Source organism: Anser cygnoides, chromosome 1 (genome assembly GCF_040182565.1).
Source record: "Anser cygnoides isolate HZ-2024a breed goose chromosome 1, Taihu_goose_T2T_genome, whole genome shotgun sequence".
NCBI lineage: Eukaryota > Metazoa > Chordata > Aves > Anseriformes > Anatidae > Anser > Anser cygnoides.
Genome location: NC_089873.1, coordinates 67,327,207 through 67,397,123, shown reverse-complemented (window position 1 = coordinate 67,397,123; position 69,917 = coordinate 67,327,207). Strand labels below are relative to the sequence as shown.

The 69,917-nt window shown below is 44.8% G+C and overlaps 4 protein-coding genes and 1 long non-coding RNA gene across 8 annotated transcripts; 3 read left to right on the top strand and 2 right to left on the bottom strand.

The window, feature by feature from the left end:
- Positions 1–3,626: 3,626 nt before the first annotated feature.
- On the bottom strand, positions 3,627–21,330 carry BPGM (bisphosphoglycerate mutase). Of its 3 annotated transcripts, none has more exons than XM_013172959.3 (4): positions 21,172–21,319; positions 20,881–20,972; positions 14,941–15,596; positions 3,627–6,751 (listed from the first exon to the last, which is right to left on the bottom strand). In XM_013172959.3, exons 3-4 carry the CDS (start codon positions 15,539–15,541, stop codon positions 6,573–6,575), a joined length of 780 nt encoding a protein of 259 aa, XP_013028413.1. In that variant the 5' UTR covers positions 15,542–15,596; positions 20,881–20,972; positions 21,172–21,319; the 3' UTR covers positions 3,627–6,572. The 3 variants fall into 3 exon arrangements, with proteins under 3 accessions (XP_013028413.1, XP_013028412.1, XP_066855102.1); XM_066999001.1 differs by lacking the exon at positions 20,881–20,972 and adding an exon at positions 13,104–13,159 and having other exon boundaries at positions 6,621–6,751; positions 21,172–21,330; XM_013172958.3 differs by lacking the exon at positions 20,881–20,972 and having other exon boundaries at positions 21,172–21,329.
- Positions 21,331–31,228: 9,898 nt separating this feature from the next.
- Positions 31,229–37,228, top strand: LOC106030918 (aldo-keto reductase family 1 member B10-like). Its single transcript, XM_048052261.2, has 10 exons — positions 31,229–31,379; positions 31,769–31,936; positions 32,460–32,576; positions 33,842–33,919; positions 34,558–34,680; positions 35,151–35,257; positions 35,421–35,502; positions 35,698–35,781; positions 36,252–36,334; positions 36,788–37,228. Exons 1-10 carry the CDS (start codon positions 31,314–31,316, stop codon positions 36,828–36,830), a joined length of 951 nt encoding a protein of 316 aa, XP_047908218.2. The 5' UTR covers positions 31,229–31,313; the 3' UTR covers positions 36,831–37,228.
- Positions 37,229–39,453: 2,225 nt separating this feature from the next.
- On the top strand, positions 39,454–46,800 carry LOC136786293 (aldo-keto reductase family 1 member B1-like). The gene is made up of 10 exons (XM_066999000.1): positions 39,454–39,597; positions 39,896–40,063; positions 40,832–40,948; positions 42,217–42,294; positions 42,885–43,007; positions 43,523–43,623; positions 43,810–43,891; positions 44,430–44,513; positions 45,271–45,353; positions 46,110–46,800. The coding sequence occupies exons 1-10, from the start codon at positions 39,535–39,537 to the stop codon at positions 46,150–46,152; spliced, it is 942 nt and encodes a 313-aa protein (XP_066855101.1). The 5' UTR covers positions 39,454–39,534; the 3' UTR covers positions 46,153–46,800.
- Positions 46,801–50,957: 4,157 nt separating this feature from the next.
- On the bottom strand, positions 50,958–59,461 carry LOC136791041 (uncharacterized). 2 transcript variants are annotated; one of them, XR_010832143.1, is made up of 3 exons: positions 58,979–59,461; positions 55,312–55,704; positions 50,958–53,674 (listed from the first exon to the last, which is right to left on the bottom strand). It is a non-coding gene; the product is annotated as an uncharacterized lncRNA (long non-coding RNA). The 2 variants fall into 2 exon arrangements; XR_010832142.1 differs by lacking the exon at positions 50,958–53,674 and having other exon boundaries at positions 54,166–55,704.
- On the top strand, positions 59,459–68,672 carry LOC106030919 (aldo-keto reductase family 1 member B1-like). The gene is made up of 10 exons (XM_048052157.2): positions 59,459–59,626; positions 59,869–60,036; positions 60,498–60,614; positions 61,861–61,938; positions 62,318–62,440; positions 65,748–65,854; positions 66,018–66,099; positions 66,648–66,731; positions 67,219–67,301; positions 68,032–68,672. The coding sequence occupies exons 1-10, from the start codon at positions 59,561–59,563 to the stop codon at positions 68,072–68,074; spliced, it is 951 nt and encodes a 316-aa protein (XP_047908114.1). The 5' UTR covers positions 59,459–59,560; the 3' UTR covers positions 68,075–68,672.
- The last annotated feature ends 1,245 nt before the right edge of the window (positions 68,673–69,917 follow it).

Below are 69,917 nucleotides of genomic sequence, written 5' to 3'. Positions count from 1 at the left end.
AGTTATCCCCAATACTGAGAAGAGGCGTTGAAATAATTACTCAGGTCTTCTCAGAAACCTCTTATCAACAGCGCGTGTGAAGGATTTACAGCTTTGCGGAAGGCATTCCTAGCTGCTAGCTGTGGAAATTACTTGAGCCAACCACACCGAAGAGGAAGCACAGAACACAAGGTTTCCAGTACTGAAAGATAGTACCTTTCGCGTCAGTACATCTCCTAAGGCTTTCACCTCAGAAAACGAGACCAGTGAAAGTTTATTTTGTTTTATTATTGCCTGACAATAAATGAGTATCAGTTGCTACAACAGTTCATTTGATCTAGAATTTATTTGTGCATATACATAAAAAAAAATCTCTTGTAGGGAAATGCAAAAAAAAACAAAGCTTGCGAGTTCTGTATCACACTAAGAAGCACTTTTCCACGCTAACATGATGCAGAAGGATGCGATATTGTGGCCTGCAGTACAAGAGTGGGAATTAGCTTTGCTGAGGGCTTTCTACCAGCTACAACTACAGACTCATCCTGCCTAGGTTTGTCATATATGTCAACATGATCCTTTGGAAAATGAGGACAAGAGTGTCTGGAATCAAATCTATGAAACATAAGGCACCCTCCAATTTTTAAGGTATTTGGCACCTGCTCATTGCTGAGCTTCCTTTCTCATGCAACAGTGACCTCCCCCACCTCTCCTGACACAGGAAAAGATATTAATATATTAGTATATTAATGATATGTTAATACTAGATCTATTAATACTATGATAATACTATCACTGACTGAGATCGTGTGGTTTGTTGGTTTTTTCTGGGGGGAGAGGTGCGGGAGTGGCGTGTTACAGGCCTACAAATACCCACCTTGCTCTTGTTGAATTTATCTAGTCCACTGAAGCTGCTGATGCAAGAAGTAGGGCTAATCATCAATTTGTACAAGCAACCTAGATGATTGCAATTAATTGCACACCAGAACTAAGCCACCTTTGCACCATTTGTTAGACTTCAGGGTGTTGGCAAAGCCAGAAGATGCTGCCTTTCAAGAGAGGTTGAATATCCCCTTTGCTCTCCCTACAAGCATGTAGAATTAGTGCAGAGTTGCTGCTGCTGCTTTCCCCACACACTTACCACAATGCACTTGCTCCACCTGTTGTCCACTTGCATTTCTGCACATCCATCTATGATTGTAATCAGTGTAAGAGCAATTACTTCGTCTTCAGGGATAGTTATGGATCTTGACACCTGCTTGCTCACTCCTAGCTTAGCCAGTACCACTGCCTCCTGTAGAGATCCCAGAAAGCACAACCTGCAGCTAGGAACAGTCAGACAGTCGCAGATGTGAGCTGTATAGAGAACTAGCTCAGCTTTAACTACAGCACTGCATGAGCACACAATGACCAGGAGACTGACAGGCGTCTGTCAGAAAATATGACTTTATGAGGCAACTCCTCAAAGCACCCCCGGTTTAGCGGATGAGATTAATGGCAAACACATGATCTTCCCTTCCAGCACTACTGCTTCTGCTAGGTTAGGAGCAGGAACAAGGACGCTTCCACTTCACAGCTTTGGCAGCAGCAGGGTCCCCCACAACGTTCAGTTGTGCTGCTTGATCCTAACAGCAAGAAGTGACTGACAGGGAAGGTTGCACTTCAGCATTTGCTGCCACTGGTGCTCAGACCTTCTCTACAAGAGAGAGTTCTCTCATCCAGTTAATACATACTAGTACTTTTCTTTCATGCAAGTGCCAGACAAAAAGCACAGAAAAGCTGATGTACAATGTTGAGTGAGCTGGAAGAAAAAAACAAAGTGATATTATGGTAGACAGGATCTCTAATGCCAGAGGTCCCCACAGCCGCTTCCCCTGGAGTCTGACAATTGCTGTATCCACATTGCCACGAGAGTTGTGGTCAATACCTCCTTTCAAAACCAGCAAGCAGACATGATCTTCAGGCCACTTTATTACTGCAAGCTCAGCTTTACAGCACAGCAGTATCTACAGCACAGCAGTATCTACAGTCTGGCATCTGCTGCCCTCCCCCGCTCTGTCAGCATAACTTGAAGAGCAAGAATAGAGCCTCTTCCTCCTCCCTGCTTCCTTCTGGGGGGTGGGAGACACAACAGGACTGCTAAATTCTGCTGGAACAGCCCTGAGAAGGCCTGGGAGCTAAATAAGTTCTTACACTCCTGTCACAGACAGCCTGCCAAAAGGACACTGAAGTTGTCACGTAATGTGAAAGTCAAGCTCCCTTTTGCATTCATCCCTAGAACCTCTGGCCACTATAACAGAAGGAAAACGCAGCACTCCCTGTTTTACACAGCTCTCAAGGGGAAAGGCTTACTTCTCCCCAAACCTCAGCAGTCCCCATGTGAATCCCTGGGGTTTGTTTCCACCCTAGCTCAGAGCTTTGAGCAGCAGCAGCACTGTTGACACCACAGGTGTTTTGTTTTTTTTTTTTTGCTGCTGGTGGGAATTTAAGGCTGAGGAAAGGTTGTGGCCAACACAGAAGACAGACAAAGCAATTGCCAAGTGCCATTTGTTGTGAACTTTGCAAGGTGGCAGCTCTGAAACAAAATGACAGCAAACTTGGGGAGGCGGAACTGGATTGGTTTGGCATTCAGTTCTCATCAATGCCAGAGACTAAAAAAAGCTGTGTAAATTTTGAAAACATGACTGAACAGGCTGTCTCCTCACCCTGTGCAGACTCCAAGTTGGCCACAGCAACTCTTTCACACTCTAACTTTGAATAAGAAGGCAGGTAGGACTCAGCCAAGCCAGTCTTTAGATATAGTCTTTTCCCAACACAGGAAAGAGCAGGCATAACTCAGGAAGAGTTTGAGGTATAAGTAAGGCAGAGTTTAACCAAGGCAGAGCAAAGTACAAAAGGTGATTGGTGTGGAGGGCAAAGGATGTGGGGAATCTGTTTTAACATCCATACACATTCAATTAGTTGGCAGCACTACCACACCAACTCAAAAACATTAAATAGCAGTATGCAAATAGCTGACAGGTTTGCTCTATTCCCCACTCTTAATACCATCCTAAGACTAGCTTTTAAAAGGTCATTTTCTTCAGTACACTTCTGCTTTAAGCCACAGCTGCATCTTCCCCATTTCTACCTGAATGTTCCACCTGTGAGGCCTCTACTGCCTCCCAGTGCAATACATAAGGCCTTCCGCATGAAGATCAACAGCAGATCAAAGCAGCCCCCTGCACTTTTCACTGGAGTCAGAACTGTGCTTGACATCAGTCTTTTGGAGAGTGAAGGAGCTGGCTTCATGTCCAGAAGCTACAATTTTAGGCACACCATCAAATAATAGTGATTACAAAAAGCAAACATGGACAGTGAACATTTGTTTCGCTCCAGTGCTCTGGAACTAATTATGTTTAACTTGCTATTCCTATGCAAATGTCCCCATCGTTTCAAACAGGTATGTGTTCCCTTCCAGACAGACTTCTTCACACATAAAGATGAGGCAGTGTTTGCTTTAACTATTTTTATCCAACTGACCGCATGATATGGGATCAAGTACTGCTTGATATGAGCTCCAGGCCCCTGAAGGTCACAGCTTTATTTACCTATCCATCCTAGAAAGGTGGCAAAGTGGAAGGCATTAGAAGAAAGAGACTGAATCAAAGTTAAGTTCTATTTCAGGTGAATTTATTGAGTTATAAAGAACCTCTCAGCTCTACCATATTTACAAAAGGTTTTCAAAAGTTATTCTACAGCTATTACTGCTATTGAACCACAAGTTAAAAATACATAAGTAAATCCAATCAACCACATCCATGGCATCCATTGCAGTGACACTGGTTACCTCTACAGGACTTCAAGGCGTACTCAAACATGCAGAAGAGTGTTTTCCAACCACTGATTTATAAAGCCAGCAGCAGCAAGATTCTCAGTTCTTCTAATGTAGCTATGCCTGAAGAGCAGGCATCCTTCCTGATGCAACTGTTGAAAGCTGGTTTCTTTTCAATACAGATGTTTTATGAATCAAATTTAATTACAAGGCTATTCAGAAACAAGTACTACAAGGTGTTAAAATAATCTTAAAGAGTACAATGAAATCCCCAGTTGGTTCCACCTGATACTTTTGGGAGGTGGTATTGCTGCCAGATGTACATGTAAAATCCTGGCATCACAGCCAAAGCAAATGAAGTTCAACCTCCCAGGGCACTATCACTATTCCTGTCTTGATAAGCACTGCAGAAACAGTGCTACCTGAAAACATCACTGTTCTTTTCTTACCACCCATGGATCTGGAAAGGCTGTTTTCAATCAACTACATCCAGCTGCAGAAATAAATATAAATGCTCTTCACAATGATCCACCTTCCCATTCCCCAGTGCACTCTCAGAGAAGATCAAACATCAATGCTCTCTTCTGTTAGAGAATGTCCCAGTTCAGCTGACTTTGTTTTCACATATACTCCCAGCTGTTTCAAGCCCTCAAGAAGTCCTACATTACAATACCACAATGCCAAAAGGATACAGGCACTCACAGCCATGCTCTGTAAGCTCACACATCCTGATGTATGCAGTTCCCACTGATGACACGTGGCTAGGTTTGCCTTGGTAATGATTCTACAAGGAATTTCACTTGGTAAAAAGATTTCATACATTATTGAATGTTTGGGGAAACATTCATCACTTCAGTGCCAGTGGTCCTCCCACATGGCATTGACAGGTGAATGTTTTCTGATCAACAATGCAGCTCTACAACACTGACTCAAAGTATCAATTAAGATGAGTAACTATGCACAGAAAGCTAAAAACCCAGAAAGAAGTCAACCAGTGTCACAAATCTAGTAGCAGGAAAGCTGCTAACAGGGTTTCAGAGAAAAAATGAATATCCTGACTTGTACAAAAAAAGGCAACCTACCAGCTTTATGTTCATTGCCATCTTTATGTTTAAGAAGAAACAAGTAGTTTGTTCCTATTGCAAGGGCTACAAAATAAAACAAGTGAAGCCCAAGCATTGTTCAGGTAAGAGAAGCTACAATCTAGCCAAGAAGTCTTCCATGGAGTACACGCTAGGCTAAGGTGAGCTGGTATCTGATCCAGAAAGGCTCCCTCCATACCTCCATATAGCAGGGAGATTGTTAGAAGCACAACACCATCACACTGCTCTCCTCAAAGAGCAGGAGCATCTTCACACTTACAAAGCAAGCTACAAAACTGCTCACTACAAAGGAGCTACTCTAGGATTTCTAAAGTGGTTATACCATCATACCAAAGAAATTCTCATCAGCTTCTTGGATTTGTAGCTGGGCCATGCTGAGGACACATTCAGCTCATACTGCATATACAAGTGCCACCCATGCTGGTAACTGAGATCAGAATTCAGATGCTCAAATGTTGAGACATTGACTCAGACCTAAATATAAGTAACAATTGTTTCACATTTGCAAGTGAAACCAGAACTACCCTGCCTGAACACTGTACTACACCCAACAACAGTGAACCACTCACGCCTAGCACCAAGCAAAGAAGCAAGGTCACTGTAGGAATCCAGCTATGACTGTGAGGAAAGCTTCATAAGAAACTACTTCCAAGCACTGCAGCATAACCTTCCCTGCTAAGCTTGATAGCTGTATGAGCTGCCCACAGTAACACACCTTACACATCTCACCCATCACGTCCTGCCCTCCAGAGAAATCAGTACAAACAATGCCACAGCTGTATCACTATGGGACAGATTTATCTGTTCCTTGCAACTCAGGAAAGTTTGGAGAGGGGTTTCATACATGAAGTTTCACTGAGGTAAACATGAATCATTCTAACTGATCAAGTCTCTAGTACATGTTATTTATGTTTCAAAGCTATTCAGGTTGCTCATTAAGGACTAAGTTATCATTTAAACATAGAGCAGGAAAACTTGTACTTAGTCTGTGGTTAGTCTGAGTTGAATCTCATTACTGCCATCTGCAAAATGCAGTCGTGCTAGGCTTTACAAAGATGGTGAAAGAGGGATATCTTCTAGATTCCTCAAAAAATTGAAGCATAGTGTAGTAAGGAGAATTGTGATAGCTGTAACGGTCCAAACACCATTACAAAATTCACCTCTGGACCCTGAACAGGCCTTGGGAGACCTCCAAAGGAAAGAGGGTTGAAAGTGTTCTGAAGGACTGCCACAGCCATTGACAAAGAATCATACTGGGTTACTGTTACTTGACACCACTCTGTCAGTGAAGTGTTAGTGCCTGTAACAACCTGGACTTAATTAGTCCAATAAGCTGGTGCTGTACAGCGCTTTTCCCCTTAACAGATCAGCTCTAGTTATGGGTAGATGGCAATATCATATTAGGGGGCCTTCCTCAATTCTAGAACTAGGGCAGACTGCCCCACAAGTTTCCATTACCCAAATGATCTCTTGATTTCATTTTTCAGTATCCATAACCTCATGTTGAGATTTCAATTCCAGTTTCTGAAAGGCAGACGGTTCATCTGCCAACCTGAGACTCAATTATCTCTTCCAATTACTTAGTGCTTGAAATTGAGACTTTCACGCAGTGCAACCTAGCAGTCATACAGAAGTCACTACCATACACTTTGAAAATAGTTGTGTTCATCAGTAGGATTTTACTTCTCAGTAGATTTTACTTTCCCTTGATCTTCCACTTTTTTGATGGCAGCTTGGATAGCTTCCTGATCACCAAGAAACTGGTGAGGGCCCAGGGGATGCAGATTCTCATCAAGTTCGAGAAGTATGGGCACACCAGTGGGGAGAGTAACATTCATGATGTCCTCATCGGAAATGCCTGCCAAAGAAAAAAACAGTTACAGCTAGTGAACACGTTCCTAGTTGCATATGTGCTCAGCCTTATTTCCAATATTAACCTGTCTTAAAACGATCAAGAACTGTTTCCAGCCTCCAGCAGCACCAGCAGCTGCTGAAGGGTCAATTCCCAGCTAGACCCCAGCTTGGTTAGCATTTTAAGAACAGCTACAGGAGGGAATTTCTGACAAGCCAAAGACAATTACCTCGTTTTCTCATCTACATGTGAACTGAACAGGAAGAAACTGCCCTTTAATATATGGCACTGGGGACACAGGCTCTCCTCTACATCTTCACAATTCATACACCACAGTTGGAGAGATTATAGTCTACATGTTATTCCAACATAAAGCCCTCTGATAATTAACCAATACAGCTATCTTTAAAGACACAGGATACAGTTAGTTTGCATGAGAAGCCGTTGGAGAATTTAGGAGAAAATCTTAAATCAGTATTTAAGTCTCCCAGTGTAGGGATCACTGCTCACACCTGATTTCTCAAAAGCATGCTTATGACTGTTTGACTACAGTATTACCACCAGAATTACTAGATCAGGATACCCATTTCCACTTTCATATGAAGGAAAGAGGAAGAGAAGGAAGTCAAATTATACAACTTAATGAAACAGAAATGCAGGAAAACTAAAGATAAGCTATACCTGTGGAGAAAACTCCATGCATTTTCTGGGGCTCCAATCTCAATGAAACCTCTGATTATGTTGACATCAAGCACAAGTCTAAAGCATCCAAGTGAATTTTGAGACCAAGCCTCTAGTAAAATTTTAAAGAGTTTAAATGTTTGCATTAAAGAGAAATGACTGGAGACATTGCTCCTGATGACATCAACTTTCTTCTGTCCAGAATTGAAGAATATCAGTATTTCCCCTTCCATCTCTGCTTTAAGAAGCACTTGAGGTCTCAGCCTGCCTGCTGTTGAGAATTAGGACACCTTCAAGTAATTCATGCTTACAAAAAGCACACAGGCTTCTAAAAAACAATGACTCCATATAAACTAAAGGACAAGAAAACATTCTCTTGAGCAGCTGACAAAACAGGTGGCTCTCTGAACACATGGGTGTAAATTTACCAGTAATTTTCACATTAAGTAAAAGAGCAGAGCCAACACATTAAGAGAAAAACAAAATCTAGCCACTCAGCAACAGTGGTATGACAGCAGGTCAGAAAAAACAAGTAATCAGGAGGTGACAATCATTTTATGCCACCACCCTGAGACTACACAAAACTTTTGCAGTGACCTGTTCTTGTTTTGGTTAGACCAAGCACTTAGTTTAGCTGCAGATCAGCTGTTTCAGAAGGAAATGGAGCAAGAAACAGATAAACCCTTGCAAAAAGCTCCTTGTTTTGTATTGAGCCATCAGTTCATCAAGAAAGTCACATACTCTGTCAGTTGAATCGATCCCTGTATACAAGGGTAAATTCACCTGTTATAAGGAGCAGAATCCCAGGCCTACATAACAGCACCAAGGAGCATCTACAGTTTTGTAACCATGCACAATGGGAAAGTCCATTTACCAGGCACAAGCATTTTGCTCAAGGACTTTGGTTTGCAAAACAAGCAGCCAAGCTGTCTGAGATCTTATTTTCAGGATTCTTAAACACAGATTTTAACATATGTCACCATGTATCCACACAAAAAATCTGGCCCTAGGAAGTGTTCTGCCCACCTCTCATTCAGCCTCCCAGACTAAACCATCCAGATTTAAACAAAGCAGATGAAGTCATACAGGAGAATTTAGGCAAACCACAATGCGGTCAGCTGCCAGGATATTTAAAGGTTTCCTCTAAATCTGGATTAAATAAAAGTGGCTGTTGCTACACAGACTCAGAAATGCATTTTACCTTTGTAGCAAACACAGCGACCACACCAGAGACAACTAGTATGGATGTACAAATAAGAAGTACAGCCTGGGATAAACAAGTTGTGGCAAGAATGTTGGCTTTCTCACTGGGATTTTTCCTCCAGTGGAAGCATTGCCTCACGGGCAGAAGGCTGGAGCTCTGGGTTGAGACAGATGAAAAGCCTAAAGAACCAATAGTGTCCTGCTGCTTTATTTCAGCATTGTTACTCTATTTGTATAGCACTTCTGCCCAGCCAGAGAGATGTTGATCAGGCTTGACACAAGCAAGCAAAATGCCCAGAGAACACCCCCTAGCAGGCTAGGAAGACAGTAAGAGATCACATCTTACACTCTGGCCATTCCAAGAGCAAGCTAAACTGCTATCTGGTTACTTCATGTGCTTTAACTATAGCACAGTGACCTTTTCCTGCATTTCACTTGACCTGGCCTGTGTTACAACTGCATCCAATCTCATACACGAAGAAGAGTGAAGTGAGGACAAGAATTCAACTGCTGGCTACAAGGTGCAACAGGAAATGAGACCACTGAAGCAACAACACTCTTCCCTCTAGTGTAATACTAAAGCCTAAGTATCCTTCAGCAGGGCTGAGTCCATGCTGCTGGAAGCAGATTTTCCCCCAAAGAGGTTTAATCATTCCTAAGGAAGTAATCATGAGAACAAACACTACCAAAGTACTCAGGGAGCCTTCTTTAGGACCCCAGATAAAATGCTGACTGGTCAACTGCATTTTTCAAGTGGACATTCTCCATGTTCTCTTGAGCACCTCTTAAACATTGGTTCTTTATTAGCTGTACAGCAGGAAGCAATTAGGTACATGATCATAAGAATTTGTTACAGCACTTAAAGATTTGACAAATGTCACATTCAGAGCTATTCCAGCTCACTTAAACTTCATTTAACTGAACTGGATGACCAAACAGGCTGCTACTTTAAGGTGTGAAATACACAGGGGGAGACTTTCATTGGTAGACAGTCCTTCAGTATTAACTTCACAGATCTACTACAAAGTACATTTCTCCACAAATCTCTTCGAGCTTCAAAGTTCACTTGTATCTTGTAGCTCTGAAGTACTAGCACTCTGGCAAGTCCTGCAGAGGCAAACCCCATGGGGCTTAAGTTAAAGCACCTACAGCCAACTCCCACAAGAGATGGTTCAGCTTCTCCCACCCTCCCTCCCCGCATGTTCTTCCCTAGTCTTCCTCCCATTCTTATGGTCAGAGCAACAAAAGAAGCACAACATAGTTTGAAGAGCTGGTCAAAGACCTTGACTAGAAGTTGGCTGAATGGCTGAGCTCTGAGGGTGGAGACCAGTGGTCTAAAGACTAATTGATGACCAGTAACTAATGGTGTACCCCCAGGATGGGTCCAGGCCTGTTCAACATCAGTAATAATCTGGATGATGGGGCAAAAAATGTACCACCAGATGACAAAACCTGAAGGAGCAGCTGATAAACCAGAAGGTCTTGTTGCCACCCAGAGGAACCTCAGACTGAAGTGGGCCAGCAGAAGCTCGTTGAGTCCCACAAGGAGAAGTGCAGAGCCCTGCCCCTGGGCAGGAACAGCCCCAGGCACCAGGACATGCTGGGGGCTGCCCAGCTGGAAAGCAGCTTGGCAGAAGAGGGCCTGGGGGTCCTGGTGGGCACCAACTGAACATGAGCCAGCAACGTGCCCTTGGCTAACACTAAGCTGGGCTGCATTAGGCAGAGCATTGCCAGCAGGTCAGGGAGGTGATCCTTCTCTACTCAGCACTGGTGAGGCCACACACAGTTCACTGCTAGGCTACCCAGCACAAGACACATGGAGATACTGGAGAGAGTCCAAGGAAGGGCCACAGATATGGTTAAAGGACTGAAGAATCCCGTCTCTCCTCTGATGGATGGAAGAGAGTGGTGCAACTATTTAGCCTGGAGAACGGAAGGCTCAGAGAGGATCTTATTGACATACATAAACACCTGAAGGGAGGGTGTAAAGACAGAGCCAGGCTCTTTTCAGTGGTGCCCAGCACCAGGACACTGAAGGTTGTCTGAACACTGGGAAGCATTTTACTGTGCAGGTGCTGGAACACTGGCACAGGTTGCCCAGAGAGGCTGTGGAGTCCCCCTCCTTGGAAATCTTCAAAAGCCACATACACGTGGCCTGGGCAGCCTGCTGTAGGTACCCCTGCTTGAGCAGGGGGCTGGACCAGATGACTTTCAGGGTCCCTTGCAACTCAAGCCATTCCGTGAACATCTTTTGATAACAGCAACACCCCTCCTTCCTTGCTTGTTAGCTACACTTGAGGACAGATGATTCATCTAGCAGATGAAAATTCATCTACAATGGTATTGCTCTAGAACTGCTTTGTATTTGAGATCCAGATCAGGTCCTTGCATCCTTCCCACAATCTTAATGAAAATATTGAAGCTTTAGTCTAAAGTTAAATACCCAGGACCTGATGCTGCCCTCCTTAAAGGGGTGCCAGCCGCATGCAGGCTGACAGAGGACCTAGCTTCAGTGAAGTAGCAGAAGCAGGTTGTGTTATAATCTAGCTCTTGATCTTTACAGGATCTAATCTCACTGTGCAGACTTGGGGAACAAGAGGTGGGCTACTACCATTGCTGCAGCATATTATCGACATGTTTCACCCTTACATCTGCCAAGCTTTTCTCCTATGTCATTACAAAATGAGATCCTGATCATGGCCTGAATTTGACAGGGGTCATTACTGAGGCCAATCCCATGAGATAGATCCATGTTTTTTCTTACACTACAGTATTCTCATGCAGTAGAGGAGTCACAGCCTGCCTTAAACTCCTCAAGCAGTCACAGATTAGATCTGATACCAACAGCATTAGCTGCCAGCTATGCCATTAGGGTGAAAAAGGCCCACAGTCCTTCAGCAGTGACCCAGGCCACACTACCACAGCCAGGAACTCACAGCAACACTGTGACCAACAATTCTGAGCATGCAACTCTGGAGCCTACCAGCATACACCTTGTTCTTGGACAGGGCTTTGGCAAAAGACCCCATCTCTGGCTGAAGCACTGTTCAGAGTCCCTCAAGCAAGAGGCCTGATACGCTAATATTACTGCCTTTCTGTCAGGTAGTGCGCTATGATGAACTCTTCCCTTTACTAGCCTAAGTTTGTGGAAAAGATCACCACCTTCTCACAAATGTGCCCCAAACCAGTCTGCTCAAGACGATGTGACTCCACAGGTCCTCCTCACACTCCAGCTTTGGAAGTCACTAACAACTGGTCTCCGAAGCCATGCCCTCGCAGCCCCAGATCTGGGTCAGGCTGTTCCAACCTTCCTGTACTACCCGCAGGCACTTGCCACACTCTTCCCTGAGCAGACTCAGCCACCAGCAGGGCAGAAAGCTACCCACTCCTTGCTGGTTTTGCCAGTTTAGAGGCAAAGCTAACTCAAAAGTGCCCAACAAGCTCACAAGAAAAACAGGAGCACAGCCAGAGAGTGGGATGATGCCACTCCTTTGCCAACTTAATTGGCAATGATTACTAGCATCATCACACAGATCACCTGCAGATGATGCAAAGATGAATATTCTGAAAGGACTAGACAAGCCTAGTTACTGCGACTGGGATCTGTCACCAATGCTGTATCTTTGTGACACATCACAGCCATGTGTCTGTCTCCTTGGTGGCATTTATCATATTCACAGGGCTTTTACCTACAAGGACCACTGCCCAGCATCCTCACCGGAGGCCACCAGCACCCTCTGGGAGAGGTCACTCAGCCCACAGGGACCAAACAGCAAGCTCTGAGAGCAGCTGCTGTTTCTGATCCGAGTGCATACAACATGACCATCCAGTTGCTTTTTTTTTTTGTTAAATACTGTTTTCAGCAAGGCTACAGCAATTTTACTTTTAAATATCACATGGAAACTGTGACAGATCCCACAGACATCTCACTTACCCTACTGAGGTCTACCCTGAGCACTGAGAAAACAAACAAAGTCCAAACCTACAATCAAAGTCTTGTTCGCCTGACATTCCGCTGCTCTGATGATTTTTGTGTGCAAGTGGAAAACAGCCGCTTTTTCAATTAACAAAAACATTCTGATTCAGGAAACTGAATGCCTGTTTTGAAAAAAACACTTTGAAATAGGGACTTCAAGGATAACTTGCAAAACCTTTGAGAAAAGACATGAAGTTTCACCTCAAAACAACTGGAATTATTTCATCAACTCAAATTGAGTGAAAGTATTTATTGCCATTTAAAGCTTGAGCTACAGCTTCCACAATTAACTTGTTACTAAGATACCCAAGCAGTCATTTATGACTGCTGCTTGAAGAATTTGAAGCCCCTTTTCTCAGTGCCCCAAAAAACATGGCTCCAGTGAAGACAGAGGAGCCTAGGCACTTCCCACAGGTGTAAGACAGTTTGTTATAAAAAGCCCCCACAAAATAAAGCCCACTCCACAATGGGTGCTACAAGTACAGCAGGCTAACAAACTTTAAAGACTGTTGGATGAGGTCCAGCTCCAGCAAGGCTCCAGAGCAGCTCACAACCTTTCAGGAGAAAAAAAGAGAAAAATCATGAAAACAGACAAGGCATCTCTTATCTAACTAGACATAGATTGGAGATAGGCAAAAATGCAGGTGGCAATATCGGGTCTTAAAGGTCTGCTCACGCCACCCTTCAGGACAGCTCTGCAGCAATCCAGATCCCCACTGCTTAGGGCAGAGAAGAGCCAGCACATCTCTTGCAATTGCTCCTGTGTGGGAGCTGAGGTAGCTGATAGACAGTCCTTGGTGAAGAGAACTAGATCCTCTGCCAAGGATTCCTCACATTTAACTATGCAGGCATGCACTGGGAGGGATGAGGTATGGTCCATACAGAAAAGTCTGCTTTGTTTGGTTGTTTTCTCCTTTGCAGTTGTAATGTGGCAGCTCTTAAGGAATTGCACCTAACTTAGGATGTCCACAGAAAAACTTTGCAGCTGGCTCTAACCTACTGCTCTCACTGATCTCAATGAGAAAAGGAAACCAGGCACATTTTAAAATAACCTTTACCAGTTGCTGATGCTGTCCTCTCTAGTTTAGGTACGTAACTGCATGAAGAGTTGCCCAGGGTTTCCACAGAAAGTGGCATCTCACACCTAGACAGCTTGGCCAGCATGGCTTCCTGCACTGCTTCAGTTCTTAGGGGGCAGGGCGGGGACACTGGTTGGGAGTCCTCCTGTCCCTTTATCCCCTCTATTTTTAAATCATTTCACATATGGACAGCCATCCTGACCACATCAGTGGAACCAGCTGAACCAGCCTTCCTCCTGGATCCGAGGGATCTGTACCCCAGACAGAATTCACTGCCTCCGTAGTTCTGGAAGCCACCTGGGTGTGCCTATCCTCTGGGCTTTTGACTCCCACTACAGCATCAGCTGCACTGACTGTTCCAGCATGCCTGCATGCAAAACATGCCTTACAGAGTCAGAGCTATGAAGGTACATGGAATTTAGAGCTAGAGAAAACTGAGTGGGCACAATCCAGTTTGCAAATATTCACAGCTATATCCCTAGCAGACTGCTCTCATGCACACGGTAGTCGCTAAATTCTACGCTGCCCATAGAGAAATACATACACTTCCTTCCAGTTCAGGTTTGCTTATACTAGAAGCCATGTTATTATAAAGAGGTGGGAGAGAAGGAATAATCTAGCAAAAAATAAATCACTTTCTTTCCAGGTCCCAAATAATCAACCTTATGCTAAGCTACTAGCTTAGCTGTTGACTGGCAGGCATTTTCTATATCTGGAAATATTACAGTACATTCATAAGCTTTAGCAAGTACCTACTTCCTACGGAACTCCCTGTCACAGAAGCTTTTAAGAATCACCAGGATTGAATCCTTAGAAGAAGGAACACCACAATAAAGTCAAGAACACATCCTGCAATACAAGACAGCTTTTTTCACCATGTTAAAGCAATGCTTGTTTAATAAACAGATTATGACTTCAACCCTTCTGGCAAAACAGCTGAATAAGTGCAAAAAACAGTCTGAAGAGTTTGTCTAGACTAACCACAAAGTTAGTCTGAATACACTTGTTTAAAATGAGCAGCGAAAAGAGAGGGAAGTGCAGCGCTCTTCAACTATGTTAACCCAACTGATTCTTCCCCATCTCTCTTCAGCCCCTAGTTTGAGTCCTGTTCCAGTAGGTCAACTTTTCACTCTCCTTGTAGACCACAGACATTAAACGTTACATTGTCCAGACGAGCAATACACTACAGAGAAAAATGCAGAACTCCATGCAGGTGTGTAAGGGGAAGAGGGGAAGGCTAAGAGGAAGACCCTTACCTTCCACGTGCTTGAGCAGTGCCCTGCTGCTGTTGCCGTGAGCAGATATAAGGATCATTTTGCCACTTTTGAGTTCTGGCACTATCTTTTCATTCCAGTAGGGAAGGAGTCTATCAAGCACATCTTTCAGACTTTCAGCCTTCGGAAGATTATCCTGGGAGACATCACCACATTTATACCGGCGGTCATTGTAGATCTCTTCATAGTAGGGATGAGATTCAGTTATGGGAGGTGGGGTAACATCATAGCTTCTCCTCCAGATTTTCACTTGCTCTTCCCCATGATTCAGAGCCATCTCTGCTCTGTTGAGACCAATCAGCGCACCATAGTGGCGCTCATTCAGTCGCCATGAGCTCTGAATGGGGACCCACTCCTGGCCCATCTCTTCCAGAATCAGCCATGCAGTCTGGATGGAGCGCCTGAGTACAGAGGTGAAGACAAGGTCAAACTCAAAGCCCAGGGCTTTAAGGTGTTTGCCGCAGTTCTGAGCTTCCCTTATCCCATCACTGCTCAGCTTCTGGTCCACCCAGCTGCAGAAGCGATTCTCCTTGTTCCAGGCTCCTTCCCCATGTCTTAGGAGAACAAGCTTGTACTTAGCCATGGTGGTTGCAGCTTGGCACAGATGAACACGGGTCTGGCATCTAGCAATGAGGCATCTGGGCATAGATGAGACACAAACAACCCACAGATAACGCATTACAAGTATTAATATGGCAGCAAAGAGCAGACAACTATCAGGATCAAAACAACCGAAGACTAATGTCTGATGAGTATGTTTTTACCTGTAAGGTCTGCTGGATTTGAATTCCTTTCCACCCTTGCATGTGAGGAAAAGCATCATCCTCCATGCAGCTTGCTGGGACAAGCCCACTTACCCAACTGATTAGTGGTAGATTTGCACAAGGTATTCCTGCCCACGGATTTCCACCAAGTGCTTAAATAGAGCCTCATTCAACAGCAGTGGCTCCCAATCAGAGAAGCAGACCTCACTCTGTGGTGACTCATGAAATTAGGGGCAAGACATGGAGCCAAAGGTTGAGAGCGGCCCAGGCCCACACCAGCTCCAAGGGAATACAGGCACACAGACACCAACTGTGAGACTCAGCAATTGGAGAGAGCCACCACAGAAGCTTATTAGCTTTCTCAAATGAGATTTGACCATAATTATGCTCCACATAACTTGTTTCCTCACATTTTCTCCCCAGCATTCCTCATCTGCTAGTCTCTGCTTTATTTTTCTCCGGGCTACCTCCTCAACCATTCCTCCACACTCAAATGCCACAAGAGAATCCTAGGATGCGATGCACAGCTAGTGAGCCCTCATCTCATGGAGCCCAGAACTCATTTCACAATGTATTCCATCCCTCTGCCTGACTTTAAAGCCCATTTTCCACTTCTGTTCTTACAGGCTGGGATTTATGATTCTACTTTTTCCCCATAGGTAAAACTGGCATTTTGTCTTCAATAAATACAGCTACACATCCATGAGGTCAAACAGCACCTTTCTCTATTTCAGCTGACTATAGAACAGGAATTCTGGGTTGTCTTCCATGGGTGCTAAACTGTGACCTAACTTACGACTGGATTCCCAGAAATTAAATATTTATGTAATATTTATAAATCAGTTGGAGCTGCTTCAGTCACACTCCATGTGGCTCAAATTCAGGCTCATCTGTAGTATGAGTTAAACCCACACAGCCTGGGTTTTGGGAAGCACCCACTACAATATCAGCATTCATTTTTACCAAACACTTTCGAAAAGCATATAGAGAAATTGAATTCATTACAGCCAACGTCAAAGTATTGAGGCCAACAGCATCTTAAGCTCTCCTTTACACCCACAATCACAGAAAAATCTAGGTTGGAAAAGACCTTCAAAAGAATCCAGCTACTAGCCTGACCCCATCAAGTCCCATCACTGACCTACACCCCTCACATAAAGACACCTCTTAAATACCTCCAGAAGTGGCAACTCCACTTCCTTGGGCAGTCTGTTCCCATAACTGACCACCCTGTCTGAGGATCTTCCTAACGTCCAGTCTAAATCTCCTCTGGAATAACCAGAGACGGTTTCCTCATGTCCTATCACTTGTCACTTGACAGACCAACACCCTCACTGCAACCTCCATTCAGTAGTTGTAGAGAGTGATGAGGTCTCCCTCTGCCTCCTCTTCTCTAGTTCCCTCAGCCACTCATTAAATCTTGCTTTCTGGTCCCTCAGCAGCACTGAGTACAGAGGAACAGTCACTTCACTGGTCCTGCTGGACACTCCACTGCTGATGCAGGCCAGGACAATCTTGGCCTTCTTGGCCACCCAGGCATGCTGCTGGCTCACATTCAGCCAGCTGTTGACCAGCACGCCCAGGTCCTCCTCTGCCATTCTTCCCCAGGCCTGTACCACTGCATCAGGTTAGGACGCAAGTACAGAACCCAGCACGGAGCCTCGCTGAAGGTCCTGTTCTCGGATGTGGCCCATTGATCCAGCCGATCCAGATCCCTCTGCAAAGCCTTCCTGCCCTCAAGCAGATCCACACTCCCACCTAACCTGATGCTGTCTGCAAACTTACCACGGGTGGATTTGGTCCCCTCATGCTTATCATTGAGGAAAGTGTTAAACAAGACTGAGGCCTAGAAAACAGCCCTGGTGAACAGCCATCAGCTGGCTTGAACTCCATTTGCTGTGGCTTTGATTTCTTAACCCTATACACCCATCCAAGCCATACACAGCCAGTTTCTCCAGCAGAGCACTGTAGTAAGTGGTGTCAAATGCTTTACTACAAGCCAGGTAAACACCACCCACAGCCTTTCCCTCACCTACTAAGCAGGTCATCTTGTCTCAGAAGGAGATCAGGTTAGTCAGGCAGGACCTGCCCTTCATGAACACATGCTGCCTCTTTTTGATCACTCAGTTGTCCCATACATGCCATGCAATGGCATTCGAGATGATCTGCTCCATAACCTTCCCCAGTAATGAGGTCACACTGTAATTCCCTGGATCCTCCTTTCTCGGAGTCACATTTGCTAACTTCCAGTCAACTTGGACCTCCCCAGTTAGCCAGAACTGCTAATAAGTTACTGAAAGAGCCTTGGAAAGCACCTCCACCAGCTCCTTCAGTACCCTTGGATGAATTCGACCCAGCCCCAGACTTAAAAACATTCAAAGATGTAGTAGGTCACCCCATTGGATTATAGGAATTATTACTCATCTCTTTCCCTGTCAGTCTTCCAACTGAGGAGGCTGGGTACCCTGGGAACAACTGGCCTTTCTAATAAAAACTAAGGCAAAAAAAAGCATTAAGTACCCCAACCTTATCTTTCATCACTAACTTTCCCCTCACATCCAATAAAGTATGGAGATTCTCCTTAATCCTCCTTTTGTTGTTGATATAATAAGAGCATTTAATTGTCTTTTACTGCACTAGCCAAACTGAGTTCCAGCCGGGCTTCAGCCTAATTTTCACCCTGTGCAGCTTGACAATAGTTCTACAGTTCTCCTGTGTTGCCCATCCCTTTTTCCAGAGTACACGAACTTTTTCGTGTTCAGTTCCAGAAGCTCTGTTCAGCCATACTGGTCTTCTCCCCCACCAGCCTGCCTTTTCCCTGACTCCCAACCAGACTCAACCCTTTCATCACCACCACTCAGCTCCACGCAGCCAAGGCATTCCCTAACATACAGGGCTACCCCACCTCCTCTCCTTCCCCATCTCTCCCAAAGAACCCCAAAACACCCACCCCACCTATCTCCAGACAGGCAAGCCATCCCACCACATCTCATTGAGGCCAATGACAGCACAGCCCTGAGACTGAACTAAAACTTCCAGTTCCCCTTATTTCCCTTGCCACATGCATTCAAGCAGAAGCACTTAAGCTTGGTTCCTAATGAAACTTTTATTTGATGGAGTGGCTGACATTCCTTTGTGCTGCTCTTCAGGCACTCTGCTGCTGGTCTGACCCCTTCCTTGGCTCTGGGCATCCATTGCTGGCACTGGCATCAAACGACTGAGTCAGTGGATTGAGCCACCTGTGCTCCAGAGGCTCTTAGAGATGCTCCAAGGGCTCTGTAGTCCTCTGTGATATACCTTGGACTGCTTGACGGTGTCGTTGGTGCCCGCATTAAAACAACAATGGACAGTGATCTGTGGGTTGTACAAGGCTCAGCAGTCTCTTGGCAACAGCCCTAATAAAAGCCCCATCGGCAAACCTCCTGCAAGTAGGTCAGATCAACAAATAGCCACCCCTGATCCCCGCAGAAGAAAGTTCCCTACTACTATCATCCATCTCCGTTTCTTGGTTGGACGGGTCATTATAGAGTGAACAGACCAAGCTGGCTCAGTCAACACCCACATCTCCCTTGACATGACGGCTCCTCCTCTGCAGTCCAGTGGTTCTGCAAGGGCAGAACATAGGCAACGGGGGAAATCTCTTCCTCCTGCTGCTCTTTGCTGTAACAAGCTTCCATTGCTGTTTTTTTCAGTTTCACTCCCTTCTCTAAGGGCTTGAAGGCAAGTTTCTGACTGAGTTTTCTGCAGATGACACATGGAACCACCTAACTCCCCCTCAGCTTTCCTGATATCACAGCCTTCTCAGCACCTCCTGCAGGAGGCCCTCTACCCAGACACCCGTTTTGCAGGCAGGTTTGCTGCCCACCCCACCAAAAGGGAAAGGTCTGGGCACTGCCTGCAGTCTGAGCTGCACACTGCAGCCTGTCTCTCCAGCCGCTCTGTCTGGGTGGAAGTATCAAGCAACTCTGGGGGAGGTGGAGGAAACCCCAGATGGAGCTGCAGCCTTTACCCTCAGTCAAGTGCCCACCACTCTGTCCAGACAACTGCGACCCTGCAAGTGCCAGTAAATACACAGGATGCCACACTTCCCTTGTGCGTGTTTGCGGTCACTAGCACACCCCAGAGCTGCGGTCACTAGCACACCCCAGAGCTGCCTATTCTTCAAGTGGTAGCTTTCACAACCCATGCAAGGGTTTCCAGGAGGTCACTCCACTACCCTGGGGCTTCCCCAGCTCAAGAAATCACCCTGGTCCAGCACCCAAACTGACCAGCTCCAGAGCAACATGCCTCACCATACGAGGAAAGGCCATACATTGCACAAGCACACCATGCAACAGCTTCCAACTACTGGGACAGCTCAAAGGCTTTGTGAAGCTAAGGGCTACCAGAGTTTTACATAATATCAGCAGGTGTTGTCTGATAGACAACAGACCGTTGGTAAATACAAGATAAAGTCTGATCTCACAGAGAAGAGGCTTGAGTTTTATGTAGCACAAGGAGCATCTCAGTTTAAATCCCTTGCATGTCCTGCTTTTTCCACTCAGTCATCAATTGCACACTATGCAAAGAAATCAACTTATATTAAGATGTAGCTGTCATGTTCCTATCAGTCAGACATAGTAGTGAACCATACCTTATAAGATACCAGCTTTACAACAAGAACTACAGACAGCACTTCCATCCAGAGCCAAGGTACCTTCTCCAACAGCCCACAGGTACCATTAAAAGTTGCAGCATCCACAGCAAGAGCTAAATAAAACACAGCCCCCTAGAAAGCTGCAAATACCTCTCTGTTCAGATCAACCATATTATCCACAAGAACAAATCAAGTCACTTGCAACATCATGTTAAGATTTAGTACAAAAAAACAAGATCCAACAATAAAGGAGATGCACCTGCTCACACACATCCTTATTCAGGTACTTTGGGTCTGGAAAAAGCAGCTCAGTGAATTTAACAAAGAAAAGCCTTATACAAAGACCTAGGACCATCTGAGGACTATAAACTCCAGCTCAGGAGATTGAGAACTCCTGAAGGATTGAGAATCACCACCCTTCAGAAAGGGCTGGCAGTCACGGGGCTGACTGAACATCAGCAGACTTACGGAAGCGTTTAGCTACACAGCCTGAGAGCGAGGCACAGGAACAACCCTACTCACCTTCCCTACGGCAAAGGGACAGCCCCCACAGATCCCAGCAGACTCGACAGCTGCTCTGCTTTTCACAGGGCCCCCAGGCACCGGGCTGTTGCCTGCAGGAGGAGCACACACCGACCGCTCGCGCAGGGGAGCCACAGGCGGCTATGCCATGCCAGCCACCGCTTGCTTTCGGGGCTGTACGAAAGCAGAGCGCACCCCACACACGGGGCCGCACCGGAGCCCCCGGCCTGCCCCCTCACGGAGCCCCCCGACCGTTAGCCGCCCCCTCAGGCCGTGTAACGGCCGCCTTACCCGCAGGAGGGAGGTGGGGCAGCGGCCCGCCCGTACCGCCTCAGCCGCGCCCCACAGCACCACCCCCAAACCCCGGCCGCCCTCCTCCCGCCGCTGAGCAGTTGCCCCCCGAGCTCTTCTATAAACCCCCGGCGTCCGCGCGCCCGTGACGCCGGGGAGGGAGCGGAGGGCGCGATTGGGCGGCCCGGCGGATGAGCGGCGCCCACAGCCAATCGGAGCGCGCCCGTGGGCGCGGCCGCGGGAGGGCGGGGCGGCGGGGCGGGAGGTCACCTGTGCCGGAAGCGGCGGCCAGGGCGGGCGGGCGGCGGGCGGCCCCTGCGCGTGCCCGGCGCGGCCCCTGCGCGGCCCCGCGGCCAGCACGGGGGGAGGGGCGGGGCGGGGCGGGGCTTCCCTGAGGGGTGGGCTCGGGCCTGGAGCACGCCCAGGGTTGGGGCGGCCACGGCCAGGGACTCACCGCCCCTGGGGGGAGAGCTTCCCCCGGCGTCTCGTCTAAAGCTCCCCTCCAGTAGTTCGAAGCCATCCCCCCCGTGTTCTGTCACTGTCTGGCCAAGCAAAAAGTCCGGCATCTGTTTTATAAGCCCCCTTTAAGTACTGAAAAGACACAACGAGGTCTCCCCGGAGCCTTCCCTTCTCCAGGCTGAGCAACCCCAGCTCCCTCAGCCTGTCTCCATAGGAGGGGTGCTCCAGCCCTCTGATCAGCCCCGTGGCCTCCTCTGGGCCCACTCCCACAGGTCCATGTCCTTCTGGTGCTGGGGGCCCCAGAGCTGAACGCAGGGCTCCAGGTGGGGCCTCGCAGAGCAGAGCAGAGGGGCAGAATCCTCTCCCTCCGCTGCTGGCCACCCCTCTGTTGATGGCGCCCAGGACACAGTTGGCCTTCTGTCCACCACCCCTCGGCTCCACCTGGTGAAGAGGAAGGCTGGTGCTCCACGTTGTGTGATCGCACACCTGCCATCACCCTGCCTGCCCTGGATCACACCCGACGCCTCGTGCACCAACGTGCACAGTTCTGGAGGTGGGTCCGTGGGTCCAGCACGGGCAAACCAACCGATGGAGCCTATGAGGTAAAGAGGCAGAGATACTAGAGAAAAATAGGTATTCCTGAGCCTGAGGACCTCAGTATCTATGGGCTGTACTTCAGTGGGTAAGAATGCAATTAACAGAAAGATGCGTTACAGGCCAATATGCAGTCACAGCCACAGGACACAAGCCAGGACCTCCACGGCCATTAAATGCATAATCTTATTACCGCTACTCTTTGAACAAGATCGTTTCATTAGCATGGCAAAAGCAGCCAAGTGACTCTGATTCGCATTTCAAACTACACAAGGACCGACAGTCCAAGCCATATCCTGTTCCCGACTTCTTGCAGACAGCTACGCTCCTTTGGCAGCAATTATCTCGTGGACCAGCTGGGCTGTGTTTTTCAGGGTCTCTGCTCTGGAACCCTTCCAGGCCGTAGCAGATGCTTTTCACTGGAATGTTTATTGCAGAAGCAGCAGCTTAGGGAACTCCTTTCCTCAACACACAAGCTTCTGCTTGGGCACCAGAACAACTGCATCGCACTGAAGAACGGCCGGGATCTGAGCGAGGCAGGCACAGAAGAAAACAGGGTTGGAAAGAAGAAAGGCAGCTTAATGACTGGCAAAAACTGTGGCAAACAGGAGGATTCTGTACTGATTATGCTCAATGCCCTTGATACGTTTTCAGAGAACAGTTCTTTTGTTCAAAGCTAGATCGTGTATTTGCCATAAAGCACTGCAGACATCCCCATAGTAATTTCCAGAACACCCTGAGCTCATTGTTTAGCACTATTTGATATATGAGCTGTCTTCCTTAATAATTTCATCTTCAAAAGAAGTTTCTGTAATCAAATCCTCATATTCTTTAATAACTCTAAACCTTCTCTCCAAAGCTTCCTCCTGGGTGTTTTTCTACTATGTGAAATCGTGTCTTCCCTCCTAGGTTGTCCCCACTCCCTTCCTCCTCTGGTTGCTGCCAGCAACATGACCTTTCTCCCTGCCACCCAGATGTGTGCCCAGGAAATCCTCACCCTTTATTTCTGCATATGTGCGTACATTCAGGCCAGTTTCAACACTTTGACGGGTTTTCCTCTACGCAAGCTCCAGATCCTGTCTTTTTTTGTCTTTTATCCATGCTATTGTTGTCTCACATTTCTAGGACTGAATCATTTCTCTGCCACTTATCTGATGGTCCACTTCCATACAAGGCCAAATTTGTATTGAGAGAGGTCTGGGAGAGGTCTGTGTGTTAACCTCCCTGTTGGCAGGACAGTGCTACCCAGGAGGGGCCATCATATCCATACTTGCCTTCATACCTCCGCTTCTCTTACACCATATACTGCTTTCTCAATCACCTTCATTTTCTTTTCCTACCTTGCAGGAAGTCCACAAGCATCACATTTTCACCCAAGCCTGTTCTCTAAACCCTCTTATTTAGCTGAGTCCCATGAAAACCTGTGTGCATTCACATACTTGAAGCTTTCCCCTGTCCCTGAGACCACAGCACATTCCCGTTGGCCTGAACTTTTTCATACATCTCTAACACGCCAGGTTCTGGTCTATAGTACAAGGACAACAAAGCCTTCTCCATCAGAGCTCAGAGAGCACATACTGAGTAAGGACACACCAGTCCTACACCTGTCTTTTTGTTACAGCCACTCACCGCATCTTGACTTCATCAGACAAGTGGTTCTCAACATTTTTTTGGCTCATGCATGCATGCCTATGCGTCAGTAATTTTTCATCACACACCTACCCCTATTTGCCAATATATCACACAACCACATCTTAACCCAAGCCTATTATTAACTAAAACTTGGGGGTATACCTGACAGAGCAGTGAGGCTTCCCCCACACACCAATTAGTCACTGAATTAGATTTAAGCTCCTCAGCAAATGGCCTCTTTCACCTTCTGTTTTGCTGGTGCCTTATACAATGGTGCTTTCAGTTGTAAATACAGTGGGGCTTTCATCCCGTTTGGGTATGGAGGCAATATATAGCTTCACGCATCTGAGTGGTTTCTCCTTGTGTGGTTTCTCCTTGTGTCAAAACCAAAAGCATAAATCCATGTGGAAGACAAGTAAAGCATTCTAGTTGGTTGGAGTTTTTTACTTTAACTCCATTGCCTGGGAGAAAAATCTGTTCAAATAAAAGGATTGAGTGGGTAAGCACTCAAAGTAATCTCACATTTGTTACCAGCATTGTAGCTTTAGTCTTTAAGTGACTGTATATGTTTTTCTGTATCATGAATCACGGAATAAGTGATAGACTGATAAAAAGGAAAAAAATACATCAAAGCCTTCATTTCATTATATGCAAAACAGATGGAGGGAAGCTGCTATGTGCTGCATCATACTCCAAATCCAAGACAGGGAATTGAATTTATGTAACCCCTATTGCAAGGCTTTGGTAATGTGAGTCTGAAGTATTAATTGGTTGTGCTTTGAGGAATGAAGGGAGTCCCTGGAGATGTTCTGGAACACTTTTCTGAAATAAAACATGCCTTCTGTCTGTTCATCTGAAATCTTAACTTAAAAAATTATTTTATTTCTGCATATCCCAAGTTGAAATCATACACATGGGGAAAACCTTACATTCCCTCTGCCCTCAAAACCATTGCAACAGTAAATGAGAACAGCCCTGAGACATCTTCAGACAAACACCTTACCACAAACACCAGGTGCCTAGATGCTACAGTAAGGTGTGTGTATCCCAAGGCTCTGAAGGAAAACATTCAAGTTTAATGGTATACGTTCCAGCACTTTTCTACCTTGTCTAATTTCTTTTCCAAAACACATCCTATATGCCTAGATACACCTGATGTATTTTCTAAAGTAAATGTAAGATGATTAAAACACCAATTTAGACAGCTAAGGAGATTACAGCAACTCCCCCTTGTCTCAGACACTGGCCTGGCAATTGCTTTTGTACTCCTTCAAGGCAAAGATATGCAGGTATCCAGCCCACATTAACAGGTACAGTTCTAGCCCCAGAACAGCTCTAAAAAAGTTGTACAGGATGCCAACAGCTGGGAAAACAAAATTCTTTCTCACAACCAAAAGTTTTCCCATTTTTAAACCAAGAAGTGCATTCTGAAGATCTACAAAGCTCATTGAATTTTTCTGCTTTTGGAGAGTTTTACATTGCAGCTTTTGGTTTGGGGCATTTCACTGTTTTCTAGTCACAAGACTGTACAAATTAACTTACTGTATCAATATCAAAAGAGAGGGAAATCCCATGATGAATCTGCTTTTTTTTTCCCGTCATGATAAACAAAGTGCGGCAGACATCAGACGTCAGTAAAAAACTGTCTATGAAGAGATAACTCAAAAGGGGCTCCTCTAAAAAAAGAAAGCAGCAGCGTGGTGTCTAGTGAAGGCATGATAAGTTAGTTAAAAAACAAACTGGATACTGCTGATACTAGAGCATGGTAACAGCACGTAGGAATCTGGGCAAATATAACCAAAAGAAAAAAAAAAAAAAAAGGATCTCCAATGTCGTAGAGAACAGAGAATGTAGAGAATGTAGAGACATATTCGAGTTTGCTTGTGCTAATGTCCTTTTGTTAGAAATTAGCGGTTCATCTTTAAAGAGCTGCTTAGCAGATTTTACTTCCATGTTACAGTGACCAGTAGGTTAACCAGGAACTTGCGGGTGTGCTTGTGCCGAGCTGTCTCCATCTCTAATTGTAATGTTTGTTTTCTCACAAATACTCTAAAAATCACAAAGATTTGTCCCGTGCTGCTCTAAGTTTCTTTCCATGGTATGTGGCTCTCTTGCAGATACCAGTTTACAAGAAAAAAAAAAAAAAGAAAAAAAAAAAAAGCCTGACTGATGTTTAGTTTGGTTTTGAATTGAGCAAAAAAAATTGAGTTTTCAGTATAAAAAATCTGCCCTGTGTGTCCTGGTTGGAAAAAGAGCAGGACTGAGTCACAGCGTTCTACCTTACTGTAACTTCTCAGAATGCTGTGGGGTTGCCCCTGACTTACAAAAGCCAAAAAATCAGGCCTTTCTTTTACAGGACTGTTTCCCAGGCAACTTTAGGAGTTAAGTCCCTAAATCAACAGCTGTATATCACAAGTTAATTCATGCTCCCTCCCGCCCCTTCCATTTCTTTAATGAAAAAGCTGCATGAGTGGAAAGGCGGCTGGGACTTGCCTTTCATGCAAAAATATCATGCTTGGATGGGGAGCCAAGATTTCCAACTTCCCAGAATTTTTCAAGTCTAATTTTCATCTCACACCTGCTTTGCTCACATGGAGATCTATTAATTTAAATCATTTTGGGTCTGACTTTTGTTGTTTTTTGATACAGGATCACTCTTTTCCTCTCTATTGCCATCAGATCCAGCCGTCCACAGAACCTGGAAAAAATATTTTGCCTATATTTCAGCATCTCCTTTTTTTACATTAGAAAAAATGCCAAACTTTTCTGCTTCCCAGAGACACTAGGCACAAGCCAACATTTGACGATTTGAATGGGTCTAGTACTTACTTAAATATTAAGTAATGCTGCCATTATTCTTTCTGTGCAAAACATACCAAATAGGTTACTGAGCTCAACTCAGTGGATCTGTGAAAATAAATCCCAGGCAGTATGGTCCTGCCCTTCTTAAGAAGGCATTTGCAGAAGTAGCATGTATCTGATAAGGAACTATTATCATTTGTTTGTTATAGTACCTCTAGAAGGATACCACAAAATGAGGCCTATGCCGTCTCACCAAGGTCTCATGTCCTTTCACAGGTATTTAGAAACTTTAGACACAGAGAAGCTGGTCTGCTCAGTTACATCTAGTTCACCAGGGCTGCTGAGGGCACACACAGGCCAAATTTACGTTCCCAGCTTCTGCAGCAACCCACACCACGTGTGGCCATCACCTCTTCTGAGCCCCTCAGGTTCCTCACATGTTCTGGTTACATGAGTGAGAGTCCCCAGGCAAAACAACAGCTGGAAGCATCCTGCCAGAACAATTTGCAACTCGTGGCCTCCTCCCTGCACACCCTGGAAAAGACCAATGCTGAAAGAGCAGAAGCCCATCTGACCAACCCTGCAGCAAGCCTGGAGCATAGAGTGAAATTAGGGAAGGACAATGAGTCAAAATTTTCTGGGAATCACTGGACCTTCCACATGCCCACTAGATGTTCACGTTGTCCATGGGTCCTGCCGTGTGACAGGAGAAAGACCACATGAGGCTCTGCCCACACATTCACAAAACATCAAAACATGAGTGACTTAGCTAAAACAGCCGGGTTCCCCTGTTGTGTATGAGTTCAGGTTATAAAGCAACTTCCATTCAGCTCTAACTGAACGATTACACAGCGGTATTTTTCATGTTGTTCCTAATCAAGATGAACTCATTGTTTTTACTGTGGGCTTCGTTTTGTTTTGGTTTTCAAACATGAAGAAAATATTTTCAACACATTTGTGTTTCACAAATGGAAAACATACCTTCCTCCGCTGTTAAAGCATTCTAAGCATCCCTTTTCTTGTCAAAACTAGACACAGCTGATTGCTAAAACTTGAAATGGAGCATGAAGATATTTTTCCACGAGGACAATAGCCTCCACTTGGCAAGAAAAATAGCAGACTGTTCTCAAAAGTGACAAGTTTTGGAAAACTTACAGTCTGTGTACATGAGAGAGGAAAATCTCATTCCTTTGATAACCATGCCTACCAACAGACATTTACTGGACAGGAATGTAGGTGTGGGACAAGCGAATTTTCAATTTGTGGATGAACTGGGTTTGGAGTCTGGCCATGGTGTCCTCCCTATTGTCCTTCAGTTGCTTATACCCTCACTGCAAAGCCCACTCTTCCATGGAAATAACTGAGGAGGTTTAGCCTTTGCTGATGCTTTGGCACCTGCTCTTTTCGCAGGGATTGACTTGGAGAAAATCAGGCAGAGAATCTGCCGGTCTCACATTAAGCCACCTCTCCAGTCTATTATCAGGAGCTTTCTTTTTATGAGTTTGAGAAAAGACATGCAAGACACTGGCATGCTTGCCTTCCGCAGCAACCAGTCCTGGCCTGTGCAAGGAAGTTGCAGTTTAATTAAACCAGCTCAAAAACTGATGCTATTAAATTAACGCTAACTCTGTGGGAGGATAGATGTTATTTTACTGAAGAGTGCTTTCTACTGTTTCAACTGAAGTGGTAGGAATAGATTTAAGTTAAGGCAATATACAACGTACTTCAACTGATATGTGTCCAAAAAAGGCATTTGCATCAGCATAATGAAACAGCACAAGATTTTCATGTAGACAAGACTCAGAAGAAAATGTAACCATATTATACTTTGGGAATACTGTGAACATGCCTTGTTTTGCCTTTCTCTGCTGTCAACACCTCCTCCGGTGCCTCCAGGGGTCTGCTCCCTGCTGCCTGACAGTTTTATTAACTCTCTCTTCCTGCCTTACGTGCCCTCAGGTACCCACTTGTTGGCAAGTTACACCTCGTTTTTAACACCAAGCTAAAATTTTAGCTTCCTCCAGTTCTGCTAAGTTAAAAGGCTTCTCTTCAGGATAGTTACAAGCTCATGTTCCAGAGTTTCCCCTGCTTCCTCTGTTTAAAGCAGTATTCTCTACTACAGCCTCAGAGCCAGACTTGGGGCTTCCTTGGAAGCCGAAACATATCACTTGAAGCTCTGTGTGCTGTGGTAGTGTCAGAATGTGGCTGGTGCTTCTTGGAAGTTCATCTCTCTCCACAGGGTGACACAACAGCACCAAGGAAAAATGCAAAAAAGGCCATAAACCACTGTAAGCAGCTCTGCTTTCTCAGACTGGCACAATATCCCAGCCCCTGATCAATCAGCTTGAGCCTTCCCATTTACACTACAGAGTGGGAAAAGTGCTTGGGAAAAGGTCAGTTCTTACTTTTCTTGCTGTCCTTGGTTCTTTCCCCCAGATGTCAGCATGCACAGGCCAGCACTGTGATGGAAATCCTGTGCAATTTTGTCTTTCTCACTGCTGGAGCCATCACCACGACTGCATTGTGCACTGCAGAGGGAACAGGGATGTCTGGTGCCAAAGCACTGGAGAACAGACACAGTGCTGAAATCCTGACATCCATCCACTCTGAGGACATCAGCGCCAATATATAAAGGAGGTGATACGGAGTTTGGCATTTGACTGGCTGTAGAAAGGCACAGCTGATGCTCTTGGTGGACCTTTTAACAAACGTACTGCTCCAGTCCCATTGAATCAATAGCAGATCTCCCAGCAGAAGTAGGCTCTGGACACAAATGTGTACTTGACACCCCAAGTCTGTAACATGTGTGTTCCTTTCTACCAGCTGTAGACAATCCACAATCCCCATTGATCACTGCAGTCAAAACAAGCTGGAGGTGCTGAACACATTCGAGTGCTATCAGTCATAAAAAAATCTAACTATTCCAGACGTTGGACAGTTTTTCTGCTTCCCCTGGGATACATGACATTCCCCTGGGATATTGTAAGTTAAGTGCCTGGTTAAGAGGAGGTGGAAAACAGACTGGATTTCCTCCCCACGCATAACAATTCCTAGAAGCACTGTTTGGGAATATTTTTCCGACAGAGCAGTGAGTTCAAGCAGGAGAAGCAGTCTCACTCATTTCAGTGGAAAACACAGCAAAGAAAAGGATTTTTTTTTTCCAGTTTAAGGATCAAACAATTCAGAAAGTCGGTATGTTAGTGATAATTGCTACTTTCCTCTTCAGAACTCAGATTGTGTCTCTTGAGACCCTACCAGAAAATTTTGGTGCCTTATATTCCTTACAAGTGTAAGCCACCTTCAATTCTTTTTCCTTTTTATTCTCTTTAGCAAAAGGACCTAGGAAGAGATTTCCACCTTCTCATTATTACAAAATCTTCAGAACACAATATGCAATTCCATCTGCTAAGATATTACTGAAGAAATTCAAAAGCAGCGATTGTCACACACAAGTTTAACTCTGCCCCCATGTGTGCAAACATTAAAATACACTCTCCTGTCCATTATCTGGCTCCTGTGTTATTTTTGTGCAGAAGGATGCATTAGTCTGTGACACTAATTACATGTGACTTCTACAATGATCCTGTAGCTATAGGTCACCTTTTCTCTTCTACACTCATCTCTCTCTGCATTGTGAAACTCTCCCCTATGAATGCACTGGTCATTAAAAACAAGCCATAGTGATGTGCCTGTAGCCTGTACAAATAAAATGGCAAAAATTAAAACTGAAAAGAAAAGATAGGCCACTCTGGAATTTACCAGAAGAAGGACGGGCCTGTTAAGATCCTAAAAAAACAGAGGACCTACTTTTCCTTCCCAGCTTCGCCACGCGTGCCCTTCAGCACGTCACATTTCCCCCATGCCTCACGTCCCAGTCTGTAAAGCGTAGATAACAGCACCTCCGGGTGTCTGGGTGGAAAGGAACTGCTTCTTCCCCTGTAAAACCACACTGAGGTTTCTCTCGCCGCCCGGCTGCCCCAGCACATGGGGTCACCGGGCTCTGCCGGGGGGCCCAGCGCCGGGCACCGCCACCGCTGCGGGCTGTGGATGGTGGGCCCGGCCCTGCCTCGGCCTGTGGTACCCAGCTGAGGCGGCCTCATGCCCTGCCTCAGGACTCCTGTTTGTTGACTCATTTGGGGGCACCCCCTGGCTTTACTATAACGCCAAGTCACGGGGCGAAGTGCCACTGACTCAAACACACTCTAGGTGAGGTAACCAACAGTGTGAACTTCAAAAGGGTGTTGCAAGAGTCCCGTGCGTATCAAGAGTGAGATACACACGGGCAACAGTGGCATGGGGACAAGGTGCGGCAGGGGCAAGCCCTGCACAAACACAAACCCGAGCAGGGTACAGCTGCCCTCAGCCCTCATCTTTTGATAAGGAACTGTACTGGGAGGAAAGGTCTGCAGAGCATGCTGTAGCACATCCTGCAGAGGTGATCACCACAATGATTTTTATTTCATATCAGCTTGCACATTAACCGGGGTGAGTTGAGTTTACAGTGAATAAACCACAGCCTTGTTGCTGGATACAGGAGAACCTGGAGCGCAGGCGCAGTTCCACCGTCTTCCCCCGCCCTGGGCCAGGACCCGTCACTATTAAAGGCCCTGGGCAGGAGGTAGCTGCAGCAGCACCTCCAGGCAGCACACGGAGCCATGGCGACCTACGTGCAGCTGAACACCGCGGCCAAGATGCCCCTCCTGGGGCTGGGCACCTGGAAGGTAACAGCTTCGGAGAAAAGGAGCTGCTTTGCAGAGCTCCCTGCACAAAACTCGGTTCCTCCTGGTCCAGCTGTGGAGCAGTGTCCTGGCGTTGGGGCATCTGCTCTGCCTGGCTGCGGGGCTGAGCCTGTGCAAGTGGGGCTGTGGAGAAAGGGCTGGGGGTTGGCATCATGCCCAGGAGACCATGTTTCTGCAAGGAATACTGTGCGGTATTCCATTTCTGAAAGGAATACTGTTCTTGACACACCCGAAAAAAAAAAAGGAAAGAAATGGGGGGGGTTGCTTTGCGTAGGGTAGGGTAAGGTGGTTTTCCTATTCTTATTTTGCTAGGAAATTGATATTTAACAGGTACTGTTTTGAGATTCTTAAGATTTCTTTATTATTTTCAGTCCCTACCAGGTAAGGTAAAAGCTGCAGTGGTGGCTGCTATTGATGCTGGGTACCGCCACTTCGACTGTGCCTATGTTTATGAAAATGAGAGCGAAATCGGGGAAGCGATCCAGCAGAAAATAAAGGAAGGTGCTGTGAAACGAGAAGACTTATTCGTCGTCAGTAAGGTATGGATCAAAGCAGGAATGAGGGAATGCTTTGCCTATGCTATTTTCAGAGTAGGAAGCTTAAGCGTTAGAACAAACTTTACAGTGTAGGATGAAGCACCTCGCTGGATTGTGAAGTTACCTCTTACTTTGGTTAAGGCCCATTTCAACGACTGTTTTGTGGCTTGTCTTATATTTTCATGACTTTGACATCTGAATTTTTTACAAGAAATGTATAAATGGTCAAATCTGACAGAAAACTTATTTTGAGCAAATCCATCTTTTTCTACACAAATGTGATCTCATAATAAGAGGTTTTACTACAGACCTATCTGATCACGTGTCCTGCCATAGTGGACACACTTACAGCCTGCAGTGTCAAAAGCCAGCCCTGTTCACAGAGCAAGCCCCCTTTGAAGAGCAATAGGATGTCCTGATTCCCCATGGCCTCCCAAAGACAACAGAGTGTTCCCGTCCTGTGCAGGACAGCACACGACAGCTTTAACCCAGCAGCTCATGGTGTGGCTTGGCTTTTTGTCTCCAGCTGTGGTGCACATTTTTTGAAAAACCTCTGGTGAAGGGAGCCTGCCAGAAGACTCTTGCTGACCTGAAACTGGATTACCTGGATCTCTACCTCATGCACTGGCCGCTCGGCTTAAAGGTACAGCAACAGCAACTCCATTGACTTTCTTTCTTACATTGAATTTCCCACATGGGGGAGCACTTCAGAACTGCCAGTCATCCTTACACCACTACTGCTGTTTCAGTCCAGAAAGATCACGTGTCTGTTGTGTACATGCACCAGCACTGCTCTGGCGCCTTTCATTCTGCTCTACTCTGGCCACTTGAGACAGGCTCTTGAACTCTGATGCTGAGACTGCTGCTTGCACGGCATCCTCTGCCCTCTTGATACTGGGAGAGGTGGACCTAGCACTCAGGTCAGACATTCTAGCTGCAAGCATGAGTTACACTGCTTTCCCTTTTACAAATCCAAAGTATTTTAATCTCAAAACTACCCTTTGCAGGAAGGAGGCTACACTTTGCTGCCTGACAGAAATTATTTCTTCTGCAGGTTATAGAACCACAGAGCAAGAGTATTTCTGTTTTCCATATCTGTCCTTAATTACCGAGTCCTTAATACTGCATGTGCTTCAAAGGATATGTCACTTTGTGTATATACCTAGCATTACCCTCTCCTTTCTGCTACAGCCAGATGAAAACCTCTGTTCAGTCTAATGTTTCTGAGCTCTTCAGCTTCATTTCGTATGCTCAATATTGTTTAAGTTTTCTTTATGCAGACAAAGCAGTCAAGTGAAACTGCATTCCCGCATAATATTGTTGCGTCAGTAGAAAATTCCAATCATTCAAAACAATCTGTCCATAGTGTCTACTTACAGGCTTTTCGAATTTTCCTAACAGAGCAACTTAAACAGTGAGCCTCCCAATGGAAAGTCTGTGCGCACAGTCCCTTTTTAGCAAATCTACTTAGAACTTTAAGGTTCACAGGATCAAAACCAATCCTCCATACACCTTTCTAAGAATGAAAAAACAAGCTATTATTCCTAAACATTTCCAATAAATAATGGAGCAATATATGAACTGAACACATGTAATGCTCCAGAATACTGTTCTGAGTAAATTGCTTCCCTGCATACATTTTATTTATCATCATTTTGATGGATCCAGCAGGAATACCTGCCTTTATTGGATCAGATGATGGCAAAAATGCCATGACCCTGCATAAACTAAAAATATATGACTGAAAACGTAATTAACTTATGATGAGAATTAATGGGGGGGGGGGTTGTTTGTTTTTTTTTGTTTTCATGCACTATTTGTTTAACTCCTTATATTCCTATTTGATTTCCTTACAAAGCTAGCTTCCCAACAGAGATTGTTACAAGCATTTTTGTTCCTCACTGACAGGCAGGAAAGGAGCTGTTTCCCCAAGATGACAAAGGCATGTGTATACCCAGCAACTCCGATGTTCTAGAGACATGGGAGGTAAGTTCAGCCACAGCAGGAGTCAAGCCTTCTCTGTCCTTGACAGTCTCCTCCACATTTTCATTGCGTTCAGCGGTCACTGAGCTGTCATCTCATGCATGTAAATTTTTTTGGAAGAAAATCAAGTAATACAAGGTAGCTTTTCAAAACTTGCATGCTTTAGTCAGTACTACTATTCTCTGAGCACCTTACCCAAGTGCTTAATCCACAGTGAACTAAACAATCACTTTGAGGGGAGCTGCAGACCAGTCTGAAGTTAGAAAATCTTCTTTGCTTGACCATAACAACTGTAAAATTGCCTTCACCGCAGTCCTTGCACAGTTCTTGAACCGCTCAAAAGCATTTGGCAGGAATAAAGACATTTTAGGTTGTGATCTCACCTACAGCCTGGGGCATAACTCTCCAGTTCTTGCACGACAGCAGATTACTGAATATCGTTGTTCTTTTCCTCATGCAATCTGGTGTGAATTGGAATGACACTTTGAGCTTGGATAAGATGCCACCCATTCTTCCCTTAGTGAACATAGCAAGCCTAAATAGTTATTTTGTTCTTCTCCATAAAGGGAAACAATCCACACCAAATCATCTTCAGGAATATCTTGTATACCAGGTGATGACTTTGCTCCTCTTTCTGTTAGGCCATGGAAGAGCTGGTGGATGCTGGTCTGGTAAAAGCCATTGGCATCTCCAACTTTAACCATGAGCAGATTGAACGAATCTTGAACAAACCAGGACTGAAATACAAGCCTGCAAACCTCCAGGTAAGCTGGTAACTGACCTCAAGTGAACATTTTTCATTGACTATGAAGATCTGATCAGTTGAATGAGGATATGGAAAAAGGGAGAACAAAGTGGACACAGCATGAACTCTAAATCCCGCTCTATAGATATTTCTGGGTCCAAAAAGGACTTGAATACTTCACTTTTTTTCTCTCACCTTGCTGAACCACTGTTTATAAATGCTGGAGTATTTTCTTGTGAAACATTATTTCTGGAAGAATAAAGAACCCAGAGCTATGTTTTGTGAAACCCCTGCAGCCAAACTGTATAGAAACTTCATATAAACATAGGTGCCTTCAATACTGAGAATGCATATTATCACCCACACCATTGGCAACGGTGATAAGCCAGGGCAAAAGGCAGCCTCTAGCTGTATTACAAAATAATCTTTGGCGCACAGCAATACTACAACAGTTCTGCCACTGTCAATCTCTGTACTCTTGTGTTTCAGATCGAATGCCATCCATACCTGACCCAGGAGAAGCTGATCAAGTACTGCCAGTCCAAAGGGATCGCTGTGACAGCATACAGTCCCCTTGGCTCTCCTGACAGGCCATGGTAAGACTCACTTCCATTTTGCAAGGGAGCTGGCAGGGATTACACTTGAAGCATTGAGACTACAAGAGCTCCGTTAATCATTCATCAAGATACAGATTCCTGTTGCTGGGTTGGCTCTTTCTATGGAGGTTTCTTGCCACTGGTCTTTCTTTCCTCTGTGTAGGGCTAAACCAGAGGATCCTTCCCTTCTGGATGACCCCAAGATTAAAGAGATTGCAGCCAAGCACAACAAAACACCAGCACAGGTAGGTGGGTGCTGAACTCTTTGCTTATCAGGAAGTGCTACCTAGGCCACAGAGACAGGAGTGATTTGAAATGCAGCTCTGTGAAAGTAGCCATCGCTCCGGCAAGCAGCTGTTGAACAGGCTCAGCCTCTGTGGCAACAGGAGCTGCCTTCTCTGGAGCTGCCTTCTCTCTGACTCAGTGGTCTCTTCTTGCAGGTTCTCATTCGCTTCCAGATCCAGAGAAATGTGATTGTGATTCCCAAGTCCGTCACCCCCCAGCGCATTGTGGAGAACTCCAAGGTGGGTGATTACAAGTGGCCTGGGTGCTGCCCTGCACGGATGGCATCCCTTCCCCCTGCAGATTGAGCAGGGATCCTTTCTTAGCTTCCCCAAGCTGACCTCCTCAAACAAGAGAACTGGGCTTTTTCTCTCTGCATGTTTACCTATACTCTGCTGAGGGCTAATCTATTGCTACAGTTGAAGAGGTGAACAGGGCTTATGTGAAGATTTCTATTCTGCGGCTTTGTGGTTTAAGGATTAACCAGAACTTGCTTGGAGACCAAGAGCAGTGAAATGGCAGAAAAGTCTCATATAGAAAAAAACAATCTTCGTAAAATCATTCTTGTGTACATAAAAAAGTTGTTCCTCTATCTTTTAAATCATTCATCCATGACTGAAAACCTCCACAGTGGATCTGCTGTCTAATCTTGTTTGTCTTCACACTGTTCAATTTGTTCAAAGAGGTGATTTTCAGCTTTTTCTCTTGTTAGGTATTTGATTTTGAATTGACTAAAGAAGAGATGGCAACTGTTCTCAGTTTTAACAGGAACTGGAGGGCCTGTGGGTTGGCGCTGTAAGTGACACTGATTGTTTACTTCCAAGTCTTACATTTTGAATAACCTTTACAAGAATGTTTATGTCACAGCTACTGGGAAGCATAAAATTCAGTGAATAAAAAAAAAAATCATTAATTCAAATCATAGTTGGTTTGTCCCAAAAAGTAATTTTTCAAGAGAAGGTTTAATATGTTCATTTTAAAAACAAATACCAAAACAACAACAACAAAATACTCATTTTGAATTCAGTTTTCAGGAGACTCTCTGTAACTTGAACAACGAAATATGGTGCTGGGTGAGCATTTTGCCTTTGTTTGTATTAGAGAAGTGAGGACACATATCTCCACATATTCTTCCTGCAATTACACAATTCAGATTTTCCCTTGGTCACTCCTCCATGCACCAAACACGCCTCTTTCCAACATTTACTTCATCCGTGAAAAGAAACTTCCCTTTTTGATTTCTTTCAGGGCCAAAACTCACAAGGAGTACCCTTTCAATGCAGAATACTGAAGATGTTTGTAACATGGCCTTCACTAGACCTCTGGTGTCTCCTCCAACTCTGAGCTATGTATCCAGCTTTCTTACTGCATCTGCCTTGCTTCTGCCACTGAAGTCAAAGGATACTTATTCCATCGATTTTGTTTATTTTTGGAAGAAGGAAAGAGTAGTGTTCTACAGAACAAAATGTGGGATGTAATAATTTCTGCTTATCAGAAGAGATGATTATTACTGAAATGACTGGGCAAAACTGCTAAGCAGGAGATGAGGAGCTTGAACCACCATTCACTGAGTACCTTCAGCCTTGCACCAGCACAAAACAGAGGCTGAGAAACCACAAGAAAAAGCACACATCCAGCATTTCTTCAGAAGTGTCCCATGTTTTAAATAAAAATAAAATGTGAAAACATTACTGGCTGAAAGACTGGTCAAGGAAAAAAAAAATCTTTTTGGCGTTAAATAAACCGTGTATGAATGTTTATGCTCTATTCTCACCCTCCAACCCACGGCTATGCATAGATAGGTCTGACCACAGCACGCGGGCAGCCAATCCTCACAGAAGCCTTGCCAGGCCTTCTCCCACTGCCCTCTTTGGCCTCTCCAGTCCTAGAGGACAGATGAGGAGCCACAGGTCCCAGCAAGCCAGGGACAATGGAGCCTGGCACCTCGTTTCACCACACACTCCTGCTCCAGAGTATTCCTGGCAAGGGGAGATGGGCTGCTTGTGGGTAGGTCTGAAGGGATCAATTGCACAGCCTCCTCGCCTTGCACTTAGAAGCTGTCAAAGCAGTCGAGGTTTCCTGAATAACACTGTCTCGCACACATTTTACCCCCTTTAATTTCTGACTTAAGAGGGGTGCTGAAGGACAGTGTTTTTACTGTCAGTTGTTCTTACTTTCCACTGCATCCTGCTGGACAGGTGCCCAAACACAGCCATAAAGTTCTATACTGGGTTTAGCGGGAAGATCGTAACACCTTCTGTTAGAGAAAAGAGGCACCTGAAGACCTCTCCCACATTTCCACTTTCACTTCAGAAACATATAATCCAAGACCCCTTGTTTCTCAGCTTCCTGAAGGAAGCAGCCCATGAAAACCTCAGCTATCTCCAGGCAGAGGAAAGACATCCATCCTGTGAAAAAATATGCCATATTTTTGAACCCAGAGTACAATATTTACTGTGGTGTGGGAGCCAAAGACTTAGGGAATTTCTACCACCCTTCACAAGCACCCTCTTTCACTTGGAAAGTTCCTGCTCAAACTCTTGCTCCAGCTCCCTGTGGATTCATCGCTGCTGAGCACAGCCACACAAACCCATCCAGATGCTCCTGGGCCAGCGTAGGCATTTACTGCCTGGTCTACCCAAACCCAAGGGCCTCCCTGCTCTCGTGTAGGGTCTATTCTCTCACCTCTGGGCACAGACAGGAACCTAATGAAGGCAACGACACACCTGAGGGGTTCAGGCACCTGGCTGAACCAGGCCTGGGTGTCAGAACTGCGGGATGAGGAGCAGAGCTGCTTGCCTAGGGCTGGCAAATTACCCTGGGTCTGCCACAGACAGCAAGGGCTTGTGCTCAGTCTCGCTTCTGGAGTTTCAGTTTTAGTACGCAGTTTGCCACCAGCTCACCAGATGAATAGCCAAATACTGGAATTATCAGGGATGAGTCTTCAGCAAACCTCCTGGCAGGAGGCTGAGACGCTTGTGGCAGTGCCTCAGAGCTTGATCCTGATCTGAGCTCAGTGCGTGAAGGAGGCCAAAGCCTCAGTACTGCACTCAGCCTCCAGCCTCCTGTCTGTGTTCCTGCCTGACAAGCATCCAGCTGAGGCACACCATGCAGCGAGACAGCACCCCTTTAACACACGCTTCTTTTCCAAAGGCCTGCCTGCCATCTTTGGTAACCCCAGCGACACCTTCAGGAGGGAGAGAGCTGACCCGTCCTGGGTCCTGGCATGATCAGGGGAAAGACCCATGCCTACAGGGCTCAGACAGCAATGGAAAATACAAATTTTATGCCCAAAGCGCTCTGTTAAAAAACAAGAGATGTCTCTCATTCAGGAAATCACTGGGGAAAGCCAAGCACCGGCCTTTGCAGGAGGACATCGACAGGCTGCTAAGGAGGCAGCACAAAAATCTCATTATAAAAGGAAAAATCCAGGCTCCCAGCCATGCTCTCCACAACTCGCGTTACCATTTTAGTTTAGGCATTAGCAAAAACGTCTTTAATAAGGGTAAGGGGCAGGCAGGCACTGCAACGCCTCCCAGAGTGATTTGATTTTGGGTTGGGGCTGAACCACCTGAGCGGTCTGGCAGCTGGACTTGAAGATGTTTGTATTTAAAAATAAATAGAATAGAATAGAATAGAATAGAATAGAATAGAATAGAATAGAATAGAATAGAATAGAATAGAATAGAATAGAATAGAATAGAATAGAATAGAATAGAATAGAATAAAATAGAATAAAATAGAATAAAATAAAATAAAATAAAATAAAATAAAATAAAATAAAATAAAATAAAATAAATAAAATAAAATAAAATAAAATAAAATAAAATAAAATAAAATAAAATAAAATAAAATAAAATAAAATAAAATAAATAATGGCTTGGGCGGCGCTGGCAGCGGGGCGAGGCGCGGGCGCCGACTGACTGCCGGGCTCACGGGGCGGGCCGCCGCGGGGGTGGCGCCTCCCGTAAAGGGCCCGTGCAGGAGCCGGGGCCATGGCGGGCTGCGCGCGGCTGGGCGCCGGCAGGCTGCCTGCCGTGGGGCTGGGCACGTGGAAGGTGGCCGGGGGGGACCGGGGGGGACCGGGTCCGGGCGGCACCGCAGGGAATGGGGGGGCCGTGGGGGCACCGGGCCGCTGCCGGCCTGCGGGGTGCCGCGGGGAGAGGCGGCTGTCTGCTTGTTTCTCGTCGTGGCCTTGGATTTCTGGGGGGTGGGCGAGTGGGGTTTATTTGGGGGGGGGTAAGGGAGGTTGGGGGGTGGGATTGGTGGGATGGCTGCCTTGGTTTCTGACTTACTGGGAGCAAGGCCTGTGTGTGTGCTGGTGGACATTCCTCAGGTGCTCTCCTTCCCCTTCAGTCCCCGCCAGGGAAGGTGGCAGCTGCGGTGATGGCCGCTATCGATGCTGGGTACCGCCACTTCGACTGCGCCTACGTGTACCAGAACGAGAACGAAGTTGGGGACGGGATCCAGCAGAAAATCAAGGAAGGGGCTGTGAAACGAGAGGAGCTCTTCGTGGTCAGCAAGGTAGGGGCCTGGGGGCCTTGGGGCAGGCCCCCTTCACCCGTGGCATCCTTATGGTAGGAGACCAAAGGCTTGGAGACCCCTTACTGAATTGTGGTCGGGCTCCCAGTACCACTTCTCGTTCCACCCCATCACCACCACCACAGCGATGTCGCTTGAGTCTCTGCTGCCCGCTGGCAGTGGGTTTTTGTTGCAGCCATTGGATTGGCAGAACCAATGTGGCAATGGCACCTTGCTGAGGTTTGGGACAATGTAATCTCTTCTGCACGCGTCCCGAGGAAGGTGTGATTGCTGGGTTTTATTTCCCATGGTTATCAAGGAAAATGGGAAACTTAGCTGGATTTGAAGTCACTTTCTTATCTGGGTAGAGTTGGTTCCATCTTTGTGGCTTTTCTGCATTTTCATGGCATTACCTGATATTGATGCAGGAGTTTCATGCACAGTCAGGTCTGACAGATACCTGCCTTCATTTAAAAGCCTCCTACTGTAAAGGCAGACCTTGCCTAAAAGGGGATGGCATAAATAGTGTCTTCTCTAATAGAAACAGAGGTTTCCTTGCCTGTGACCCTATTCAGTTACATGTGGTGCCACTGTACGTGCTGCCCTTACTGTTATGGTCTAGTCCTGCTCACAGGGCAAGCCCTATCTGAAGAGCAATAGGTAGCTTTAATTCCACATTGCCTCCCAAAGAAGGAGTGCTTTTCTCTTGTGCAGGGCATCAGAGGGCTTTAACCCAGCAGCTCATGGCGTGGCTTGGCTTTTTGTCTCCAGCTGTGGTGTACGTTTTTTGAAAAACATCTGGTGAAAGGAGCTTGCCAGAAGACTCTCGCTGACCTGAAACTGGATTACCTGGATCTCTACCTCATGCACTGGCCTTTTGGGTTGAAGGTACAGTAATAGTAGGGTGCTTTTTCGTGACTGGTGTTTTTGAAGACCTATATGGCTTTATAGCCCAATAATTGCTCTCACTAAGTGTCTGTTGCATGTACCACTACTGCTCCGGTGCTCACCTCTACTCTGGCCATGTGAGCTGGGCTCCTGATCTCTATCTCTGAGACTGCTGCTTGCATACCCCTGTCAACCTAGGAATCACAGACCTGAAAACTAGGGCATGTCTCCCAGCTGCATGCATAAGCTGTGCTTTTCTCCCTTTTTTCTTTTTACAATTCCCAAGTATACTCTGAAAATCATATTTTGTCGAAGGGAGGCTACATTTTGCTGCCTGACAAATTCTTTACAATGCATGTTACAGAATTGGAGCAAAACTATGTTTCTGTTCTCCATTTCTGTCTTTAACCACCGAGTCCGTAGTACAGTATAGATTGTGTTGACCTTTGCTCTGGGAGCCCTAGTGTTGTTCCACAAACCTTGTGTTTCAAAAGATGAGACTTCAGTGGGGGGGGGGGGGGGGGGCAGCCAAGTTTTTCAGATAACCAAAGCAGTAGATGTCTCAATTTAATTATTTCTAATCTTAGCTTTTCCTTCCTGCTACAGTGTGAATAGCCTCCGTCCTACCTGTTGCTTTGGAATTGCTCAACTTCATTTCATATTCCATTTTAGCTTTGTCAACAAAGCCATGAAAGTGAAGCTGTCTCATGGCAGCAGCAAACTCAGTTGTGAAACACAGTTCTGCCTAGGTGTTTTTACGTAATTTGTACACAAAGGCTTTTCTAACTTTCCGGCATTAGCAGCTTTACACTGAGCTTTGCTACAGAATAACTGTCACAGTACATAATACCTCTTTTCAACATATCTAATTCAGTAGAGACCAAAGCTACATGTGCTCAGTACCTAACTAGGCCCCAGCTGATGCCCTTCTGGAAGAAAAATTAATCTTCCTAACAGGTGAAAACGAACAATTCATGAAGTGACCATGTATGATACTCTAGCCCATAGTTCTGAGTGGTTTCTTTCCCTGCAGGTATTTGGGTGAGTCATCATTTTGAGAGGCCCAGCAGAAATATCTGCCTTGATTAGCGTAGTTGCTGGGCAAGCATACCTTAAATTCCTCACTTTCTCAAGCAGGAAGAAATGATTATAGACAAGAATTAATATTCTTACCCGCACTGGAAGTTTAAGCTATCATGATCCTGAGCTCTTATGGTATTAGGCAAACTTGTCAACAGATTTTCAAGCATTTTCTTCCTCTCTAACAGGCAGGAGAGGAGCTGTTTCCTACAGATGACAAAGGCATGTCTATACCCAGCAATGCTGATATTCTGCATACGTGGGAGGTAAGCACAGCCACAGTGTCAGAATCACGTCTGCTGTCCTCAGCAGTGTTAATTCAGTAGTCACAGAATAGTTAGTGCGTGGATGCAGAATTAGTTGGAAAGAGTTTACAGAAGTACATTGAAATTACTTTCATGGGAGCTACAGAGCAGGCTGAGGTCAGAAAAAGTTCTTTGCTTGGCCATAACAATTGTACGATTATTCTCATGCAATTCTTGAACTGCTCAAATACATTCTGAAGAAATGAAGACTATAGTTTGTGATCCTGCCATCATCCTACAGCATAGGCCTCCAGTGCTGCCACAGTAGTGGATTGTAGACTAGGGGTGTGCTTTTCCTTGTGGAACTCAGAGTGAATTTCTCAGTCTTCCCAAATGAGATTTGGGGCTGGGTGCAGGAGGACATGGTGCAAATATTACCAGTACCTACACTTCCCCAAGAGAATCAAGTTTGGCAAGCTCAAGCAGTTCTTTTTTGCCCTTCAAGCAGTTCTTTTTTTGCCCTTCATGAGAAGCAAGAAGGAACATCAGGAAGAATGTATTCAGGCCCTGTCTTGAAACCTGAATAATGACTTTATTCCTCTTTCTGTTAGGCCATGGAAGAGCTGGTGGATGCTGGTCTGGTTAAAGCCATTGGCATCTCCAACTTTAACCGTGAGCAAACTGAAAGAGTCTTGAACAAGCCAGGACTGAAATACAAGCCTGCAAACAACCAGGTAAGCTTCTAAGCAACCTCAGGTGACTAGTTTTCAGGGATTATAATTCATGGATTATAAAGATCTGATTACAGTTGAACAAAGATATGACAAAAAGGGAGAACAAAGTGGACGCAGCATGTACTTTAAATCCTACTCTATGAATATTTCTGGGTATGAAAAGAACTGGAATACTCTTCTTCCTCACCTTGCTAATCCACTTTTAACAAAGTTGGAGTATTTCCTTGTTTTCCTTGTGAAACATTATTTCTGGGAGGATAAAGAACCCAGACGAGAGGTATTCTGTGACTAATCAATATTTGTGAAACCTCTGAACAAAATCCAAAAAGTAAATAAGGACTCAGTGTAAATATTGGTGCCCTATAGAATTAGAGGCTTCTATTATCACACAGACCACCTGCAGGGTAAGATGCAGGCAGCCTGTAAATGAGAAGTTAAGGTTCAGAAAAGTCGCTGGAGTACTGGAGACATAACAGTAGTTCTGCAACTGTTGGTCTGTGCTCCTGTGTTGGCAGATTGAGAGTCACCCATACCTTTCCCAGGAGAAGCTTATCAACTATTGCCAATCCAAGGGGATCACTGTGACAGCATACTGTCCCCTTGGGCGCCCTGACAGGTAACTTATAAATGTTAGTGTGTTCTTGGTTCAAATCATTCAGATTAATTGGAAGAGTTATGGTGCATGTATGTGTACATACACACATCTAACAATTACACATCTCTCTCCCCCCCGAAAAAATCATGCTGGGTAGAATCTCTCTGCAGTGGTTCTTTGCAGTTTCTTACTTATTCACTCTTGTAGGGCCACGCCAGAGGAGCCTCCCATTCTGGATGACCCCAAGATTAAAGAGATTGCAGCCAAGCACAACAAAACTCCGGCACAGGTAAGTAGGTGCTAGACAGTGGCTACTGCTTCCTGTAACAATTCTTAACGAAGAGAGACCTCAAGAGAGGCTACAGAGGCTGTGTATGTTCCCTGTGAACTATGGATGTCTTCTGTAGTGTTAATGAGCAATATTGCAGGCTGCATAGTAAGCAACCTGCATATGCTTTAAAGAGATCTTTGTCTCTCAACAAGAAAGATTTTTGAGCCCTCTTAAGGTGTTACTTCCACTCTCAAGTCCTGTTACAGATAATGAAAGCCTTATATAGGTTGCTGAAAGTCCACAAGGTAAGAAAAGGAATTGACTGTCCCAAAGCTGGATGGGAAAGGAGGCTTCCCCTGTGGGGCTCCACCATTTCCCTCTTTGCTTGTTAGGAAGTGCTGCCTAGGCCACAGAGACAGGAGTGATTTGAAATGCAGCTCTGTGAGAGTAGCCATCGCTCCGGCAAGCAGCTGTTGAACAGGCTCAGCTTCTGTGGCAACAGGAGCTGCCTTCTCTGGAGCTGCCTTCTCTCTGACTCGGTGGTCTCTTCTTGCAGGTTCTCCTTCGCTTCCAGATCCAGAGAAATGTGGTTGTTATTCCCAAGTCCGTCACCCCCCAGCGCATTGTGGAGAACTTCAAGGTGGGTGATTACAAGTGGCCTGGGTGCTGCCCTGCAGGGATGGCATCCCTTCCCCCTGCAGATTGAGCAGGGATCCTTTCTTAGTTTCCCCAAGCTGACCTCCTCAAACAAGAGGACTGGGCTTTTTCTTTCTGCATGTTTACCTATACTCTGCTGAGGGCTGAACTAGAGCTAAAATGAAGAGTGCAATTGGTGAAGAGAGGTTGATGGAGGTCTTGGAAACAGCGTGCTGAAAACCTTGACATGCAGTCTCCTATTCTGCAGACTGTAGGTGAATTGGCATCAGGGCTTGCTTGGAGCCTAAGTGCAGTAGCATGCCAAAAAAGTTTTGTATAATATAAGCAGTGTCAAGAATACTGGTGTCAGTAAAGCACACTGCTCCTCTCACTGCTAGGTCAGTGGTGTCTTCCTGATGTTGGACGTCAGGATTTCAAAAGAAACATAGCTGGATATATTGGAATATGGAAGTCTTCCAGATGTTTCTTTGGAATTGGAGAGAAATGCAACCCACAAGTAGAAGCATCCTGCAACACCAAGTGCACACCAAGCTGCTTGGAACAGCTGATGCATGTAACTGCAACTTACGTTTTTTTGTTTTCCCCTCTGTCTTGAAAATGCAAAGAGAATTCCTTTTCCCCACACTTGTGAAGCCATTTCTAACAACCCTTCCCCTGTGGACTTGTTCTTTAACTTCGTGAATCTTGCTTCCAATCTGATTTGTTCAAAGAAGTGATTTCCAGCTGTTTTTCCTTGTTAGGTGTTTGACTTTGAATTGACTAAAGAGGAGATGGCAACCATTCTCAGCTTAAACAGAAACTGGAGAATATGCGAAATGGTCATGTAAGTGACAGATTGTCTCCTTCGAGCTCCTTTCAAACTCCTTTCAATACCCTTTATTCTGAACTCACAGGTGCTTGTGTAATTGTTTAAATTGGGCATGTTTTTGAAATCTGAAATCATAAGGGAGACTAAGCATCTGTTATTTAGCATCTTAGTAGCTTTATATCTTCACTGTATTGCCTGAAGGATAAGCCTAAGTCATAGTATGTACTTGTGACTTCTTTCTCCAGGAAGTGTGTAACTGGAATTCTAGAAGGTCTAGAAGGAAGGTTCTAGTTAATAACTTTGGCTATTTCTGTATTAGAGAAGTGAGCATTAGGCAGTTTTAAACTCATGATGATTTTTCTATTGTTGAGATCATAGTAAACTGATGTCAGCTTTTCATAGGTGGTTGAGGGAGGAAATGACTATCTAAACTGCAGTATGAGCTGCTGCTTGCAGATGTGCACCATGGAAACTTATATGCAGACAAGGCCTTGGTTGAAAGGCCACAAACTGCTGTCTTATCTGTAAGCAGTGTGAACTTTGTTTTTTTTTAATCTAGAAGTGACTTGGTTCCAGGACTTCTAAATGCTCACTGCCTGAATAACAGGAAAAGACTTGCATATGTTGTTTGTGTGCCACTTGCACACTGGTAAAAGCAGAAGACACTCAAATTAATTCTGCTGTTGCACAACAAGTGACACATCTGCTGTAGTATTGTACAACATTTATTTTATCCTTGAAAGTAATTTTTCATCTTTTGTTTTCCTTCAGGTGCAAAAATCACAAGGAGTACCCTTTCCATGCTGAATACTGAAGATAGTTTTATCCTGTCCTCCTGCCTGCAGGAGGGGGCCTAACAAGCTTCTACCACTGCCTGGGGTGGTCCACTATGTAGCTTACACACTGTATCTGACCTGTCAGCAAAGACAGTATATATATTCAGTGACTGTTTGGGATTTTCTTCTTTGGTAGAAGAAGATAGTAAAATTGTTCTAAAGAACAAAATATGGGCTATAGTAACTGTCTGTGATAATTCTCTACTCATTAGATAAGTGTGTTTACCTGGCTGAAAAATAGCAAAGCAGAAAACATTAAGAATGAACTAGCAGTTGATTTTATTTTATTTTTTTTAATCCTGTCTAGTTTCAACACTACTTAACCTTGTAGGGTGGGGATATGTGAGCACAGAAGAAAGATATATCCTGAAAGAATGAACTATGTAATCATTGCCTGAAGATGAAAGACAATGATTAACTTCACTTGCAGAGCACAGTCCAAAGCTCTTTGAAAAGAAGAATAAATAGGAAAAATGTCTGGACCTACAGATGCATACCAGTTTATACTGGCTGTATTGCAGTCACATCCTTTACAGGCCAAAACTGAACACTGATTGGATTTGTATACTATCACATTTGGATTTGTATACTATCCAAAATTAAAATAAAAAAAGATTACAGATTACTGATGGTTTGGGAGCTCTTGTCTAACATGAAAAATTGATATTTTTTTTTCATGCAAGGGCAGTGGTTTGCCATATGAAACAATTACACATTTTAAACTATGTCATTGGAGCTCCAGGATCTTACCTTGATCAAGATTTGAGTGGCTCAGTATAATAAGCTTTGGTTGACAGAACAATGCGGACAAGATCAGTAGAGTATGACGTGCCTTAGTATGGGCTGTATAGCAAGAAGCAACAGGAGACCAAAACCTGAAAGGCTGTATGGTGGTACTGCTGCAGACTGATTTGTTTGGTAGCCTGTGCTGACACTTCCTATAACGAGTAACAGTGAGGGAGGGAGAAGAGAGAAACAGAGGAGGCAGCATTATGCTGATGTCTAACACTGCATAGAGGTAGAGGTTTCAAGGTGGAGTGAAGTGTTGATGCTGAGCAGCTGCTCAGAGCCTGATGCACTCCACTGAAGTGAGTATCATGTTCCCTCCAGGCTACACTGGCATGGTAACAGACAGACCTGATTTAACTGTAATTCATTTATGCACATGAGCAAGGGTTTCCTTGAAAAAGCCTGTCCCTCATGGTGGAGGATGAAGGAAAGGAGGACATCTCAGTGCTAGCAGGTGTTTCAACAGTATGGCACTTCAGGGGTCTGTGGCTGTGGCATGCCTTGGGCTGGCGGACACAGGGCAGCTGCAGGACAACTGCTGCGCTCCGATCCCAGATCCTGGTGTACAATTTCACAAAAGCTTATGAAGTTTGAGTGGTGCAGTGGTCTGGAAACTTCCTAGCTAGTTGAAACAACTAATAAAGAACAAGGTGATTAGAAAAAAATGCTGCTTTTTATAAAGGTTAATATAACCAATACTTCCAAAAGAACGTGAATCTTAATATTACTTAGGAACAAAAGAACTCAAAATGGGGCAATGCCCTTTTGTTTTTTTGGGGTTGTTTTTTACTTATTTAAACTCTTCCACATATGAAACACTCCACACTGTCCTGTGGACAGAGGTGGTCAGCTGTAGCCAGCTGCACTTAATGGGCGTGAATTCTCCCTGGGCCACTTTCCATCAGTAAAACCACAAGGTGCTTTTCTCTACAGCCATCAGAGGGCAGCCAGCCCTTGGAAGAGACTTGCATGTCTCTGCTATTACAGGGCAGGAGCAAAGCCGGCAGCCTTCCTGTCAGTAAAGATTACAGGGACTTGCCTGCTTCTGTCATCTTGATTCTTGCTCTTCTCTGATATGAACCACTGCTCATCTCCTGAAACTATGATTTTTGGTAGTTTAGGATTATTGAATACAAATGTCAGCAAACTTGAATAAGCACCCTGCTTCAGTACAAAACTGCACTTGATCAGATCAGATCCTTCCTCACACGCACACAGACTTCCTTATCTCCAGCATTCATTGTAAGGAACCCTTGGGCATTTTACCAAGCATGCAGTTTGCATGATTTCCCAGGCCAGCTGATACACAGTGACATGTGCCGTACTTCTCTCCCAAAGTCCCTACCGCTGTCTGACAGCCCCAGCCATGCCAAGAGAAAGACCTGATGGCTCACATGTCTTGGCATGATGAGGTCCCACACCAATAGCCCCAAACAGCAATGCAAAATGGCAAATCTTCTGCCTCAAATCCTCTGTTAAATGGCTGAGACATCTCTCATTCAAAAAATGATTGAGGAAAACCAAGCACCAGCCTATGCTGAACATCAACTGCCTGCAGAGGAAGCAAGACAAAAATCTCAAGAGAAAATAAGAGGAAGATCAAATTTTATTTTCCATCTGTGCTCTCCACCTAGTCTCATCATCTGTCTCTTTGGCATCACCAGTTCACTTTGGTACTGCCCCCGTACAAAATCTGACTGACTGGCAGTTCCTACACCTGGCACTGAAGCGTGACACTGCTGGTACTAACAAATCACCGGAAAATACCACTAGTTCAAGCATTCAGAGGCAAACTGGTACTTCAGCTGGTCTTTAGGCTGCTCTCAGCAAATCACAGGCATGGCATAACATGTCGTTTTCAAAAATTTTTTTGCTATGTAAAAATTAGCATTCATCAGCAAAAAAAGGGATTGCCTGTTAAAGATATGGATGCTCATTTTGAAGTTTCAAACTAGGGTGACTTCTCTGGAGGGAGATGATCTTTGTCAGGACAAGTCCATATAACTCCTGCCAATAACTAAGGTCAAGCCAGAGGTCAGGCATGGAAAATTGTTCTCTTCGAGCCCAGCTAACACCAGTTAGCCCACCTCCCTGGCAGTTCTCACTCTTGTGCAAACAGCTTGCTTTTAATACTGTTGGTGGAACTGAGGAACAGGCTCAGGCTAACTGCAAGCTTTCCATTGATTTCACTGACCCCTGAACCAAACCCCAAGAGACTGAGCACACACTGAGCACATTTACAGAGAAGGAATCCGGAAAATGGAAAGGTAAACACGGCATTATATAACTTTTCTGATACAACTGAAACACATCGCATCCTGCTGGGGATGGCTGTGGTGCTGACACAAACCAGGAAGAAGGTTAAAGAGACAACCAATTGGCATGTCTGCCCTCAGGTAAGTGGAGCAAAAAGCACGACGCTGCAAAGAACCTGGACATCTGCTGTGGGAGAGGCACCCAGAGAAAAATGCAATATTATACTCCCAAATAATGGACTCAATTCTGACTAAATGGATTAATGGACTAAATACCTGACTAAATTCTCCAAGTGTGAGCAAGCAGCAAAGTCTTCCAGGCAGCCCTAATGTAACATCCCGGACTATCTAGTGGATCCTGCAGGTAAATGTTTGTTTTCCTCACTGTGCTGTGACACCTTCAACGGAATGGCATACTGTTATCCACAACATTTTAAAGCCAACTTCTAATGTGCAATTACAGGCCACCTATTGTTTATTTATACACTTGTACATTTTATTCTGAAACACTGTCTGCACCTGCCGGAAAACAGAGGGACAATGTGATGAACATCATGCCACTCATTAAAAACCCAGTAGTCTGCAACTTAAAAAAAAATTAATTAGAAGAAACTTCTCCCAACATTCAAAATAAAGTTCTTTTAAAACAGTGTTTTCTATATTACTCCCACAGAACAGCCCACTTTTCTCTCCTGTGATGATATACAAAGGCTGAATTCATCCCACATTTGTGGGGGAATGGAAGGCTGAAAGCTCCCAAAACCACACAGGCCGCACGTGCTGAGGTTTCTCTGCAGGAGCCTGGTCAGCCCCCACTATTTTGGGGGACACGGTGCTCCCCCGGAGGGCCTCTCTGAGGCTCTCTTGACTGCAAAAGGAGCCGCTCTGACAGCACAGAGAGAAGTGGTGCTTGCCATGGGGCCAGCAGTGGTGGCAGCAGCCTGCGGCCTGTCATGGGGAGGCACGACCGGCGAGACTCGGCACTGCTGAGTGCTGCCTCTGTGGCAAATAATCTAAAATGTGGGGCAAGGTTACTTTGAGTTCCTTGAGTTGTCAGCTTTATGAGACAATTCGGGTGTTTCAAGCAGGTTCTGACAGAGATTTGCACAATTGTTAATAGAATGCAAAACCAAGCGGTGATCTGTGCAGTGCCTGAAAACAAACGTTACCGGGTTTGTCTAAACAAGGCATGCTAGGATTTCTTTGTGTATAGCTCTTATATACCCTTTCAGGGGCATATAGATATATATCTTGTAGATACACACACAAGTGCATTTCTAAAGGAAGCAGCTGGTGTAACCGTCCAGCTGCAGGTGGGACTTACACTGCGGAGGAGCTGAGGCAGAACAGGGCAGATGGCTACGGTACAGACCAATGCCCCCCTCCACCAAACCAAAATTCTCCAGCAGGGCAGTTGCTGACTGTTTTTCTTCTCAGGAATGGCAGCAAGGAGCCAGAGCTCCCTGGCACAAAATTCGGTTCCTCCCAGTCCAACTGTGGAGCAGTGCCCTGGCGCTGGGGCTTCTGCTCTGCCTGCCTGTGCGAGTGGGGCTGTGGAGAAATGGCTGGGGGTTGCCTTCAAGCCCAGGAGCCTGCACGTATAAGATGAATATACTTTTAAGAGCATTGTATGGCAGAATTCTTCTTTAAAAAGCCTTTGAATGTGTTTCTTTCGTAGGTAACTAGGAGAGGGCACGCATGCTTTGATTCAGGATCTTAACTTTCTTTTTTCAGTCCCCATCAGATAAGGTAGAAGCTGCAGTGATGGCTGCTGTAGATGCTGGATACCACCACTTCGATCGTCCCTGCGTGCACCAAAATGAGAATGAAGCTGGAGAAGGGATTCAGCAGAAAATCAAGAAAGGTGCTGTGAAATGAGAGGAGCTCTTTGTGGCCAGAAAGGTAGGGAGCAGGCAATGTAGAATCCAGGGGAGGACCTGCTTTGTATAGAGCACATTCATAGGAGGGAATTCAAAGTGGTAGGGAAAGACTGTGCTGCAGCAAGGAGCAATTCAGAACACAGTTCAGACCAAAGCTGACAAAAACTTCTTATTTTCACTTCATCATGTAGGCAGTTATGCAAGATAGGCTCCACAGTCTCTTTTATTTCCACGACTGTTCAAAATACATAATAAATTCAAGCTGTCGCTGTCCCAGAATGGGTACTGTTTTTTTGCTGTTGTTGTTTTCCTTTTTTTTTTTTTCTTCTTTTTTTCCCCCCATATGTGGGAAATATTAGATTTGGCTCATCACAGAAACTATTAACTAGAACACTATCTGCATATACTAAGTGTCTTGTATATATCTTAACTGATGGAAGAGGATTGTTTTTTCAGTTTACCACCACAGCACATCCTGCCTTCAGTGTCAGAGGCCAGCCCTGTTCACAGAGCAAGCCCCCTTTGAAGAGCAATAGGATGTCCTAATTCCCCATGGCCTCCCAAAGACAACAGAGTGTTCCCGTCCTGTGCAGGACAGCACACGACAGCTTTAACCCAGCAGCTCATAGTGTGGTTTGGCTTTTTGTCTCCAGCTGTCGTACATGTTTTATGAAAATCATCTGGTGAAGGGAGCCTGCTGGAAGACTCCTGCTGACCTGAAACTGGATTACCTGGATCTCTACCTCACTCGCTGGCTTCCATTGACTTTCCTACGTGGGAGAGCTCTCCAAAACTGCCAGTCATGCTCACAGCATTACTGCTGTTCCTGTCCAGAAAGATCACATGTCTGTAGTGTGCACCAGCACTGCTCTGGTGCCATTCATTCAGCCCTACTCTGGCCACTTGAGGCAGGCTCTTGAACTCTGATGCTGAGACTGCTGCTTGCACGGCATCCTCTGCCCTCTTGATACTTGGAGAGACAGACCTAGCACTAAGGTCAGGCCTTCCAGCTGTAAGCATGAGCTTGCTGGTTTACTTTTGTCTATGTATTGCATTCTACAAATCCAAAGTATGCTCACCTGCCAATGACTTAGCTCCCTCTTTGTGGGAAGGAGAGCTGTACTCTACTGTCTGACAGTAATTCTCTCCTCTGCATTTTACAGAATCACTAGAGGAAAGAAAATGTTTCTGATTTCTGTCTCTCTCTTTAATCACTGAGTCCTTAACACAATACAGATTGACCTGACATTTGCTGTGGGAGCCTCCGCATTGTTTCACAGAGCCTGGATTTCAAAAGGTGAGACTTTCAGACTGTATGCACTTCAGAGAAGCTGGCACCTCAGCCTATTTCTAGCCTTAGCTTTTCCTTTCTGCTACAGCCAAGTCAAGAGCTTCATTCTATCTCTTGCTTTTGATCTTGTCAACTGTACGTTGTACTTTCAAAGGTGTCATGGTTAGCTTTATGTGAACAAAGCCACTGAGTGAAAGTGTCATGGCTTTATACTATGACATCTACAGAACATACTAGGTGTAGAGCAATATGGAGATGTGGGGATAGAGCTCTACTCTCATACAGTGGGATGCGATTTTTCCTCGTGCCACTGACATGAACTGAGGATCCCCACAAAAGAATTGCATGTGTGCAGAGTATACCTTATTCCACAGATGTGACTCACCACAGACCTAACCTACATGCTCTTCGTACCTAAGCATTTCCTTATATTTGTTTTTAAACAGAAAATGCCATAACCCTGCATGAAGGATGCAGACAAGTACTAGTGTTTCCTGTACTAGACATTTAAATTATCATGGTCCTCAGTTGTCTCAGTATTAACCTAACCTCCCAACGGGGAATATTTCAAGTGTGTTCTCTCACTGACAGGTAGGAGAGGACCCTTTCCCATAGCTGACAAAGGCAAGTCTATACCCAGCAACACTGATCTTCTACATACGTGGCAGGTAAGCTCAGTCACAGTGGCAGAACCAAGTTTTCTGTCCTCAGCAGTCTCTTCCATGTCTTCATTGCCTTCAGCAGTCACATCTTGTGTGTTGATTTCATGGTATACAAAGTAGCTTTTCAAAACAAACTTGATAATCTTCAATGGAGCCATAGACCAAAGGACCTGACTAATGATCACAGTTGACTTTACCACAGTCTGTGAACTGCTCAGATACATTTTGCAGGAATAAAGACATTTTAGGTTCTTTTCATGGCTACACAAGAGCAGGATATTGAGTGTAGCTGCTTTCCACATGTAACTTGACATGAATTTCACCACCTTAAGAAAAGAGCCCTTGGGCTTGAGTGTGACAAAGGACATGGCACAAATGTAGCACAGGCCTCTCTTCCCTCAGACTTTCCAAGTACAAACAGTTGTCATTTCCTCTCATGAAGAGAAACAAGCCACATCAGAACATCACCTTCAGAACCTGTCTTCTATTCCAGAAGATGACTTTGCTCCTCTTTCTGTTAGGCCATGGAAGAGCTGCTGGTCAGGTGAAAGCCAGTAGCGTCTCCAATTTTAACCATGAGCAGGTTGAACGAACTTTGAAAAAGCCTGGACTGAAATACAAGCCTGCAAACAAACAGGTAAGTGACTGCTAAGTGACCTCAGGTGACTAGTTTTCAGGGATTATAAAGATCTGATTGCACTTGAAGCCAGATATGGAAAAAGGGTGAACGAAGTGGACACAGCTTGCACTCTAAATCCCACCCTATGATTATTTCTGAATACACATAAGGATGTTTTGGGTCTCCTGTATCCTGACGGGGCTGAAGTTAAGGGACACAGATTACAACCGGAACTTCTCAAAGCTCCTTATTTGACCTGCTATTAGTGAAAGAATCAAGCTCCTAGTATCAGCAGATTACTGTTTACACAACGCATGCATTTCTTCCTTCTCGTGTGTGTGCACGCACACAGGCACATGCACAACTTGCTGAGTCATGCTGCTGGAATAAAAAATGGGAAGTCAATTTTAACTATATGTGCAGAAGCAGAGCATGTATTGACACTAGAGGCATCCTGGTATCTGCCCTGAAAAACTTATAATTATACAATATAAATAATATATATACATATAGTATTTATTAAATATAAATTGTATATATACATATACATATATTAAAGTCATCCTACTCTTCATCTACCTATAGCAGTCCTTACCCTCTTGGATGCAGGAGCTACACACCTGCTGTCGATGCTTGTTTCTCCAAGTCACCTTGTACAGATTCGACAGAGTCTTACAGTTCTGATTTCACTAATTCTCATAGCTTTACTATGAGTACTAGTCTTCTGAGATTTTCAGTCCTAAGATACATTAACATAGACTTCCTTGGCTTACAGTTACCAAAAAAAAGAGCAGGCTGAAAAGACAAAATGCATCTTCATCCAAACCTACAGAATCCCTTCACACAAAGTCACAAAAAGGGGCTTTTATGACAAGAACAGAGAAACTGAGATAATAGCAGATGCAGCATTCCCTTATAATCTCACTGTACAATTATTGCGGTATGTACAAGGCACAAGGGTTTTCAGTATTGGCTAAATACTGCTTAGATATCTCAGAGAACCACTTCAGAACATTCCTTCCCGGGGTAAAGGAACCCAAAGATAAGCTCCAGGAAACCCTTCTTCCCCAGCACAAAGAGACAGAGATGCAGGAAGCCTTACTGTAAGTAGGCGCTATACAAAACTAGGGCTGTATAATATCCTGCAAAGACTGGCACACTGAAAAAAAATCAGCCTGCAACTGCATTGGGCGATTATCCCTGCAGCAAGTTGTATCAGTTGTATTATTATCAATGTCTGTACTTCTGTGTTGACAGACTGAATGCCATCCATATCTGACCCAGGAGAAGCTGATCAAGTACTGCCAATCCAAAGGGATCGCTGCGACAGCATACAGCCCCCTTGCCTCTCCTGACAGGCCATGGTAAGACTGATTTGCAAGTAGCAAGGATGTTGGCATGGATCACGCTTGAAGGATTGATACTATAAATGCACCATTGATTGTTGATCTAGATGCAGGTTTGTGTTGATAGCTTTTCTCTGCGTAGGGCTAAGCCAGAGGATACACAGCATAAAGGACAGCTAATGACAAAGGATGCAAAGGACAGCCTCGCTCTTCATTCCCTGCGAACTACGTTGCCCTCCTGTGGTGTTAATCAGTACTGCAGGTACTGGCCATCAGAATTTCACGAGATGCTTACTTGGATTAAGTGGAATATGAAAGCCTTGAAAATCTTCCTTTGGATCAGGACAGGAAGATGCAACTTTGAGAAACGGAAGCATTCTGCAATACAAAGGGCTCACCGAGCTTCTTGGAACAGCTGGCACATAAAACTGCAACTTCTGATTTTTATTCTCTCTGCCGCTGAAGTCTTGGAAATCCAGAGATGCCTCTTTCCTTTCCCTCCTTCGTGAAGCAGTCATTTCTTCTCACTAGCACACTCCAACGTGGACTTGTTCTTTAATTCTGTGAATCTTGCTTACAATCTCCCATTTGTTCAGAGGCGATTTCCAGCTGGTTCTTATTGGGTGTTTGACTTTGAACTGACTAAAGAGGCGGCAACCATTCCCAGCTTTAACAGGAAGTGGAGAGCCTGCATGATGAGCACATAAGTGGTAGTGTTCACTATTATTTTTCAAAACCCTTAATTTATGAATACCATATACACATTTTATTTCTGAACACTGCCTAGAATGCAGACAGCCTGAATGACAAAGGGACACAGGTGTTCCCAGCATAAAAAGGGCTCATACTTTCCAGGAAAACAATGGAATAAATTAATTCTACAACTATACAGTTTGGATCCTTCCTTGGTAGCTCCTCTAATCACCCAGTACAGCTTGATAAAATAAATAATAAATAATAAAATAAAATAAATAATAAAATAAATAAATAAATATAATAAAAATAAATAATAAAATAAAATGAAATAAAATAGATGGCTGAAAGGAATTCCTTTCTTTTCAGGGGCAAAACTGATGAGGAGTGCCATTTCAATGCAAAATACTGAAGACGGTCATATCCTGCCCTCCTCTGGAGCTTGACCTAACATTCTTCCTACCAATTTATCCAGCTTTCTTATTGCATCTGTCCTCCTGCTGCACATGAAGTCACAGGATATGTATTCAGTGACGTTGTTAGTTATTTTTTTCTTTCCTTGAAAAAAAATGACACAGAAAATTTGTTCTAAAGAACAAAATGTGAGCTGTTATAATTTCCTGCCCAAACGTGGAGAGACCTTGAAATACAAATTCACATTTGTACTCAGTCTTACATCAGCACAACAGTCAGAAGACAGCAGCTGGGAGAACTGGGTAAAAACCTCCTATGAGGAATGTGAAGTAAAGATCAAATTCCTGAGGATGAGGGAGACAACCAGGAATTTCACCACTTTAAAACTAACCTCAAGAGTTTGTTTGTTTGTTTGTTTTCCCCTAGTGTACCCACCCGCCACCCCCTTTAGCCCTCTCTTAAATTTTCCTCATGCAGAAAACATACAGATGCATACTGGGCAGTAGTTTACACAGGCTTTCTTCTATGTGTCAAAATACAACAGAGTGGTGACTTTCTTTTGGATACAACTACTTCAACCTGTGTTTCACGTTATTGTTATCTGTGAAATTCTATCCTTATGTAGAAAACTATTAACGAAAACCAAACTTGTGCATGACATTTCATTCAAATGCCCATATTTAAAAAACAAAAACAAACAAAGAAAAAGCCACAAAATTAATCTTTAAATGCAACAATGAAATAACTAAATTTTTGTCTGATCAAAAAGATCTTCTGCTTTGAAAGTCTGAGTATACGTGCTTTTGCCTAGACTAGAGTTAGGAGTGAGACAGGATGCTGGACCACGTGTACAATTTGGCTGCAGGAATTGAATACTTTTCAATGGTCAATTATTTTCACGAGTTCAAGATTCTGCACTGGTAGACAGATTTGTTTGTTTTTTTTTTTTCCAACTAAAACTTCTTACCAAAAATAAAAGGGATATACACCCCCCTAGGCCAAGAACAAAATGTGACTTTTGCTCATAAGTCACAGGCAGCTGCTAAAGGTTCTGTGTGAGATTCATCTTGCCTAACTTTAGGTGCCTAGACAGCACAGGTGCAGACACTCAACAAGCACCTCGGGGTCATCCTCCAAGCTGCAGTCACAGCCGAGGGATGTCTGAGTGAAACAAGGCAGCAGTGTTCAGTGTGATTCATCATACCCACAGTAACAGTACCGCAGTCCCTGCATAACAGCTGGGAGCATGGAGAATTTCCACCCATTTCTAACGCTTTTTCCCAGGTCAACAATACTACTGGGCTCCCAGCGTTATCGTTGGTCGTTGGCTGTGCTGCAGATTTCACACCTGTCTTCTGGAGTGCTCCCCTCAGTACAATACACAAAGACAACACACAACGTCCCAGCAGCTTATCAGGCAATGCCAGAGGGGCGTTAGTAACTGCCCAGCCTTTGGGGCTTTTGGGCCATGGCTTCAGGGATCACCACTTTTTCAGGGTCCTTTCCCATTTCCCTGTAAGCACAATCCAGCAGTGCAAGCAACTGCAGTTAATTACTTCTTTCTTCCCTGTGAAGGGAATATACAGCACCTGTGGGATGAGCGGGATCAGGCCATTGCCCCACACAGCTCTTGACTAGCAGATCCCAAAGCCCTCTTCTCTTGTGCAGGGCACTGCTTGCAAGCAGCACGCAGCCCAGACTCCACAGGGCTCTGCTCTCCCGTTACAAAAGCCACGTCCCAAAAAATCTGCAGCAACGGCATTTCCTCAACATTTGGCTGGTCCCCAGCATTTTTTTCTAAGCACACACAGCACTTGGGATTAACAGACAAGCCCAAAGACAAAAAGCCTTGTTAACTCCAAGGAGATGAGAAGCAACCACAGCATGCTGCTGGTCTGATAGGAACTCGGTACGAGGAAGAGGCCAAGGTCTTCTCTTTATGCCAGAGAGAATTTCCCACTGCCATTGGTGACTTCCCCCAGGCACCCACTTTTGCTGAGATTCCAGCTGGAAACTGACATGCTGTCACTTCAAACCACTGATTTTGGCTTTGTTTGCACCTGTCAGTGCCTACAGCTGCAGACCCCTGCAGCTGTCCTCCTTACAAGCAGAGATGGTTGCACCTTGTGCCCTTGTCACCCCCTGACTTTGTGCTTTTTCAGCAGGCCACACAGCTTCTGCTGGTGAAGCCCACAACCTCCACAAGGACATACCCACTTCCTTTATTTTGGACCCGGTTCTTCCCAGATACCAAGCACTGCTGGTCTCCGAAGTCTCCGCTTGTGGTGAAATTACCGAGTGCAAAGTCAGCAAAACAAAGCAAAAAACTTGTGATACTACACATCCTGTTTTAGTGCGAAACCTTGTGCACAGATCAGGGAAAAAAGAGAAGCCCTTCCTGCAGTGTGCAGCTCGGCATCTGCAGCTGAGGAACAGGCAGGCACGGCACCAAGGACGGGGCCTGCAAGCTTCGCCAGGCTGGCTGCCACCCAGCGACACAGGCAGTGTTTCTTCCTTCCCCAAGGCCCTGCTGCCTTGTGACAGCCCCAGCAGGGCCTCTGGGAGAGACAAACAGCTGGAAAACAATTTGCCTTAGCGGCGAGGGAAAAGGCTCCCACTCACAAGAACAAAGAGCAGGGCCCAGTGCAGAACTTCTGCCCGAGATCTTTTGTAACAAGACGGAGACATCTCCCCTGGCTGAAACCACCAGGGAAAAGCCAGCTGAAACGGTAACACACAAGCACAGGGTTATATAAGTGCTTTGTGATCCAAGCAAAAACACATCACATCCTGCTGAGAACGGCTGATGGAGCTGACACAGAACAGGAGGAACATTAGAGAGGAAAACCCATTACCTTGCCTGCCCTTAGTTAAATGGAGCAAAAAATTCAGTGCTGCACAGAGCACGGGCCTCTGTCGTGGGAGAGGCACCTGAGGAAACTCCCCGCGTGCTCCTATGGCCAAGGCTGGCTTTTTCCACTGCGCTGCAGCCTCCTCACCAGAACAGCACGCGCTTGTCCGCAGGGTTTCAACACCGATGTCGGACGTGCCACCACAGGCTGCCAGCACATATGCGTGCAATACAAATTCATTTTGTTCTGCAAGGCACTCAGCACCTCCCTGAAGACGGCGGGGCAATTCGGCTATGATGTCACGTACTAAAAACTCGCTGTTCCTCTCCTGCAGCTTTCAAAACACGTTAAAAAAATAAAAATCCCAACATCCAAACAAAGCTCTTTTTTTCTTAAATCCTGCTTTTCCTAAACGACCCCCGGGCACCAGCGGGAAGGGAAGGGGGCCCCAAGCAGCGGTCCTGGGGTCTCAGCCCCGGCACCGCCCCCTGCCCGCCTCCCTCCTTCCCTTCCTCCCTGCGCTTCGGGGCGGGCCGGGTGCTATTAAAGCGGCTGGAGGGAGGCTCAGGCGGTGTGTGTGGAGCCATGGCGACCTACGTACAGCTGAACACGGCGGCCAAGATGCCCATCGTGGGGCTGGGCACATGGAAGGTGACTGGGGGGGCCCGGCCTGGGCGGCGGCGCGGGGAAGGGGGAGGCCGCGGGGGCACCGGGCCGCTGCCCGGCCTGCGGGCGGCCTGCGGAGAAATCTGCTTTTTTTTTTTTGCTTTTTCTTTTTTATTTTTTTTAAGGGTGTTTTTGGTGGGATGGCTTTCTGAATTTTTGTCTTACTGGGAGCAAGGCCTGCGGTGTGTTTCGGTGGGCGCTCTTCAGGCGCTCTCCTTCCCCTTCAGTCCCCGCCAGGGAAGGTGGCAGCTGCGGTGATGGCCGCTATCGACGCTGGGTACCGCCACTTCGACTGCGCCTACGTGTACCAGAACGAGAACGAAGTTGGGGACGGGATCCAGCAGAAAATCAAGGAAGGGGCTGTGAAACGAGAGGAGCTCTTCGTGGTCAGCAAGGTAGGGGCCTGGGGGTGTACGATGCCCAGGGAGAATGGCTTTTTTGTGGTAACCCCCAGTTCTAAGTTTCTTCCTTCACCCCCACCTGCATGGAGAATTAGGTGGGATACTGTGCTGAGTACAGGAGTGATGCTTTGAGCTTTTCCCAGCACTAAACTTTGCTGTTGTCTTTTATGCAGCACCTGACCCTGTAGTGGGTAGCTTTTAAATAAGGTCTTAATTGGTCGAGGCTGCTTCTGCTGCCTGCAGTGACCCCCTTCAGTCCTGTGTGTATCCACTGCCTCCACTGGCCTTGCTATCGTGGGTTAGTCCTGGCCACAGAGCAAGCCTTGTTTGAAGAGAAATAAGATAACCTAATTTCACCCTGGCTTCCGAAAGAGAGATCTCTCCTGGTCAGGACAGAAGTGTTCCAAAAACTTTAGCCCAGCAGCTCATGGCGTGACTTGGCTTTTTGTCTCCAGCTGTGGTGCACGTTTCATGAAAAACATCTGGTGAAGGGAGCCTGCCAGAAGACTCTTGCTGACCTGAAACTGGATTACCTGGATCTCTACCTCATCCACTGGCCTCTTGGGTTTAAGGTACGGTAACAGTAATGTGCCTGGCTTTCTGTTATAGCTGGCAGTTTTGAAGAGCTATACAGTCTTACAGCCCAACAATGTCTCCATCTGAGAAAGATAATCATGTGCCTGCACATGAGTCAGGCTGTTGATTCCTGCGTCTGAAATTCTTGTTTGCACAGCACCTTCTCTTCTTTTGATTGTAGAAGAGGTAGACCTAGTAGTAGGGGCAGGTTTCCCCGCTGCAAGCATAAGTTGTGCTGCTCTCCTTTTGATTACTACCTGTGTTGTCTCTTACAAATCCAGAGTATGCTCAACAATTACTTGGTTCCTGCTTTGTGCAAAGGAGGGTGGTACTCTGCTGCCTGACAGAATTTTTTTCCTCCGTGTTTCAGACGCAGAGCAAGAGAATATTTTTCTACTTCTGTCTGTAATCACTGTGTCCTTAATATTAATACAAATTGAGTTGACCTTTGCTGTAGGAGCCTTAGTGTTCCACAGACTTTGCATTTTAAAAGGTTGAAGCTTTTTAGTTCCCCATTTTAATGTGCTACATACAAAGGAATTGATGTCTGCTTGAAAATTTCTAAGCGTAGTCTTTCTGTTACAGCCTGATCAAAATCTGTGTCCTACCTGTTGCTTCTGAGATCATCTGCTCTTTGTGCTTTTCATAGTCTAGCATCCGTATCTTTTAAATTAATGTGAACAGAATTATCAAAGTGAAAATGTTGTGGTATAGTAAGGTATCACTAGAAAGCAGCTGCTTTTGAAAGTTCATAAATTATAGCCAGCCCTAACTGGGACACAGGCTGTTGCAACATTCCCTTTGCCAGCAACTGAAACAATGAGTCTCCCTGTGAAAGACCTGTCAGCAGATATGGTCCTTACAGACTGATGGTCCTGGGTCCTAAGTGGGTCCTTACTACAAAAATGCACAGCTCTTATGTGACCATAACAGTGTATTTTATTAAAATGCATAACAGAGGAAGTAAACTTGTAAGCTGGAAATAATTCTACAAGAGAATTGTCATGTTTCTCATATGTATTTTGGTGAGCCAACAGACTTTGCTGTGTTCAGTAAAGTACTTCTCTTTGAGATGGCTGCTGACAAAAATACCACAAACCCATGTGAAGGCAAAAGAAAAGACTGAAGAATGTAGATTATGAGTGTTAGTATTTCGTGCGCTAAGTTTGTGATATCACATTCTTCAGCCGGTGTTAACCAAACTTTTACAACAGAACGTTTCAAGTGTTTTCTCACTGACAGGCAGGAGAGGACCTGTTTCCAACAGATGACAAAGGCATGTCAATACCCAGCAACACTGATATTCTACACACGTGGGAGGTAAGTCTACCCACAGCAAGAGTCACGTCTTCTGTCCTCAGCAGTTTCTTCCATGCCTTCATTACCTTCAGCAGTCTAAATTGTCTGATGTACGCAGAACTACTTGAAAGGACTCACTGGTACAATGGTGGATAGTTAAATGTTGTTTCTCATTTCACGTCATCAGGAATTCCTGCAATCTCAAAGAATGAATCTTTTGGGCTTTGAGATTGGAGATGTGGAATAAATATACCAGTGCTTTGTTTCTCCCTCAAGACATGAACTCTTCATATCTAAACACTTATTTTGTCCTTTTCACGAAGAGAATAAGCCATGTTAGGAAAAATGTCTTCAGACCCTTTCGTGCATACCAGATGCTGATTTTTGCTCTTTCTATTAGGCCATGGAAGAGCTGGTGGATGCTGGTTTGGTAAAAGCCATTGGAATCTCCAACTTTAACCATGAACAGATAGAAAGAATCTTGAACAAGCCAGGATTGAAATACAAGCCTGCCAACAACCAGGTAAGCAGTTAAGTGACCCAAGATGAATTTTTTTGTTTTTCAAGGATAACTAAAATTTTATTGCGTAAGGTTGGAGTTCCTGCACTACTGCTTGGAAATTTGGCAAGGAGCAGCTCCAGAATATCTTATTTTGGAGGGGGAAAAAATCCCCTGAGCTTAAATCTGCATTTCAGTTGAGTAAAACCCAGGATGTGTACAAAAGCTTGGTAGAGAATTGGATGATTTTCCAACTGTTTTGTGGAGAAGCCAGTTCCTGTTGTTGATGACTTGGGACTAAAGGAACTGAACAGGGAATGTTTTCAGGACTGCTTACAGATTTGAGGAGGGTTGGGAGGAAATGGACTTGGAAGGTAGGCTGTTAAGTAAAATTGTCCAGGTACATGGGCAATACTTAAATAAAATCTTAGGAAAATTCGGACTGCAGAAGACTCCAGGATATAGTGTAATGTACAGCTTGGAGCAACGTTGTCTGTGACACTAGATCAGGTTACCTTGGGCTTTATCCAGTCAGTTCTTGAAAATCTGCAAGGCTGGAGACTGCACAGCCTCTCGAGGCAGTGTGCTTGTGCTCCACTGCCTGCTCCCCCCTTGGTAGGATGGGGGAAGTGGAGGGAGTTTCCTTGTATCTAGTCTCAACCTGTCTTGTTTCAACTTATGCATGCTGTCTGTTTTCCTCCCACCATGCACCACTGAAGAGCTTGGCTTGACTTCTGATGACCTTCTTGTAGGTACTGGAAAACTGTTACTAGGAGCCCAGAAGCCTTCCTTCTCCAGGCTGAACAAGCCTAATTCCCTCAACCTGCCCTAATACAGTAGGTGCTCTGGCCCCCGGCCATCCTGCTGTCCCTCTGCTGAATTTATGCCAGTTTCTCAATCTTTCTTCCTCTGAGAGGACTGGGAGGGGGGCAACCCGGGCACTGTATTCTAAAGGTGGTCTGACAGATACTGAGTAGAAGGGGGTGATCACTTCCCATAACCTACTGGCTGTGTTCCTGTTGCCAGGGATCACTACTGGCTCATTTTCAGGTCAGCCTGCCATGGCTTCCGGGTCCTTTCTAGCAGAGCTGCTCTTTAGGCAGTCAGTCTCCAGCCTGTGTCATTGCTGGGGGCTCTTCCTTCCAAGGTGCAGGGCTTTGCATGCAGCTTTCTTGAGTTTCATAAGGTTTATGTAGGACTCTTCCTGCTGCCTGAGTAGGTCCCTCTGAAGTGGCAGCCCACCCTTGAGTGTTTTGTCTGGTCCATTTCTCTCTACTGGTCGGTTTGGCATCACCTGCAAACATGACAAGATCATAGCCCATCACAAGTTCTTGAGGAAGACTGGTCCTTTGATAGATAGCTGTGTTGTTTATCTAGTCTTATCTTAAACTGCTCCAGTTATTGAAGGACTGCAGTAAGTTCTTGATACTGAATTACAAGAACTGGTTAACTTACTGTGATAGCTTGAGCATATGTACTAAAAAGAGATCATAACACCTTTCTTCAGAAAGGTAATGGGAGTGTTCTCTGCAAGTCTGTCCAGTGTCAAACAAGCCTTGTGACAACTGCAAAATTCATAATTCTGCACTAACTTTATATTCAGTCCAATCTACTTTTAGGAAACTTAGAAGTCTTATCAGACCTACCACACCTCATTGCCAAAGAACCTTTCACTGTAGTTGGTAACTACTCTTCTGTCACTTGTATAGGGGATGTTGACCTTACGTCTCTTCCACACTTCTAAGTCTTCTCACCAATGGGTCTTGGTCTCTGTCCTTCAGTACTTACTGCTTCTGAAGAAACAGTTGCAAGTCTGAAACTCATCTTATTAACTCTTACCAGTTAGCCTAATATAAGATTATAGTGCTTCCTGCAAACCATTTCTCTTTGAATAGTTAGAATTACTGGACTCTAAATGAAATGTCTACAGTGTTGTTCTTAACTATGAATGCAGTCAGTATGCAAATTGGTTTCATTCATGGTGAGATACTAGTTTGGCAAGCCAGTAATTACATTATGATAATATTACTAATTAGTGCATGAAGGAAATCTGAGTCAAGTATTTGATCATTGTCAGTGTGTATTGCAATATCTTAAAATACTTATTTAAATGTATCAGGGGCTTTTCACCATGGCCCAAACATAGCACTAGATAATGCAACTCAGGAGTTTTTCAACTAGAGTTTAGGTGGGCAGGTAAGGATGATTTTGCCTCACTTGTATGGTCTGAAGCTTACCTATTGAATAGTGGAGAAAATATACAACTTGGCTAAATGCTCTGTTATTCTGAGTAGATATTGAAGTAAAATAAATATGTATAATTGGCCTAAAAACTGAGTTGTGCCCTGTTGTGTCTAATATTTCAACATGCTTCAGAAGAGAAGCAGCCATGCAAGCTTCTGATAACAGCAAGCACCCAGAACCATAAATAAAGCAGGCAAGGGTGTAATCTAATCCCATGACTTAGACGGTTGCTCCACCTGCCAGTAGCATGTTTCTTTGAAAGCTTGAATGACAGTGTAGTCAAAAAAGATTATTGAGTTTGTCTGCTAAAAGGAAAAGTACTGCTCCCTGGTGTGTAATTATCCTGAAAGTCCATCTATGTAAAGCAGCAAAATTTCATGTTCATTCATTGCTGCCAGATACTTGGATAATGTCTGTACTGTACTGCATATCAGTGCATTAACTTGCCAGAACACGGATCTGGTGCACCAAGAAGTCTGTATTTTGTTACGTAGATAGTCTTCTGGAAACTAATGGTAAGCACAAATGCATTTCTAAAAATGACATAACAAAGAGTAATCTGAAGATCTAAAATCTTTAGCAATTAGTAGCTACTTCCAATATTTGCAGACTGGAAATACTCAGCATGCTTATTGACATAAAGCAGATAAAAGGAATGAAACAATGCCTGTATTGAGGCAGTATGGTAGTTGTAAAAACCTAATGCTTTTACAACATTTAATTAGGTAAGAGAACTCTGTACTCTGTATTGGTCTGCTATCCCATTGCTATGATTTTATGGTACTTCTGTGTATCTCATTGAACTGAGATGAACTCCACTTCAGGAGTTATGAAGATGATGATTCTATGTCAGAAATAATATGGATCAGGAAGGTTTTAAGAAAATGGTGTTAGTTCTTGGACACCTGCACTTGCAAGGAGAATTACTACAAATAGCAGAAAGGGAATGGGGATATACAGAAACAAATGCCGCATAATATCATGTGGAATATAAATTACAATGAAAATCAACCCTTGGATTTTAAAAAATAATGAAACATATGAAAGTAGCTGTGCCACTGTCAATCTCTGTACTCTTGTGTTTCAGATCGAATGCCATCCATACCTGACCCAGGAGAAGTTGATCAAGTACTGCCAGTCCAAAGGGATCGCTGTGACAGCATACAGTCCCCTTGGCTCTCCTGACAGGCCATGGTAAGACTCACTTCCATTTTGCAAGGGAGCTGGCAGGGATTACACTTGAAGCATTGAGACTACAAGAGCTCCGTTAATCATTCATCAAGATACAGATTCCTGTTGCTGGGTTGGCTCTTTCTATGGAGGTTTCTTGCCACTGGTCTTTCTTTCCTCTGTGTAGGGCTAAACCAGAGGATCCTTCCCTTCTGGATGACCCCAAGATTAAAGAGATTGCAGCCAAGCACAACAAAACTCCGGCACAGGTGGGTGGGTGCTGGACAGTGGGTACTGCTTCCTGTAACACATGATTTGTTGTTCTTTAGAACAACTAATGACAAAGGACATAAGGTGAGGAGCTTGGCTCTTCATTCTCTGAGCTGTGGTGTTACGTAGCAATGCAGCTTGTTTATTACATGGCCTGAAATGCATTCTTGAAAGGGTTATTTGACTATCAACAAGAAACATCTTCTTGACCCATCTTCAGATGTTTGTCTTCCCATCTTAAGCTGGTGCAGAGAAGTGAACACTTGTATAGACTGCTAACCTTCTAGGTAGGAAGGAAACAAACCTTGTATCACAAGACTGGATGGGCTTCCACAGGGCTCCACTGCTTTTCTATTTGCGCTTCAGAAGGTGCTGCTTAGGCTCAGGTACAATTTGAAATGCAGCTCTGCTGAGTGGTTAGTTCTGCCGAATTGTACAGTTTACAGCAAACAGTTCTTGAAATAGTGTCTACTCTTTTACAGAACAAGAGCTGTTCTCTCTGTGGTATGCTCTGCCTTCTCTCTGACTTAGTGGTCTCTTCTTGCAGGTTCTCATTCGGTTCCACATCCAGAGAAACGTGATTGTGATTCCCAAATCCGTCACCCCCCAGCGCATTGTGGAGAACTTCAAGGTGGGTGATTACAAGTGGCCTGGGTGCTGCCCTTCAGGGATGGCATCCCTTCCCCCTGCGGAGCAAGTGGTCCTTTCTTAGCCTTCCAAAGTAGTCCTCATCTGAGGATTAGAGTTTTTTTCTCACATTACCTATAATGAGGGCTAAGCTAAAACTGAAACTGGAGACTCAATGAACAGAGATGCATCCTTCACAAATAATGTTGCAGAATGCCTCCATTCTCTAAGTGCTCAACAAGCTTCTTGGAACAGCTGGCATATAAAACTCCAATTTCTGAAGCAACTTCAGAACTTTCAAATGCTTCTTTCCCTCCTTCTCCCACTGCTAGTGGAGTCTTGGAAATCCAAAGGTGCCTTTTCCTCTTCCTCCTTCTTGAAGCCACCATTTTTTCTCACTAGCACCCCTCCAATGTGGACTTGTGCTTTAATTCTGTGAGTCTTGCTTAGTCTGGTTCAAAGAGGTGATTTCCAGCTGTTTTTCTTGTCAGGTGTTTGACTTTGAGCTGACTAAAGAAGAGATGGCAACTATTCTCAGCTTTAATAGAAACTGGAGAGCCTGTGCAATGAGCACGTAAGTGGTATTTTTAAACTGTTGTGTCACAGTTTTGTGTACTAGACCTGTTTAAGGTTCAGGATACTCAAACTCAATTTCCAAAGGGTTTATCTTCAAAATATTTTTTCACAGTAAAATTTCAGATGTACTTATCATGAACCAAACTATGATAAAGTAAACTCGATGTTCACTTTGAGTTCAGTCTGCAAGAAGTCTTTTGTAGCTGGAATTCCAAGAGAAGGATTCTTGTTCATAATTTTCATTTTGTCTATATTGGAGATAGGAATATGAGGCAGACTCAAATTCATGATCAACTTTGCTTGTGGAATTTTACGTTGTCTGTCCTAACTTTTAGGTATGTTATAATAAAGGCACTATGAGCTTAATGGGTTATTGGGGAAGGGGGTGAACATTCAAGAAGTAATGTGAGGATTTGCAACTTAAAAGCCTAAAGCTAGATACGAAGTCTTTGAAAGACTGCAAAAAAGATCCTCTAGGCAGTAGACAGTAAAACCTTGAGTTGGTGATCTACAAAGTGTCTAGGTCCCACAGCCTGAAGTGCTCAGCCTGAACAACAGGAAGATACTTGAGAATCTTTGTTTACAAATGAAAGGCATCTCTAAAGAAAACAGAAGTCTGAAATTGACTCTGTTTATACAGTTCAGTTCCTCCTCTGATGATTCTCTGCAGGGATTACAGCTGCATGTAGTATTTTTCAGCTGTTAGAATAATCTTTGATTTCTTTCAGGTGCAAAACTCACAAGGACTACCCTTTCAATGCAGAGTACTGAAGATAGTTTCCTGCCTCTCTCCAGACTTCTCAGATACACTTCTGCTGTTGCCTTTGAGTTGTCTATCTAGCTTTCTCACTGCATCAGCCCTCTTTTTTTGCCCACGAAGACGCAGTGTGTGTACCCAGTGACTTTGGGTGTGGTTTTTGTGGTTTTTGTTTTGTTTTCTTTTGAGGAAGGACATGCTAAAATATTTCTGAAGAGCACACTGTGTGGACTATAGTAGAGTGTCTTTGCCAAACTGCATGTCTGGAATTGGTAAGCAAAAAACATTGAGGAAAGTTTGAGCTACTAGTCACTTACTTTGGAATATTGTGAATTGTAGCTAGTGATGTTTCTTGTCTGGATCTTGTCTGGAAGGACCAGGATATGACAGATTTTGCGTAACTAAGTTGAGGTCAGATATTTTCTAACTACTTCTGGGTTTGACTTTGTCTTTTTTTGTAACACTCCATGCTTTTTTCCTCTAATTGGAAGTACCAATTGATTTCTTAAGTATAGCAGTTGCTACATGGGTAGCTCTTTGAAAAGTGTATGAGTCCTGGTTTCTTGGTGATATAAAAGCTGGGTTTGCTTATAATAAAATATAGTTTCATTACTGCGTGTAATGAGATGGTTATTTCAACAGTGCTCTTAATGGCAGTGTAGAGTAGCTGTATTATGTTAGCTGTCTGGTTACACAACTGCAAGGAAAACTACCATCTCCCCTAGAAATCACTGCAGTTGATGTTAGCTTCTCAAGTGTAACCTGCTAGCTATATATTGAACTCATGCTACTGCTTGTGGAATGCATGAGTGTTATGCATTAGTGTGTATCAGTGGCCACGGGTTTACCTTTTGGCTATTGAGTAGCCTACTTGAGCCTCTTTTTAAATACTCCTCTTCCAATATGTCTGACAGTTAATATACTAATATTTAAATCAATCTTTATTTTACTAAACTGGCAGTATATTTGGGCTAGTAGAAAAGTCATTCCTTTAAAGACATTAAGCCTACACAGAATCCTATAGGATATTTTAAGTAAACAATAGAAAACATGCACCTTCCAGGCAGGCAGCACGTGATGTAGGAAAGACTTCTGTGCTTGTACAAGCAACAGCTGCAAGTAACACAAAATGGATTTCCAAGAAACTCCTGCATCATGAGCTGGCAGTTCAAAAGCTTACTACCATGTTTTGGGAGTACAGAAGTAAGCTTATGGCCACACTTTGACACATGGGATATCCTTTGCTTTATTTTTTCTCACAATACATGCTGGTAAAGATTCTCAAGTTGTTGCCTTCTGAGAGCTGCTTAAGTCTATTCACAACATGCATTTAGACAGATGTAAAAATGGTGGCTAGTGTCGGGGTGACTTTCTTGAGTGTTCTCACAAATTTCTTTCCAAGTTGATTTAGAGTGTGAACCTTCCTTTGAAGGAGGGTGTGTAGTCCTGACAGGAAGAGCGTTCTTTCTGAAGGGATGAAAGGAGATAACAGAACTGTTAAGGCACGATTACCCCTAAGCAGTGAGCTTAAGGTATGCTATACAATTATGGAACCAGAATTCTACCTTCAGGTGAACTCTGCTAGCTTGAAAGGCACAGTAATAAAACATTACTGCCCAGTTAATGCAGCTGTTCTCAGAGTATTACTCCAAGTAGGCTTGTTTCCTGGTTCTGACAAAAAAAAAAAGGTACTGAGGAGACATGCTAATTTAAAACTTGCCTTTCTGATGAATTGAAACGACCATTATATGGGGTGGGGGGAGGGTACACCACTTTTGTTATCCTCAAATGCTTTTTAAAATCTTTCCAGTATAGCTCAGGTCAGACTTTGTGTAATACATATTTGGTCAGAATAAT

Bases quoted from the DNA above. Each gene is read 5' to 3' on its own strand.
- LOC136786293 (XM_066999000.1), top strand. From the start codon at position 39,535: ATGGCGGGCTGCGCGCGGCTGGGCGCCGGCAGGCTGCCTGCCGTGGGG. The intron at 39,598-39,895 runs GTGGCCGGGGGG...CTTCCCCTTCAG, and splicing joins TGGGGCTGGGCACGTGGAAG to TCCCCGCCAGGGAAGGTGGC. The intron at 43,624-43,809 runs GTAACTTATAAA...TCACTCTTGTAG, and splicing joins CCCCTTGGGCGCCCTGACAG to GGCCACGCCAGAGGAGCCTC.
- BPGM (XM_013172958.3), bottom strand. From the start codon at position 15,541: ATGGCTAAGTACAAGCTTGTTCTCCTAAGACATGGGGAAGGAGCCTGG. The intron at 6,752-14,940 runs GTAAGGGTCTTC...TTTCTTTGGCAG, and splicing joins ACTGCTCAAGCACGTGGAAG to GCATTTCCGATGAGGACATC.
- LOC106030918 (XM_048052261.2), top strand. From the start codon at position 31,314: ATGGCGACCTACGTGCAGCTGAACACCGCGGCCAAGATGCCCCTCCTG. The intron at 32,577-33,841 runs GTACAGCAACAG...CCTCACTGACAG, and splicing joins ACTGGCCGCTCGGCTTAAAG to GCAGGAAAGGAGCTGTTTCC. The intron at 34,681-35,150 runs GTAAGCTGGTAA...CTTGTGTTTCAG, and splicing joins ACAAGCCTGCAAACCTCCAG to ATCGAATGCCATCCATACCT.
- LOC106030919 (XM_048052157.2), top strand. From the start codon at position 59,561: ATGGCGACCTACGTACAGCTGAACACGGCGGCCAAGATGCCCATCGTG. The intron at 65,855-66,017 runs GTAAGACTCACT...TCCTCTGTGTAG, and splicing joins GGCTCTCCTGACAGGCCATG to GGCTAAACCAGAGGATCCTT. The intron at 66,100-66,647 runs GTGGGTGGGTGC...CTCTTCTTGCAG, and splicing joins ACAACAAAACTCCGGCACAG to GTTCTCATTCGGTTCCACAT.